The sequence below is a fragment of the Aethalodelphis obliquidens genome, unplaced genomic scaffold, assembly GCF_003676395.1.
Source record: "Aethalodelphis obliquidens isolate GAN/ISIS:26980383/991018 unplaced genomic scaffold, ASM367639v1 scaffold89, whole genome shotgun sequence".
In the NCBI taxonomy this organism is placed as follows: domain Eukaryota; kingdom Metazoa; phylum Chordata; class Mammalia; order Artiodactyla; family Delphinidae; genus Aethalodelphis; species Aethalodelphis obliquidens.
The window spans coordinates 5,541,029-5,607,387 of NW_020838033.1; the positions used below are offsets into that span (position 1 = coordinate 5,541,029).

The 66,359-nt window shown below is 51.0% G+C and overlaps 4 protein-coding genes across 8 annotated transcripts; 1 reads left to right on the forward strand and 3 right to left on the reverse strand.

Moving 5' to 3' along the window:
• Nucleotides 1-651: 651 nt before the first annotated feature.
• DNAJC7 (DnaJ heat shock protein family (Hsp40) member C7) lies at nucleotides 652-28,363 on the reverse strand. Of its 3 annotated transcripts, XM_027094426.1 has the most exons (15): nucleotides 27,832-28,363; nucleotides 19,977-20,015; nucleotides 16,855-16,943; nucleotides 15,017-15,141; nucleotides 14,525-14,638; nucleotides 13,802-13,876; nucleotides 10,030-10,148; nucleotides 9,172-9,325; nucleotides 8,475-8,639; nucleotides 7,560-7,651; nucleotides 4,467-4,540; nucleotides 3,942-4,088; nucleotides 3,557-3,709; nucleotides 1,410-1,472; nucleotides 652-1,001 (listed from the first exon to the last, which is right to left on the reverse strand). In XM_027094426.1, the coding sequence occupies exons 1-15, from the start codon at nucleotides 27,906-27,908 to the stop codon at nucleotides 964-966; spliced, it is 1,524 nt and encodes a 507-aa protein (XP_026950227.1). In that variant the 5' UTR covers nucleotides 27,909-28,363; the 3' UTR covers nucleotides 652-963. The 3 variants fall into 3 exon arrangements, with proteins under 3 accessions (XP_026950227.1, XP_026950228.1, XP_026950229.1); XM_027094427.1 differs by lacking the exon at nucleotides 19,977-20,015 and having other exon boundaries at nucleotides 27,832-28,361; XM_027094428.1 differs by lacking the exons at nucleotides 19,977-20,015; nucleotides 27,832-28,363 and adding an exon at nucleotides 19,818-19,952.
• Nucleotides 28,364-29,565: 1,202 nt separating this feature from the next.
• NKIRAS2 (NFKB inhibitor interacting Ras like 2) lies at nucleotides 29,566-34,401 on the forward strand. 3 transcript variants are annotated; one of them, XM_027094431.1, is made up of 4 exons: nucleotides 29,566-30,291; nucleotides 31,280-31,387; nucleotides 31,787-32,028; nucleotides 32,671-34,401. In XM_027094431.1, exons 2-4 carry the CDS (start codon nucleotides 31,294-31,296, stop codon nucleotides 32,908-32,910), a joined length of 576 nt encoding a protein of 191 aa, XP_026950232.1. In that variant the 5' UTR covers nucleotides 29,566-30,291; nucleotides 31,280-31,293; the 3' UTR covers nucleotides 32,911-34,401. The 3 variants fall into 3 exon arrangements, with proteins under 3 accessions (XP_026950232.1, XP_026950233.1, XP_026950234.1); XM_027094432.1 differs by lacking the exons at nucleotides 29,566-30,291; nucleotides 31,280-31,387 and adding an exon at nucleotides 31,394-31,593 and having other exon boundaries at nucleotides 31,758-32,028; XM_027094433.1 differs by lacking the exons at nucleotides 29,566-30,291; nucleotides 31,280-31,387 and adding an exon at nucleotides 31,394-31,593.
• A 1,145-nt stretch (nucleotides 34,402-35,546) lies between these two features.
• Nucleotides 35,547-45,307, reverse strand: ZNF385C (zinc finger protein 385C). Its single transcript, XM_027094449.1, has 8 exons — nucleotides 45,289-45,307; nucleotides 44,697-44,869; nucleotides 42,793-42,903; nucleotides 41,308-41,473; nucleotides 37,478-37,768; nucleotides 36,757-36,953; nucleotides 36,346-36,456; nucleotides 35,547-35,853 (listed from the first exon to the last, which is right to left on the reverse strand). Exons 1-8 carry the CDS (start codon nucleotides 45,305-45,307, stop codon nucleotides 35,617-35,619), a joined length of 1,305 nt encoding a protein of 434 aa, XP_026950250.1. The 3' UTR covers nucleotides 35,547-35,616.
• CUNH17orf113 (chromosome unknown C17orf113 homolog) lies at nucleotides 45,193-51,202 on the reverse strand. Its single transcript, XM_027094424.1, has 2 exons — nucleotides 49,139-51,202; nucleotides 45,193-47,974 (listed from the first exon to the last, which is right to left on the reverse strand). Exons 1-2 carry the CDS (start codon nucleotides 49,679-49,681, stop codon nucleotides 46,490-46,492), a joined length of 2,028 nt encoding a protein of 675 aa, XP_026950225.1. The 5' UTR covers nucleotides 49,682-51,202; the 3' UTR covers nucleotides 45,193-46,489.
• Nucleotides 51,203-66,359: the final 15,157 nt, after the last annotated feature.

Here is a 66,359-nt window from a genome sequence, read left to right on the forward strand (position 1 = left end):
CAAAAATCAGAGCTTCAGCCAAAGCTTCAAGTGTGTCTGCCTGGAACTGAAATTATTCACCACAAACACAAAAGCTTGACCTGAACAGCATGACATATACCACTGCTTCCTCCCCCTGCTTGCCTCCCATACAGGAAGGGACACCAGTGGAGAAGGCAAGGGGCGTTTGCTAAGAATGCTGTTTCCAGCTAAGTGAGCTGACGTCAGCGCCCAGATCCCTGCACCCAGGAGCTGCCTGTCCCACTTGGAAAGGGTCTGAGGGTCAAAAAGGCAGGATTTTGTCCTTGTCACCATCTCCCTCAAGCAGTGAGAACTCAGAGCCCGTGTAAACCTCTGAGTTAGCCCAGCCTGACACCTGGCACCCACTTTGGACACATGCAGCTTCTAGTGATTTCTGGTGGCCCTACCATAAAATGTGTTTTCTGAACTCGCTGCCCCATGACTGGCATCAGGCTGGGCACGGCAGCATCCCCAGGGCCTGCTCAGCACTCCCGTGCTAAACCGATTTGGGGGCAGCCAGCACCCCACCTGCCTCCAGGTGCCCCCACCCCTCGTGGGGTGGCTCACGGAGCCTAAAGTCCACGTGGGCATCAGCTCCGTGCTGGGGGCTCAGCTCTGGCCCACTGACTCTGGAGTGACACAAAGCAGTTGCCAGAGCAAAGTGCCAGAAAGGGTCAAAACATTTTATTCTCTTAATTTTTTTTTTTTAATAAAGTTAAACAGTAAAACAAAAATTCACAAGCTGCCCTGTCCACCCCCCACCTCCCTCCCCTACCCGCAGTCTTCGGCACTGGCTCCCTTTCCTTCACCCCACTCACACAGACACTGGGTATCCAACTGAGAAAACGAAACTGCTCTAAGTACGTGGATCATAATGAAGGGAGGAGGTGAGCTGTGTCCAGCCACATTCGAGGTTAAACGGAGCAAGTCTGCATTTTCTGGGTTCTGGATGGTTTCCTTTCATTAGCCAAACTGAAAAAAGAAATTCCCTGGACCAGATGCTGTAGGGAAAAGAAAAGCTTGTCAGCTGGCTCTGTGGGTTTTCTGGGGGAAGATCAGTTTGCCCTGATTATGGAGAGTCTTTAAGGGCTACTTCAAACAGAAAAACCTCTAAGGGTATCAAACAGGCTGGGCCTTGGGGTGCAGGAGGGAGCATGCAAGCAGGTTGCACGTGCGTAGTTCTAACACCTTCACTCTTGCAGAGAAGCTCCGGTACTAGGAAGCTTAGAGACGTCTCCCTGACCCTGTGCAGGTGTGCCCGCAAACCCCTCCTCCATCCTCAGCAGCACCCGAGGGTGTAGATGTCCTGCTGGACGAGAATTCTGCTGCCTCCACTGTTGGGCCCCTAGTGCTGCCTAACTGGGGAGTCCTTGTGTCGGTTTGTGGTCTGGGAACTCAGGCACACCCACCTTCAAAGCTGAAGCCCCCAGGACCGCCAAAGAATGCCTTGAAGATATTGTTTGCATCAAAATCTGCGGAGCAAAGTGAGAAGCAGAGAAGGCACAAAAAGGTGAAAAAATTAGAAGTGTCTGAAGAGGAACTTAAGAGAGACCCTTCTCTAATGGGTCTCCAAAGCTTTCCCAGATAATATCACTTCCCTCCTTTCCCCAAACTTCACCGACGAGGGGTGATCCCACTACTTGATCCCACTCCCAGGATGTGTTCCCTTCTTCCAAGCATGGTCCCAAAGGAAAGCTTTCTTTGCCTCAACCCACTTCACTGGGCCTTCTCAACAACTGGAAATGCCATTTGCGCTTTACGACGTAAGACTTTCTCCACACTGTCTCCCTATAATGCTGGGGCTGCTACTGAAAAGACTAAAACGTATCACTTAAGTGCTACTAAGACTGTATATAAGAATGAGACCTATGATTTACTGCATGTGTTTGATGCCATACTCTGTCTACACTGTATGCCAGGAAAAAAGCTATAGTTTACTAAGCACCTACCAGGTGCCAACCACGGTGCTGGGTACTTTGCATACATTATATCATTGAGTACCAATTTATACTCAACAAAACCTAAGCAGAAGCTCAAGTAACTTGCCCAAGATCACGCGGCCAGTGAAAGCAACAAAACAACACTGCCAACTCCTGCGTGCCTCTAGCACCGTGCTTTCTTCACCAGGCCACAGCAGGTCTCACACCGCCAGTCTGCCTAACTCCCTCAGCTGCACAGGATTTATCTCCACCAGCCAATCCCACCCACGGGCACATCGTGTCCAAAAGTGAATTTTTCTTCGCCTGTGTATCCGCTCATGTTCCTGGGTCCCCAGCTCAGGGAACAGCCCCATCAGGCCAGCTGTGCCAAAGCCACTCTTGACTTAGTCCTCTGCCTCGCCCAACATGTTCTGCAGCCACTCCTGTTGATTCTCACACTGTCTCCCGATTGTACCCTCCGATTCTCTCCTAGTGATTGTGTCTTCCCTCCTCCTCACCCTTTCCAAACCAGCTCGCCTCACTGCCATCACAAATACATCTCCAGAGCCTAAATGAGGTCCATGGCTCCCCGACTTGTATCCCTTCAACAGCTTTCGACTGCTTACAACTCTTCTCAACTGCTGGGCAGAGCAATGTTTATTATTTTTTTTTTGGCGGGGGGAGCTGCACCTCGCAGCATTAAAACCATGCCCCCTACAGCGGAAGTGCAGAGTCCCAAACACTGGACCGTCAGGCAAGTCCAAAGCTAGGCTTTATAACACACACACAGACACACACACACACAGACACACACACACGAACTGGCAAGGTGAGAACTATCTGTAGCGCATCAACCTTATTTTAAATTCCAGTACATTTTCTCAGCGGAAGAGAAGGGCCTGGCGTCAGAGGCAGTGGTCTGAGAACTGCATTGTTCGGGGCTTCTTTTATCTCCACCTAAGCTCACAGTCAGCAATGATGCTCATGGCTGCACTTTACTTCATTCTAGGTCTTCTGGGGAAACTGCAGTCTGTGAGGGCTTACAGGAATGTGGGAGACGCATAAGTATCAGCAAACACTTTGCAGTGGGGGAAGAAAGAACTTCCAGCCGAAAGGAAAAGCCCACATTCTTTCCTGTAGCCTCTAAGGCCTGCTGAGGTCTGACCCAGCTTCTGTGCAGTTCTCACCGCTCTGTGCCTCGAGCACCCTCTATCCTCCTAGCCGAGCCCCTGGTAGCTCCCACAAGGTGCTATGCTTTTCTGCACATCCAAGCCTTCCCTTGCTAGTGCTGACCTCCTCGGCACCCACTCTGCACCCTTGACACCTGCTATATTTTATTGCCCTCGTTGGACTCCGTGTCTATTAGACCAGGGGTCAGACTTGGCCTATGGGCCAGAGTTTGCAAACCCCTGGACTGTGAGTTCCCGGACGTCAGGGAATGTTTGATTCACCTTTGTTATTTTCCACACCCATCAGAGTACCTCACACATTACAGGTACTTATCAGAGTGCACTTTACAAACTGCAGAGCATCACTGGCTGATTACATAAGACTCTCCCTCTGGAGTGTCTTTAAAAAAATAACGTTCTGCAGCTGTCAGATTCATCCTAGGCTGCCCCAACCAACTGCCAACTCACCACCCATATTCATGCCCTCTTCATCCAGGTCTTGTCCACTGTCATATCGAGTCTTTTTCTTGGGGTCGGAGAGAATGGTAAAAGCTTCTCCGACTTCCTTGAACTTTTTCTCCTCCTCCTTCTGAACTTCAGCACTGGCTCCACTGTGCCGATCTAAAGGGAGGAGTATGGGAAGAACTCAGAGCCTGAAGAAAACAAAGTCTGACAGAAAGACCACATTATCCCTGATTTTAGAATCTGGTACTTCCCGAACTTGGAGGGTATGGAACTGAGCAACACCTTATTCCAGCTGAGCAGCCTCTCTGAGGCTTTCGTGCTGGACTGAGCTTGGCAGCGGCCGGCCTAGCCTGCTCCCCGCACCGAGCCCCCTCCCGACCCGCTCTACCTGGATGGTGCATCAAGGCCCGTTTCCGATAAGCTTTCTTGATCTCGTCCTCAGAGGCATTCTTGTCTACCCCGAGAATCTTGTAGTAATCTTTCCTCTTACTCTTCTTCAGTTCCAGCTGTGCATTTTTTAGGAGCTGTTTGTGTTCTGGAGGAAGACATCTGGCGTCAACGACGCGCCTGATTCTGGCTTCCCTTACCAGGCCCCGCCCAGATGCCCTGGAGTCAGAAGCCTCATTAACCTTACCAGGGGCTTTTACGGTGTTTTCTTCTGGAGATTAAAAAAATCTACTGCTAGGTATGTTCTTCACATTGGCCTCATCACACAGAAAAGCAAGTGAAAGTGACAGGGAGGACTGGGGACCAGAAAACAGGTGCCTTGTCCCACTCTCGGGGTCTCTGCTCACTTCTTCAAATAAGCTCCAGGTTCATTCATCCCTGAATCAAACTACTCCTATGTCCAGTTTTAGGACCTACAGGTCAGACCACACAATTCCCTGAGAAACATGCTCTCAAACTCCTTTACCTTTTGTTTTCTCCGTCTGATACACTTTTTCATAGTCCCGTACTGCTTCTTCATACTGTTCTGTGTCCATGTAACTGAGAAGGAAATACAGGGCAGTACAGCGACGTAAATAGCAGTGGCCTCAGTACCACTCCAGGGGAAGAGGCGCGGCTCAAGCGAGAGACACACGCTTTTGGTTGAGACGCTTCATGAAACAGGAGTCCTTAAGCTAGCCACGTGAAGAATGGACTACCAAGTCCTCGAGAGAGAGAGAGAGCGGTCTCATGCCACCTGCACCTAACCAGCAAAGTGATATTCTGCTCTGAGCAGACAGCAACCAAGAGGAGAAAGTTCCTTCTGATTTCACTCAGAGCCACCGAGAGGCATCTGGATCACCTCAGGAGAGACAAACGTGAAGGTACCTACTTGATTACTTGGGACTGAAACACAGGAGAAAAACTATCAAGTGAGGTCAATGGATATGGAAGAGCTTGGAAACAGAGAGTACCATAAACATGCAGGGCCAGCTCCAATCCAGAGGTGTGGGATTCGTCAGCCACTGGAAGGATCAAGTTCAAGGTGGTGGCTGCTGGCAAATGCTTCCATTAAGACTAATCAATCCGAGAGATGTAGGTTAATGAGATAGAAAAGGAGACGTAAACACAGGCTTGCTTCTACTTCAATAGCACAGAAGAATGGAGGGCCCCTGGCCCAAGATGGGAGGAGACAAGCTTGACAGGCTGATCGCCAGACCTTTTAAGTGTCTCTTCCACAGAAGTAAAGGGCATTTTCCTGATAATATCACTGGCTCCAAGACTGGCCTACCGATTAAACAGACTCTGGTAGCAGTTCCAGACAGTCACCATCAGCTGGGGAGTGGGAAGTGACCATGCAGTGCAGCTAGCCACTGCACAAAGAGGTTCAATTTATTACACTGCTGCCACACAAGCCGATCTTTGCAAACATCACAGAGCCCCACCAGGCTTAGAGGCCAGAGCAGGGGGAGCACTACTGATGTGGCTGGCAAAAGTGAAGCCCAACATCTTAGGCATCTGATTTTCTGGCCACATCTTGATTAATGACTTTTAAAAAATGGTGACAAAACCAATGCCCCACAGACGCAAGGCACAAATGCTACTAGGAGTACAGAGAACCCATCTGCAGGATGGAGTATAATAATATAAACTGAAGTAACAGAAAATTAAGAACTGACAGCTCTGGGTATAGAAATGATGTGACAAACAAGCTACCTTGATGGACTTACCAGGCCCTACATAATGTACTAAATAAGCTTATATTAGTGACTTGCATTTTTACTTCACATTTTTTTTTTAATTCAAGGACATCCTTACATTAAAATATTTTTTTTAAGTTGAAGAAAAAGTAGAAAAGTAGAGCTTTAGGGCAAATGGAAAACTCCAGCCCATCATGGGAAACGTAGCAAAGATCTGGCCTCTCCCCACCTGTAGGGGTGAGCTGAGGCAGACTGGGGCAGTAGTCAGGGCTCTCGTAAGGCTCTGGCCTGAACTAATCTCCAGTACTTCTTGTCAATCCCAGCTGCCTGAGGGGACTGCTGCCAAGCCTCCGCCGACTGTGCCGAACAGTGCACGCTGTCCTCTGCGGCAGGATCTCATGGCAGAGCCACTCAAGAGAACAGTTCTGTTTCTACCACAAAGATAAGGAGCTATCTGATCAAAGCAACTCCTGATTTTTATTTATTGCACATATGAAAAACAAAGTCCTTCATCCCATTACCCTCCTAACAAATCCAGAATTTTCTGTTCTCTTCCCAACCCTGTTCAAACACTACAGTGTTCCATTGAGTTGATACAGTATTATGTATCCAGCCACCCCCTTCCCACTAGACATCTAGGTGAGATTCTCCTCTTATGCTATTACAATAACACTGCAGTAAACATGTATATAGCATTTTGTGTCTGATAAAATAAGTCTTTAGCTGGGTCAAAGGGTATGCTTTTGTCTTCCATGTGTGTCTGCAAGTGGTTTGAAAAGATGAGATGACTGACAGTTGGTCTCACAGAATCTGTAATATAATTCCGTGTATGTTTGTTGGACAGATTTAGTCATCTACTTAGAAATTCACCTAAAAAAAAAAGCACTACACACAGGAGTTTTCCTATTTTTTAAAAACGTGGATAATTTTGAGAAAACTAAATGGGGAGTAGCCCATGCTCTGCACAACTGGTGAGACTGGAAAGCTTGAAGAACTATGGGCTCATCAGGTAGCAGTAACAGCACCTGTCTTTGGCTATGCCATTTCATGACAAGGAATGGGATGGGTTTTGGAGGACTGGTATACAACAAATAGGTCTTCCTTTAGGAACTTTAAAGACAGGACATTCTTCTCCGGCTGGGAAATTAACCTGAAAAAAGAAAAGATGGATTCTGGGGAGAGGTCTCTCCTAGCCCCTGCTCATGTTCCTGTCCGGAGAAAAGAGTCTAGTGGGGTCAAGAATAAAATGAACAAGTATGCTGGGGAGCAACCTGACTCTGAAGGCAAATCTGAGCACTAGACCTAGGCAGGAATATCCTAGTCAGACAAGGATATTTCAAAAGGGGCTTCCATATACTGCTGGGAGGCTGAGCCAGATTAAATCCCTTCCTGTCAAAAGACTGTCTTCCCTAACCCAGAACATACAGGATAGGCACAACTCTCAACTATCACAAGAGATACCTTTCCTCCTCTTCCAACCACCATACATTCATTCAACAAACATTAATTGAGTGAGCACCTACTGTGTGCCAAGCACCAAGCACTATGCCAAGTTAGAGCAAAAGTGTACAACACAAAATAAAATCTCCAAAGGAAATGGATTTAAACTTTAACAAAAGGAATTTGGGTCAGGCATCAGAGGAAACTTACTGACCGTGAGGGGCGTAAGACACTGGCATGGGAGACTGAGGGAGCTTGTGCAATCTCCTTCGCTGGAGGTCTATAAAGATAGTCTAGGGCTGGAACAATCCCACCTAGAGGCAGGGGGAAGGACCAAATGACCTCACAACATCCCTGGGTCTGCTTCATCATCCATAATGCAATTCCCCTGGCAGGCCAGCAGCAACACCCTCTTCCCCCCACCCACCAGAGGAACTTACCACTGAGCTCTTCTCAAGTAGGCTTTTATATAAGTGTCATCAAGCTTCACTGCATTTGTGCAGTCTTCTATTGCATCATCTAGTTTCCTAAGCTTCAGGAAAAAGAGGAGCAGTCATACTTCACATCTTGGGTGACTGAGGGAGCCCAGAAGCTGTGGGCATGGCTTCAAAATTCTAGGAGGATCGATCAGTCATGCTGGCCCCCTAACCGCCACACTCATTCTTGGTCACTGGAAAGCCAGTATCTCAGAGGGCTAAGGACACCAAATTCAAAATTGGTTTCTTTTCTAAAGGATGGAAGCAAAGCACACTTATCTGCAAGGATAAACCACCTCTACCATTCCAGGTTAGTGCCCAACCAAGACATGGAAAGAGTAAGGGTGGTTCTTGCCTCCTATTCTTCCAGAGGCCAACTGGAGGGATCAGAATTACTGTGATTTTTAAACCACTAGGACTCTGCGAGAGCAAGGAGCCTATTCTTTCTGACAGTTGTGTGGGACAGAACTTAGGACATTTTCAACTGAGCATGGTGACCATCAGTTATACTGGAGAAAAAAACTAAGCCTGCCTCATACTCGAATTTCCTCCAAATCACTCCTAAAAAAGAAATAATCACTTGCTTAGGCAAAAAGAAGCAATACTTGCTTTAAAAATTGTCCCAAAGCCTCTAGCCATTCTTTTACTGGAAGAAAGAAACTTGAACAACAGGTGGGAATATCCTTCCGAACTGTCCCTCAAGTGCCCCTAAATTCCACAGAAAATCTAAAAGCTTGCCTCTCAGAAGGAAGTTCCTAACAAGCTGAAATATCAACCTTTTCTCATCTGGCTTACCCTCATTGGGCAAATTTCCCAAGACTGCATTGTTGGCCCTTAAAAATATCTCCATAGGCCCCAAGCCCCAGACCAAGTGCTTACCTTGGAATTAACCGTACCCCGATTACAGTAGAGTTTAGCATTTGTTTTTATATTATTGGGGTCTATCCCCAGGGCTTCTGTGTACAGTTCATATGCTAGCTTGTAATTTCCTTCTTTAAATGCTTTATTCCCATCTTCTTTCTTTGCTTTAAGTGCTTTGGCATTCTACAGAGAAAAGCAAGGGGAGGTCAGTTCACATCCAGAAAGCCTCGTCTGAGAGGCCACTGCACAGAGAGGCCAGAGTCTATTTTCAATTGCTTAGATCCCAGCGGTTTAGCATCACATGGCCCTCCACCCTGCGCAACCCCACCATCTGGGCTATTTGTTGCTCACTGGTGCTTCCTACAGAGTGGACAGGGGAAACCAAGATTTATAAAAGAATACCAATGAGACCTGTGTTACCCAGGGTTTACCTCCACTCCCCAGGATAAGCATTACTATCTTTTCTTCACTGAAGGAAGAAAAAAAGAAAAAACACACTTAGATATTAAAAGGATCTGACCCTATAGATCACATTTACCTTTAGGCAAATAAAAGTTGCCCTGAAATAATTTCTCATGAAAAGATCAAGCATCCTGGCAAGGAGGGAAGAAGTGCTATCACATTCCCTGTGATTCTAAAACCTTCCACCTTAACTCTCTAAAAGGCTCAAAAAGAAAGCTTTCTTTCCTACCCAGATCTGGTGCCTAGAACTTACTCTGCAAGCAACGCAGGCCTTCTCATGGTCAGGAGCCATCCGGAGAGCTTGGACAAAAAACTGAACCGCCTTCTCAATACAATCTTCATAATAAAGGCAAAGACCTCGTACATATAGAGCATCGGCATTGGTGGAATCCATTCGTAAAATGTCACTGCAATAGCCAGAAAGGGGCACATTCAGCTGTGGTTAGGATCTCCCCCACCATTACTATCATTTGGCCAGTTTTTTTCTTGACCATGTGTCTAATATGGAAAGTATCCAAAAGTAGATTCCCAAGCACTCTTCCCAACCTGTCCCCAAATAAATCACCTGTATCTATCCTTATATACTTCTTGTGTCTCACAATCTTTATTAGATCAGGGGTTGGTAAATACAGCCCACAGGCCACATCCTATCTGCTGCTGGTTTTTGTAAATAAAGTTTTATTGAAACTCAGCCACACCATTTGTTTATCTATTATCTATGGCTGCTTTTACACTATAGTGACTGAGTTGAATTGTTAACAGAGACAACACGGCCTGCAAAGTCTAAAATATTTACTATCCAGCCCTTTAGAGTTCACAAACCCCTTGAGTAGAAAGAAACGGACATTTAAAAAAACAAAAACACACCAAAAAATCCACACATCTCTTCTTTCACATATAGCTCAAGTACCTACTGAACTCCTACATAAATACCTTTGGATTTTCGGTATAATACCCGGTCTAACCTTTGGCTTTAAGTCCCAGGAAGGTCTGATCACCCTGGCTGGCCTACCTACAGGACAATATGTTAACTCCTGTTGTAGGGAACTGCCAGACAGCATTCGTCCAGTGGTATCTGGCATTTTAATACAAAACTGGCCTGACTTCATACCTGGCCACAGACTGTGCTTCTGGATAACGACCCAGCATTGCTAAACATTCTGCTTTGAGGATTTTGAAGCGATGGCAGGCAGGGGCATATTCTAGGGCACGGTCCATGCAAAAAACAACCTATGGGGAAGAAGAAAGCAAATAAGGTTCTTCATCCTGGACTCCAGAAAATGTCTTGACTTTAGTTTGGTCACAGGCAACAGATTCAAAGGGAAGTAATACCAGAGTTTAAGAATATACCTGTTTAAACAAACAAACAAACAAATATACACACACACACACACACACACACACACACACACCCCTAATTTATTTGATTAAACCACTGAAATGAGGAGAGCAGCCGATCCAGATGATAATGATGACAGCAAACATTTACTAAGTACTTTATATATTAACCCATTTAATGCCCACAACAATTTTCTGAAGCAGGTAATATTAATACCCTTATTTTACTGATGAAAAAACTGAAGTAGAGATTAAGTAACTTGTTCAAGGTCACCAAAGCCTGGACCTTGGACCAAATAGGAACAGAATTTGATCTTAGACACAAAGACTCCAGAGCCTATAACCTTAATCACCATACTAAGGTGCCTCCACAGGGAATCATATCGATAGTGACTGTGATCAAAACTCACATTCTTCTAGTAGAAATACCATTATTTGCTACTTTGCATAATTCATCATGCTTAGCCTACTAAGTAAGACAAGGAATACCAAAAAGAGAACCTGATAAAGAATCATTACTCCCTATATTACTGAAATTGCTCACAGTTCCCTCCTTCCTGTGGCATAAGCCTCACATGGTGGCCACTCTTCCACTTCCACTTTAGTACAGAAATATCTAATGATTAGTTTGCTTTCAATAGTCCTAAACTATACCTAACACATTGCTATACAAACCAAAAGGTTCTCTCTCTCTCTCTCGCTCTCTCTCTCTCTCACACACACAGCTGAGATTATTTCAGTCTTTCAGCTTCATAAAGACTTCCATATATTCCTATTTTTTCTGAGTTTGTTCTCTGAGCTTTCACTTTGGTTTATCTGTTATTCCTGGGAAATCCTTCCTGAATCATATTCTCCTCCAAGAATAACTGACCCAATGGAGAAATCTGGAGTTAAGGGATACCCGTTCCCTCTAAGAATCTGGTCATAGGGATCAGGAAGAGATGAAGTCTGAAAACTGGAAGCAGAAATAACTCAAATTCCATCAACAGGAGACTGGTTAGGCAATGTAGACACTCATATACTAGCACACTAACTACTATGTGGATCTAAAATAGAATGAAGAAGTTCTGCATATACTAATATGGAAAGACTTCCAAGGTCTATTAAGTGGGGGGCAGGGGGGAAGCAAGGTACAGAACTTTGCAGAGCGTTATTACCTTTCATGCAAGAAAGAAAGAAAGAAAGAAAGAAAATTAAGAATCTATCTTTGTATTTGTTGGGAATTCCCTGGCGGTTCTATGGTTAGGACTTGGTGCTTTCACTGCTGGGGCCAGGGTTCAATCCCTGGTCGGGGAACTAAGATCCTACGAGGCACGAGGCGCGGCCAAAAAAAATGCTGTATTTGTATTTGTTTATGTAGAACAAAACTGTGGCAGTAAACAGAACAAGAACAGTGGTTATCCTAAAGGGTGAGAAATAGGCAGATGGAAGATAAGTTTGGGGGGGAGCACTTATCACTGAGTAATTGTTTATACTTTCTAACTTTTGAACCAAGAATAGCACCTACTCAAATATTTAAATTTAAAAATAAAGGGAAGTAGGTAAACACCATGAGCTGTTGCACTGGCAAGGCTTTCCGCAGGGTCAACAGAGCAGTGGTGGGGACACCTTTCCTTGAATGGCACAGCTTATGTTCTAAGAACAATATGAAAATGCAGGTACTGAGCAGGGCAGTCATGGTGCTAATTTTCCCCTCCTTAAACAGAAAAAGAATTGGGAGGAGGGCAGTCAGTCAAAATGTAAGCAGCCACAACCTGCTGCCTTTGTGACGTTCTGTACGGAGAGGGTTTAGCTCATGGTGGGGAGTGTCAGTTGGAGCCTCACTTCCCACCCCCACCTCCCCATGACTATGGACAGCTGCAGGCAAAGAAGATCTTTGTTTCTTCCAAGTTCATCTGTTTCCCCTGCCAGGATCATAATTCTTCATTTGTGACATCACCATGAACTACAGTGGGGGTGCTGGGATGTCACAAACAGAGGATTCTGTCACAGACTAGGGATTCTGGCTCCAGGGTGGGCAAGAAAGAAAAGAAACCCAAAAGACCGCCTTTTGAGACAAAGCTTTTGCCTATGCAAAGCTCTAAAAATGTGACACGAGGCAGAATTGCTTTCCAAACACACACACACACAAAACAAAGTATGAACTGCACTACAAAGACACTGTGGTTATTAAAACCAATGGACAGAAGAGGGACGCTAATAAGTTAATGCTAGGACTCTGTATAAGCTAATCAGATATTACCAAATAAAAGACTGTCACAGTTTGTGACTTAAGAATGATTCTTAACTGTACCCTTTTATCAAGCATTTGAGTACCTGCTACAGAAAGCACTGAGCAAATTCCCACATATGAAGTGACGACTCCAGTCCTTGGATGATACAATCTTAAGTGATCCTGAAAACTGATCCTGATCAGTGGTTTTTAACCCTTTTGGGGGCCACTTACCTCCCCTTTTGAAACTCTAGTGAAAGCTACTTCCAAGTTCCATCTAAAGAAGGGAATCAGGAATTACTCAGCTGAGAGATAACCACTACAAATAAGACTTAGAAAGATACCTGGAACTTTGATACCTTTCCCATACTTCACATAGGTCAATCCCTTTGGCACGTACATTTTTCATGTACTATCACACAGCTCCATAAAGGACGGTAGTGTGCTTCTGTGGAAAGGCTTAACAACAAAAAGGTATGACGACAGGTTACGTACACTATTCAAAAATGTAAAAGGGGCCTTTATCTTTTATTTATGGCTCCATCTAGATCACACAAAGCAGGTGTTAAAGCTAGCTCTCATTATTCTAATAAAAATGGGTTATCCAAACCTAATATTTAATTCCAACTGGCTTTTCCTCTACCAACCAGCATACCTTATATCAGAAACAGGAACGAACTCAAGTAACAAACTCATACCGCTTTTTATGATAAAGCGAAATATAATTAAGAAAATAAGAACCTTAACAAAAAAAAATGTTTTTAATGTTGATGATGTGGAGCGACAGAAGCGCCCGTTCATTGCTGGTGGGAATGCAGAATGATACGGTCACTTCTGAAGACAGTTTGGTAGTTTCTTGCAAAACAATCTTGCAATACTTTTACCATAGGATCCAGCAACCGTGCTTCTTGGTATTAACCCAAAAGAGTTGCAACTTATATCCATACAAAAACCTGCACAAAGATATCCAGAGCAGCTTTATTCATAATTGCCAAAAACTTGGTTGTAACAAAATGTACCTCTGGAATTCTCCTCTGGGGAACACTGATAATGGGGGAGGCTACGCATGTGCGGGGCAGGGGATATATGGGAAATCTCTGTACTTCCCTCTCAATTTGGCTGTGAACCTAAAACTCTAAAAACAATAAATAGAAGTCTTAAAAAAAAAACAGGGAAAGAAAAGGTCAATGCCAAATTAAAGTGATAATTTACTATTCTAGATCTTCTGTACCATACTACTCCTCTAATTACCTCACACACACACACACACACACACACACAGAGAACTTTGTGAGAAAAGTGTAGATGAGACTTCCTCACAGTTGTACTTTACCTTCCGAAAATCCCGCTTCTCAAAATCCGTTTCTGCTATTTTCTCATATTCTAGGACTGCATTAGCATTCTTGAACTATACCAGAAAAATCATATAAGAGAGTTTTAATGAAGTTGCAGATTCAACAACCAGAAAAACCAACAAGGACTTGATGAGTTTATTTCAAGAAAATCAGAACCACAGACTTTTCACAAATCAATTTGGTGAAGATGTAGCCGAGACTCCTTAACAGAAAGGTTAAGGCCCAACCTTTACCCTCAGTTTGAACTTAAGGTCAGAAACAAAGGAGCCATGATGCACATACATAAAATAAAAGGCACTGTCAGAGGTTCAGTGAGATTCTCACTAAATGCATCCAGGAGTAAATTAGGTACATATGAAGATGCAACTAAAACATCTTCTAGCTGCTACCAATTTAATCAGGATATGAATTCAAATTTTTTAACCTCACTCAAATCAGTTCCTTGACGCATCTGCCCATCCTCCCAGCTATCTCAGAAACCCTCCAAATTGCACAGATTTTCAAAGCTGTAAATCATATGCAAAATTCCTTTTACAGATAAGGAAGCTGAGGCTCAGAGACTATGAGACTTGCACACATTCACCCAGGTGTGGCTGATGGCAGAAGTGAGACAAGATCTCAGTTCTGATTCTCAAGTCACTATTCCTTCCAAATATACCACCCTGCTGTTTCTTCTGATACTGATGGCATCAGACCCATACCTCCTGTTGTGCCTGAGCATTTTTGTGATCCAGTTCTAGGGCTCTCTGGAAACTACGACATGCTGCCATGGCATTCCCTAGAGATAGGTGGCATTTGCCCTCTCGTAGATGTCCCTAGAAGAAACACAAAGAGGGAAGAAAAGGAGCATGATTGGCCAAGCCAAAGGAAATCAACAGCAGCAACATGCACACACAACCAACAAGGGATGGAGCTGCGCAGTTCTCGACCAGGGGTGATTCTGCCTTCCATGGGACATTCAGCGACGTTAGAGATATTTTTGGTTGTTACAACTGGGAAGGGAGGAGAGTGCTACTCACATCTAGTAGTTAAAGGCCAGGGATCTACTGAAAACATCCTATAATGCACAGGATAGCTCCCCACAATAAAGAATTATCTGGCCCCAAATGTTAACAGTGTCAAAACTGAGAAACCCTGGGCTAGAGGAATTCAACTACAGAACTCAGACCCCCCAAAACAGCCCCATTACATACCCGAACAAAACTGTCATCCAACCTCACTGACTGCTGTGCATCTCCAAGAGCTTCCCGGAACTTTCCAAGCATCATCAAGGTGGCTGCTCGATTCCCGTAATAGCTAGCATTTTTAGGACACATATCTACAGGAAAGGCAGAAGAATGTGAAACGAAGTTTAGCATGGGTCACTGCTTCAAAAACTCAGGGGCCGTCTCCCTCAGAACTATATCAAGGCAATCAAACTGTAACAGGAACGCTGACATACTCTAAAAGGCCACAGTCAAATTTTTGACTACTTGGACAAATGGACAGCAGCAATGGTGCAACCACTTTACAAAGACAAGTTATTTAAAAATATGGGGCTTCCCTGGTGGCGCAGTGGTTGAGAATCTGCCTGCCAATGCAGGGGACACGGGTTCAAGCCCTGGTCCAGGAAGATCCCACATGCCGCGGAGCAACTAGGCCTGTGAGCCACAACTACTGAGCCTGCACGTCTGGAGCCTCTGCTCCGCAACAAGAGAGGCCACGATAGTGAAAGGCCCGTGCACCGCAATGAAGAGTGGCCCCCGCTTGCCACAACTAGAAAAAGTCCTCGCACAGAAACGAAAGACGCAACACGCAACACAGCAAAAATAAATTAATTAATAAACTCCTACCCCCAACGTTAAAAAAAAAAAGCTTGGGAAAAGAATTGCTTAGGATACTTTAAAAAAATATATATATATAATAATAATAATTTATACTTAGCTTTAAAATCCACTGATTATCCTTTATGGGTTAAGGGGTTAGCATATTTGTCTTCTTAATGATTTGTGTTTTATGTAATAAGACATGAAAATGAATTTGCATTTGTTGAGTTGGGGGTGGGGAGCCTGTAAACAAGTTAGGTGAGAAAAATGCTGGCATGGGATTAAAATATACTGGCAAATTGAGCATGGAGGTAACTAAGACTTGTTAATATCTACAAAGGCCATTTTCTAAGATGGTAAATGAGTTGGCAATGTCTGAGATGCATTTAGGTGGGTATCTTATTGCCATATTATCTAGAATTTCTAGAACTGCCTTTAATTTGCCAAATGAAGAACTACCTGCTTGAGCTAGAAAAAGTTATCCCTCATAACAGGGGGCCCCAACCCCCGGGCCGCCAACCGGTACCAGTCCTCGGCCTGTTAGGAACCGGGCCGCACAGCAGGAGGTGAGCGGCGGGTGAGTGAGCGAAGCTTCATCTGCGGCTCCCCATCGCCCGCATTACCGCTTGAACCATATCATCCCCCCCACCCCGCCCCGTGGAAGAATTGTCTCCCACCAAACTGGTCCCTGGTGCCAAAAAGGTTGGGGATCACTGCCACTAAGGACATTAAACCCAAAGACTTCACACAGTAACAGTTATCAACCCACTACGCAGAAAGACTACTTCTTAGAGAGGAGCTATTTATAACAGTATTTGGCGGGGGGTTTTCCTGGTGGTGCAGTGGTTAAGGACCTGCCTGCCAATGCAAGGGACACGGGTTTGATCCCTGGTCCGGGAAGGGTCTGGGAAGATCCCACATGCCGCGGAGCAACTAAACCCGTGCACCACAACTACTGACTCTGCGCTCTAGAGCCCTCGAGCCACAATTACTGAGCCCATGTGCCGCAACTACTGAAGCCCGGGCGCCTAGAGCCCGTGCTCCGCAACAAGAGAAGCCACCGCAATGAGAAGCCGGCACACCGCAGCGAAGAGCAGCCCCCACTTGCCGCAACTGGAGAAAGCCCGTGCGCAATGAAGACACAACGCAGCCAAAAAATTAAATAAATAAAAATTTAAAACAACAACAACATTTGGCAAATTATTTTCCAGTGTATCCCTTCTCACCTATGGCTTTTGTATAATAGTTATAAGCTTCATTGTAATCTTTCTTGGCATAGTATGCATTTCCTTGTTCCTTGAAAGACTCTGCTTCCCTGAAAAGGAAAGAGAAAGAGAATCATGTTACTATACCGAGGGAATAACCCCTGTAATCTCACGGGAACAATCTTTTGGTCTAGAGCCCCCAGCACATTGAGCTGAAAGTTTATGTGATACTTGAAGGAATTTATAGATTTGTTTGATGGGCTGATGGACCAAAAGGAGGTGCTAATGAACGAATCCAAGTTCTTCAGATGCTATTTTTTGTCACTTAGATACATTCAAACTAAATCAAGAAACCTCTCTGATGTCACCTGACCTTTCCTCACTACTCCTACCTGTAATCATTCCCCTTTAGGACAGGCAAATTTAGACATTCTCTCACAGAGACGGAATTTTTATATTTATTTCCTTTCCACTGTGTCACAACTTCTGCCTCTTTAGCAAACTTACAGAAAGTCAGTTATAGGTAATGCCGTTCAGGGGCAACTGATTTCTCAATGTGAAATGGGTCATATTCTTGGAGTTTTAATGATTTATTCTCTTGAAAACTGGCTCATGCATTTGTCACTGGAAGGACAAGCAGAGCAAAAGCAGGTGGCAAAGGTGTTAAAAGCACAGCATATTGGTGTTTAAGATGGAGGACAGAGTTGAGTGACAGCAGAGACCAAGAACTTCGATGACAGGGACATACAAAATATAGACTGCCAGTGCCATGCTCTAACAAGTACCCACCTACTGATGCTCTCCGCCCATCACATCTATGTGGATACTTAACTGCCTCCTCAACCATCCCTCTAGTACTTTGTATAACCACCCAATGGCGTGGTTATGAATATCAAAAATTTTGCCCTACTCCAAGATCCATTTTTTTGAAGCTGTGCATGAGACAAACTGTACTTTCCAAAAGAAACAATGATATATAATTGCAAATTATATTCTTGACCAAAGAACTAGAATCAATTCAGACATGACCAACAATGTCTCAAAGAACAAACTTGTAACCTCTATCAGAGATACCCAAAATCACTCTAATGACCAACTTGAGTGACAAAGATAATTCCTTACCAAAATGATTACTGCAACATAGCTAAATATCTGGCATTTCTGTTATAAGGAAGAATCTTTGTTTCTTTTTCTGTCCTCCACGCATGCTAAAAGCCCAGTTCAAGGGCTGCCTGAAGTGGGGACAAAAATACAGTTCTTAACCTTGGTGATGGTATAGGAGTTTACAGCTTGATTCCATGGACATCGGCAATGGGAAGATTTGTGATTTTATTTACTCACGTATTTTAAACTACAAACTGGCAAAACCACCCTCCTTTTATTGAGGCGATCTCCCTTTCCATTCTTCTCCATCACTGTCTTGGCAAGCCCTATTAACAACAAAAGTCTGCTAGCAGAAAGGAGACGGAAAATGGGGGATTTCCCTAGTGGTCCAGTGGTTAGGACTCGGCGCTTTCACTGAGGGGGCCTGGGTTCGATCCCTGGTCGGGGAACTAAGATCCCACAAGCTGTGTGGCATGGCCAAAAAAAAGGGAGAAGGAAAGTGGAAATGACCTATAAATGATGACAGATTTGAACTGTGATGGATTTGAATAATTTTATTATACCAACTGTCACAATGATGTAAAGAGGCCATCTGCTATTAAAAGTTCTCAAGAAGGATCCCCCAACTGCAAGACTTATAAGACCAAGCACAATCTTTCCACATGCTGAACAACTCTAAATTAAGCCAGGCACTATAAGAACTATGAAGAACCTATCCTTTAAGAGCAGACATGCCAAAAGATTTGAAGAAGGGGCTTCCCCAACACAGGATGTCAGAAGTTGAATTAAAGCACTATGAAGAAATGGAGTAGTAAATTCAAAAGCAACAGGCCCAAACTGTACCTGAAAAGATCTAGCCTTCTATTCAGTCAGCTAGTGGCTAAGACCACACAAATCCTTGAGGAAAACCAAAGGCATCTGAGCACTTGGATAGACGTTGTATCAGCATATAAAGCTTGTGAGTCAAAGGGGGGACAATCTGTAGAAATAGAGAGAGATACCCTTTCTTTCCTGAAACACTCACTCCAGTGGAGGCCACAAGTTCAGCATTGGCTTTCCAGCAAAAATGTAAAGGATGACTTCTGTGGAAAATCAGTAATTATTACTGAGGCCAGGTACTTTCCATACAGTATCTTATCAGGTGAGTTTCATTATTGCCATTTTTCAACAGAGGAAATTAAGGGTTAGAGATTAAAAACTGTCCAGAGGGTCAGGGTGTCAACCCAGACCTGCAGATCCCAGAGCTGTGCCCTATCTACTATGCTAAGCTCTCTCTAATACTCACCTCTACCTATTGCCTAAGACTTTAAAAATTAATCTGTACTGCTAAGAACAATGAATATGAATTTCTTTCAACTAAAACACAAAACTGCCCAGCGTATAAAATCCAACTCCAGAACTGCAACCTGGATTTAAACAAGCCAAATGACATTCCTAACAATCAGTCACAGACAGAGTAAGGCTCCTTTCCCTTTAAGATGCAAGACCTAGTGAACTGGACTTTGCCTCCCCCAAGAAATGCATTTCATTTTAGTAAATGGTGAGTAGATTCCATTCTAGAGCAAACAAAGCGAGTAATGTAGAGTCAGCCCACAGCAGAAAAGAACAAGAAGAATTGTGTTGTGACACGTTACCATGTTTTTAACCTCACACTGCACAGCATCAGGCCAGAATTAGCTATTCCCACACAACTGCCTCATGAAAAGGACTTATTTTCATAGAAACATGGTTGATTAACAGCTGCCTAAACAATGGGCACTTAGTGCTTTTAGACTGAATGCTTATTTTTTGCCTCCAGGTCCAACGCCCAAAGTGGAGTCCCTCCGTCATCTTGAACCTCCCCACCAAATACACAACAAGCTTTAACCAATGGGCCTGACCCTGCGAGACCAGCCGAGGAAAGAGTGGATCTTTGGAATCCAGCATGGCAGCAGCAAGAACTGAACAAGGCTGCATCAGGAACAATTCCAGGGTCAAATCCATTCAAGTCCTGCCTGGGAGTCTGAGAAAGGGCTGAAGCTTGTTCAAGTTGCCCTTACAGCAAAGGGACTGAAGGATGAGATGTCAAAGGCGTAGGACTGGAAAAGAAGGAGAAGAGCTGGTTAACACTGGAATTGAGGGCAATCTGGCGGTGGCATCTGTCACTCCACTCACTGCCAGTCAATTCATTTGAGAACCAAGTGAGGTTACAACATGTACCTAACTAAAACACATCAGTACTAAGAGAGGAAGAATTAGGATTAACTGAGTTCACCTGGATTAGGTAAAAAAAAGGAACAGATTCCAAAAGGGACTACATTAAACTACAGACTATTTTCTGTGGCCACAAAATAAAATGCAGACTAAACCCTGAAATACAGCACCACATCAAAATATAGACTTGGCCATAACTGACCCGATGACACTATTAACAGAGACTGTATCTCTAGTGCATTTTCAAATTTTCAAAACATTTCCAATGAGGGTCTTCACAACGGCCTTCTGAAGTGGTGATGGTGATAATATCACGTGTCCTCCAACAGACGAAGAGCTAGTGAGGCACCCAAGGTGGCTGCACAGGTTTCCTAAATCGTAGAGTCCCATGTTTTCCCCGCTAGATCCTGTGAGTGGCAAGGTTTTTGGATTAAAACTAATTTATCCAGTTCCCCACCCAATCCTTGGATCACCTCTAAGCAGAAAAAGCTTCACTTCTCTGATTCACCAAGAGATGCCGGGAATGACTACCTCTACCAGACCAGTCCTTTCACTTGAATAGCCAGCAACAAATTCCTGTGAAAACAGCTCATGAAAGGTTTTCCAAAAACTCTGCCCTCTTTGGATGTATGATGGGAGGGTGTCCCACAACGGGATCAGTGTCAGAGGGCCAGGCCGGCCTTCTCTCTGACAGACGTAGGTAAGGAGAATACATTCTACTCTTGCTCTGCTTTGCTATTTTGAAATGTATTTATTTTTCAGAAAACTGCAGTATGAAAACCTGCAGTATGAAAACCTGCTCTTCTAACACTACATGTGCGTGAAAAATCTGTATATCCTCTGATCACACAGTTCCATTCTCTCTCCCAATTTAGCACTCATTCATCACAGATGCTAATTACTCCAACAAACACTGCCAAGGGAATCATTTGGTATCACACAGGTCTTAGCAGGGCTCAGCATCATGTGATCAAATCAGACAACTTGGGCTTATGATCACCAGCCAACTTTGCACATTTACAGATTAATTAAAAACAAATTAAAACACCACAGTTGAAATCGTAATGTGCCCCAAATTAGATGCTCTATAAAAACTTCCATTGTCTCTCTAAATACTTCCAAGTTGAACCTTAAGCAATATCTTTGCGTTAGGCCAACTAGTCTATCTTCTAGAAATTAAAGAGGTATTTAGAAACTTTACTCAACTCTCACTAATGCAGGATTCACTGGCAAGTATTTTTTTAAAAAACGTCTCAACATCTCTGGGTTCTCTCTGGAATTACTTCACATGTATATGTGTAATGTACCATTTTTAGATTTATTCTACCCCACTGCATGAAAAATAAAGACTAACATGGCTTCACTATTCTACATTTGCAACTGAGGAAATACTGATTAGATTTTTGAATGACCAAGGGCAGGGGGGGAAGCGGGGGGGTGAACCACAGTACTCTTATTTATTTCAAGTATTTGGCTAGAATAATGTATTTTTAATAAAGTTCCGCTCTTCCAACAGCCATTAATACCAGTTTAAATCAAAACAGACGTAGCAGCTTGAATGAGATCTTTTTTTTCTTTTTCTTTGCATTTTCTTGATGTAGTCTGCTACTCCAGAAGTGGAAGAGAAATCTACTAAAATTACAACTCAGGACAACGTGATTTCTTGTGAGAGCAGAGGAGCGTTTAGGGGCCTCTGACCTGCAGACTATTTTACTGGCAGGAAGAACTTTAAAGAAAGATATCTTTCCTTTTTTTACCCTCAGGTCTTTAATAATAATACTTTATACTGCCAACCAGTCAAATATCCTTTATGCATTCCTATTATATTTACTACTTCCAAAATGTCACCCTTACTCTAGATTGTTGCACCCATTTCTTTTATTCAAATTTACTAGTTGCCCGTTGATGAAGGAATGCCCTCCACCCTTCAGAATTTACAGGATCTTGGCCAGTCTCAGAGTAGAAATTCCTTGCTCCTTCCCACAGTACAAGACCTCTTGTCCCCAAAGGCATGTCACAGGGCCTGTTTCATGTTGTACTCTCTCTGACCTTCATGAGAGAGTAAAGTAAAGGAGCCCAGAAGCCTTTTACTCCATCTTACCAAATGCATATTATTCGATTTCTTTCTTTTTTATCCTCTAACAATTTAAGTTTCACATGGATAGGTGGAAGCCATATATGAGCGGGAACAATTCCACAGACAGAGTGTTTGCTAAAATGCAAGGCGCTAGATGTTGAGAGCAAATAAAGGCTTCATAAAGGTCCAGAGAAAATAGAGGGTGGACTCTATCCAACTTCTACCTGTTGGTAAGGGTGGGCTACCCAGCTTCCTTTACCCAATTTCCTATAGAATAGGCAGCTTCTGCTTTCACTTAAAAGCCCAGTTAAAACACCCACCCTCCCCCCACAAAGAGAAGGAGATGAAGATGAAAAAAATATTCCACTTCAAACTGTCCTCCGTCTGGACACTCAGGGAATCTCAACAGGGGCAGAGCCAGAAGAGACCAAAAGGCACCAAGTGCAGTCACAGATACAGACTACACAAGGCAGCAGCTCTCTCTACTGCTCAAGTAGGGAAGGACACCAGGCAATGCACTGGAGGTGGCTGTCTTATTCAGTGGGGAAAAAGAGCAAGCAAGCAAGCAAGCAATCCGGACGGAAATTCCATCATTGCAGGCAGAAGGATATTCACACAGAAATAGCAGCCTCAACTGTGTTAAAAACTTCTGCTAGTTCCTTAAATGGGAGGTGTCAAAATCTGTGGCATCTACCTAACCTTCATTTACCCCTGGGGACAGGAGACACAACCAAGAAGTTGCTTCTGAGAAATAAGCTGCTCAGAAGCTACTCTGAGGACACAAGCCACTGGCTTTTTGGCATTAGCCAGAGACTTGTTTTCATAATACCTCCCCAAACCCACCATTTTCTATCCCTTGGTTTCCCATTCTGTGACATCTCCCACTACCCTCACAGGGACACTAGCACTCATCAAAAATCTAGAACTGGGGAATTCCCTGGCGGTCAAGTCGTTAGGACTCTGTGCTTTCACACCTGAGGGCCCGGGTTTGATCCCTAGTCAGGGAACTAAGATCCCACAAGCCATGTGGTGTGGCCAAAAAAAAAAAAAAAAAATCTAGAACTGAGGAACTATAATTAGGAAAAAGGTTGCTTTCTGAGTTTTTTTGGTTGTTTTTTTTTTTGGTGGGGGTGGGGAAAGAGGGGGGGAGATGGAGATGGGAACTAGAGTCAGAAGTCTACACTGTCAACTGTTATTTTGCTTCCCAAGTTTTTGTGGTTCTTTAGCTCATCAGGTGGTTGACTGTCTCAGAGCAAACTGCCCGAGGCAGAATTCTCAGGACAGAAACTCTAATGAGAGAGAGCCCTGCTTGTCTCACACACCCTCCCGGAAAGCCTAATATTAGAATCAGAAAAGACAGTTAACACTTTGCTTATCTGACAATCTGGCCACCCCACACAAAATCATAGGCCAACAGAGTATTAGGTCTCAGAATCAGACTCTGAAAGTCAAATATTCCTGATCATATTACCATTCTCAAAAGCCTCAATCACGCATACCCCTGCCATGGTGAGATAAACATAGAAACTGCTGTTTGGATCTGCATGGGAAAGAAAAAAACTGTTAATCCAATAAAATGAATAAACTACTGGAAAAACTTGCATGCTGAATCCTGTTCTTACTGCTGAAATCCAGACAATTTAAAAGAATACCTGGAACGACCTCTAAGTAACTTCCACATCACTCAGCACTGGAGAAAGGGGACCAAACATTAGTGGAGTAAGGGAGAAATGGGCTCTCAGAGACTTTGCAGACCACAAGGCACCTAGGCAGCCACTGACCATTGTTCTCCAATCTTCTAAAGTCCTAGAGAAAGAAAGCAAAGGCAAGTGCCCAGTATGCAGCTTTTAAAAACTTAAAAAATACTACCTTCAAAAACTAAACCAATTCCTGATTGGTTGGAATGTACAATAAGGCTGATCTTTAAGCCAATCAGAGTTCTGGTTGTTGGGAATGAACTAGACACTACAGCAACTGCCACTCACTTGGCCCAACATTTTATTAAAATCGCTCAATTTACCTGGCTTCAGTTAATACATGAATCTGAATTAAACCAGCAAGGAACAGAGAGACCCTTTCTCTGTGCTCTACCTTTGCTCCAGTAAAGACTATTTAACAGTTTTGCCACTTGTTAATACCAGGGTTCAATTCAATCAATTATTTGCTGGTATTCAGGATTCTGTATTCCTAGCTTTATCCCTTCCTTAACCGTGACTTATTTGTCCCACTTCTTCATCTCTGACCCCACAATTAAAGCATACCAAAATGAAAGTGAAGGCTGAAAGCAGTGTTTCTCACTGATTTGGGCTCCAGGTCAAAGATAAATTCCCATTCAGTTTGCAGGCTTTGTCTAGCTGCCTGCCTTGGAACTTCAAGAGAAAGTTTAGGGGGACACAAACCTAAGAATTTGAAACAGAGTGGGGAAGAAGGGGGAAAAGTAACCCCACAAGCTCTGCAGTTAAGGCCACAAACTCCAAAACACCCCAAGAAGCTGCAGTTAATAGCAACTACAGCAGCCCCCGGGATATGGATTCAGGGTTCAGTGCTTCCCACCAACAATATTCATAGAAAAATAAAAGGCAAAATCCCAAAAGAGTTTACAATACCTAGGTACTAAGAAAGGGCCTACTAATAATTGTTCTTGCTCTCCTCCACCAGGAAAACAGACACTGAGAAGTTAAGATTATCAGCCCAAGGAATCAGGTAAGGATGCCCTTGGCTCCTAAGTCGATCGCTCCCATTGGTTCTTTTGGACCTCACTGCCCAGTCAGGCCAGATATATGCTGAGACACAGAAGTACTTCCTCTGTTGATTAGCAACTTGAAATCCTTCGATTTTACCATAATAAAGACCACCTACGGAGACCAAACTACTCCCCAGTCCAGGAAATACAACCAGACAGCCCTCACTCAAGACAGGCATTCATGTATTAGGTAAAACAATCAGCAACTTCCCAGGAAAATGTAAGTTTTTAAATTAGCTGAAATGTAAAACCTCTGAAATTTAGTCCTCTGGCTCCCCAAGCAGCTTTATCTATTCTGGTGGGCAAAGAGAAATAATAATCTCCATGTCCAGAACCCTGATCTATTTTGGAGTGCCAAATAACACATCTTTTATTTTAGCTTCTCAGCTGCTATAAGGGAAAAAGAACTTTGTCCAGAATGACAGGCAAAAAAACTGGAGTCCATTTCTTTTTCTGTAGAGACTCTAATGCTAAGGAAATAAAACATGTAGCCATTTAAAATGCTACAACCATGAGGTCCAACTTCTTGAAAGTTCCTCTCACTGTGCCCGCCCCCCCCCCCCCGCCGTGGGACTGTGACAATTCAGCAGCAGCAGCAGCAGGATGCCCTTGGGCCACGATGCAAAGAAGGACTCCTTGCTGGACTTTACAAAAACAACCCGAGACCCATCAACTCCTGTGTCCCCAAGTGAACTAGGAGTAGGACTGTAACAAGAGACACGAACTTGGCCTAATAACTAACCAAGTCAGATAGTAAAGGGCATTTGTAAGAGATGTGCCTATCCCTGCCCTCTGCTGTGGCTACACAGGAGGATTCCAGGATATGTGAAAAATGTAAAACAATCTTCCTCCAAAACTTCTAAGTCACCACTCCATTTTCAGCCTTGGAAAGCTACACGTAAACAAGGCTTTTTCTTACTAACAGAGCCCAGTATTTACCCTCCTAAGGATGCCTTATATGGCGGAAAGTCAAATGGTGATATTTTTATTTCACGGTATTTTCCTTTTGATTTTTTCACATAAGTGGTATACAATAAACATTTACATTTTATTATGTCTAAAAAAGATCTGTGTATGTTTTACATATAAGTCTATTTCATAAGAACGCGTTTTTCAGTTATAGTTTTTTTCTTAGTGGCAGAGAAAACAATCGTGCATTTTACAACCAATGACATCTTAAAACTCCATGAAATAAGGCAGTTAACATCAGTCAACACCCTCCCTTATTCTGTTTACTGCTACCAAATACCATACTTTTTTGTGTGTCTGATGTGGTCACATTACGGCATCACCTGTTTTATGTTTTTTTATGATAGAATATCATAAAAGGGCTGATTTTGTTTTAAGGAAAAAAATTTGCTTTACATAGGAACTTTGAAGGGAAACTCAAATTAAGGACAGTGCCTATGTCAGAGATTTATACTAAGTAGGCTGAGTTTATTTTAAATTACATATAGCCCAACTCCCTATTTACAGCACAAAGAACCACTGAACTCCTTCCAAACACAAGTAAAGTAAATCCCTACAATTAATTTAAGTTCTGCCTGTATTGGTGGGAGTTTTGTGTCCTGTTTTGCAGTTCCTTAATGATGCTTAATTCTAAACACCTGGAAAGAACTGGTTTGTGAAACCCCAAAACCAGGAACAGACAGAGACTAGGCTCTGGTTTCCTGCCTTCTCTGATATTCCAGGGACCTATTACACTTTGTCAAGGCTCTCAGCTCCTGCTCGCAACAGATCAGGAACCTGGGACACTGGCCATAGTAACTACCCTTAAGCTTGATAACTATTCATTCTGCCTCCCTGAATACCTCTGATGTTTCAAACCTAGACAGTTAAAAAAGGTAAAAATTCTCGGAATCCTGATTTCAGATCTCATGAACTAATCACCACCTCGAATCCTCCAGACTGAAACCATAATGGGCTTGGTATAAAGACATGAAATATGTGGGAAGGAGACTGAGAGAATTGTAGTCAGTTAACCTGCGGTTGACGAGGACAGGGCTCCAAACTTCCAGAAGCTTTTCGTTAATTCTGCTCCAGAATTAGGACAAGTATGACTACCCACAACTGTGTTCCAACCCCACTTCCAATAACCTGCCTTAGCTGTAGCCAAAATCCAGAGCGTTCTCGAAAACCACTCACTCTGCAGCTCCCTTGCCGAGTCCGGACTGGCAATCTCGAGCCACTGCGGCTGCCCAGCAGAGCCAACAGCGCCCAAGCAGCTGCCCTCCTCCTTGCTGCTTAATTTAAGAAACAGCCCTGAAAGAATGACCTTAGAAAGGGTGGAAGGAGAGGGTTTGACGTGTGGAGCACGAGACAAAACCCCTCACCCTTCTTTCTCTATCACCTTAGACTTCTGGGGTAACCGAGGGACCACCAGGTCAATAACGGAGACACACAATACCTCGGGCCCAGACTAGCGCTCGCTGGGGTATAATTACTGAGGAAAGGAAGTGAGGACAGCAAGAGTTTCGGAGATGCAAAGGGCTGAGACACAAAATACAGAAGTTAACAAGAGAAGGAAGGGGTCGGGGGCGATGTAAGAAGGCGTCATCACAGCCGCGCCGCCACCCCCCCCCCCCGCAACAGACCTCCGAGACCCCCTTAGAGACCCGGCCTCTACAATGAGGACAACCTTCCTCTCTGCTGGGCAACAACGCCATGCCTCAGCTCCTCAGCCAGGCGGAAGCAGGAGAGGAGGGCAAACCTCCGAGAGCGCCCCTTCAGGGGGTCCATCCGGACTCGATCTCAGATGGGGGAGGGGGGCTTCTCGGAGGGCGGGGCATTGCCTCTGTAGGGCCTGCACCACGGCAAAGACGGGGTTACCGGAGCCATGGAGCTGAAGATCGCCCCTTCCCCTACCCTGCCACCCGCTTACCTCTTCGCTTCCTCGTCGTCTAGCAGCTCTGGCTCGGTCGCCGCCATTACCACATCGCACTCCGCGGCAGCCGCCATCTTACCGCCGGGACCAGAGAGCCGGGTGGGAGGTCGGCGGTGAAGAGCACTTCCGGTCGGAGCATCGAGCAGCTCGGCGGCGCTGCGCCCAGAGGGGCTACCTCGGGCCCGTCTACCAGCGAGAGGCCCTGATTGGGGCCAGAGCGGCCTCCCGCCCCCGGAGGTCCAGGGTGGTCTCCTCGCCGGAGCGGGGGCCCAAGGACGGTTTCTGTGCGTAGGAGGCGCCACTTTACCCGTGGGTCGGAAGGGGGAATACAGGAGGGTGTCGGCTCTCTAGGCTTTGGCTTTCCTCAGTATTCTGAGAGCCTCGTTGCCATAACAACTTCCAATCCTAGAGAGTCTCCTGTGAGGCTCAGGGAGTCTGAGTTGGGTAGAGACGCGGTGACCCTGTACCCTGGAGAGAAAGTGCCCCCCACTACCACCTTCCCGACCTTGGAGTTTGTCCACAGCTTCCTCCCGCGAAAGGCAAGAAGAGACACTCTGAATCCAGTTTCCTCAGCGTTCATCGGCCCCTGGAAGCCCTGACCAACCAAGCCAGGGGAACGCAGGGCGTCTTCACACCACGCCTTTCATCCCCTCCGGATCTCCAAGCACCAACTCGTTCATCACCCTAATGACGCTGACTTTTTTATGAGGCTGCTTTCATGTCAGCCGCCTGGGAATGCCACCTCAGCATTAAGCCTAGGGAGGGTGGCACAGGGCCCCAGACCCTGCCCTGGAGTTTATAAGGTAGCTCGCGGGGTGAGGTCCCTGCTGTACAGGGTCCTCAGTGCTCCCAACCCTCATATAAACTCTGTGCTCAGCACGCTTGTCTTGCCGATTGCAGTCTGGATTGGGAACTCAGAGAGGGCAAGGACACAGCCCTTCGTAGTATTTCCTTTCACCCAAACCAGTAATTTTTGTGGACTTGAGTTAAATAGGGGTTTCCTGAGGTTAAACTGGGGGAGTTTGAGGTTAAATTTTTAAAGTTAAAGGGTACTAAAATAAGAATGGGTCAAGAGAATTTTAAAAGGATTTACCCCGCCCCCCAGACCCCTGACGCCCTTGCTTGCTTCTGCAGTAAAACAGTCTGTGCCATTGTCCATAGGACGCTTGCATGGTTCTTCCTATCACAGTGCTGAGGGAGCTGAGATCACACCTAACACTGGGGAGTGGAAGATGGGAGAGGCTCAGGGGTTTGGAAGAGAGAAGTCATTCAGCCAGCCAGTCATTCAACAGCCCTCTCCAAAGTACCTACTTTGTGCTGGGTTGGGAAAGCGCAGACTCAGACCATCTAACCTGCTTGCCAATGGCTCACGGTCTACAGTCTAATACAGGAGGCCCATCTGTCTTTAACCATCTTCCTCCTTTGTGTTCTCGGCATCTAAAACTCCCAAGTTATCACCAAGTGTTGTTGATTCTCTTACCAAATGTCTCCCAAATCTATCTCCTTTCCATCCCAATTCAGATTCTCATCATTTTTTGGAAAACTTGGAATACTACCATAGTCTAACTAACCCCAAGTCTCACCTCTCTCCAACCTTCACTCTTCTACCAGAGTGATCCACTTAAAAGCAAAAACTGATCATGTCACTTCGCTGGCATAAGTCGTATCAATGGCTTTCCACTGCTGTTAGGATACAGTTTGAACTCTTTGGCCAGCACACAGGCCTTTGATTATTTGGCTCCTTTCTACCATCAGTAATGAACCCAAATACTTGTAGTTCCAGTAAATGCCATGACTCTTGCCGTATTTCCTCCACCCTTTCCTCCCACACCCTTCAAACTTCAACACAGACCTGACCTCCTCTAGGAAGGTTCCTCGGAGAATGTGATGCCCACTGCCCCCAAGTTAAATGCCCTTAGTTGTGCTCCCATAGCACCTCTGTAATAGTTCTTACCATGCTGTACTGTAATTATTGGTTTAGATGTCTAGCTCCTCTAGATGGTGACGTTCTAATGGGCGGCAACGGTGTCTAATTCCTCCGCTTTTTCTCAGCACGTGGTCCTGTACCTGGCACAGAGTAGGAGCTCAGAAGACATTGGATGAATAAATGACTGAGTAAACAAAGTGTTACTGTAGTAGCCTTTAGAGAAAGAACATATGGGCATCTGAGGCACCAAAACAGCCGGCCGGTCTAGGGAGCCTAGAACCCTGTGCTCTGGAGACCATTCAGCCCAGGTCCCGGCCGTCATTTCCCCGCCGGCCTCTGGAGGCGCTGTTCGGCTGGCGCCGGCTCTCCTCCGCCAAAATAGGTCTTGCAGGATGGAAGCTACGGGGCGGGGCCAGACGGAGCCCGGAAGGACCCGGAGGAAGATCCGAGTGTTTGCGGCCGTGCTGCCCCACCCCTGGTCCCGGCGCGCGTAGAGGGGCCCGGCCGGGCTGCTGCTAGGGCCCCAGGAGGTACGGAGCTGGGAGGCCGGGATCGACCACTGCTTCTGGACCCTTTAGGTGGCAGGATTCCGATTCCCTCTGGGAGCCCTCTCGTGGGGAATTCTGTTCCGGAGGCCCGCCTAGCAGTCGGGGTATCCCTTAATTTCGGGGCTCACTATATGAGGCCCCTCGCGGGGAGGGGGATCTGTACTAAGAGTTTACTTTGGAGAGGTTTCTGTTTAAGATCCCTTTGGGGAGTGATCTCTGTATCTCTCCTCTGGCGGGGGCGGAATCCTCGTCTGGGGCTCCTTCTGGGAAGCCTGTGTTTGGGATGCCTTCGAGGAGATATCTGTTTGGGACCTCCAAACAGAGAAGGGATTTCTGTGTCTAGGCCTTATCTGGGTTTGTCAGTTCAAGAGAAACAAAATTATTCTTTTTTCTGAAGCGTTTTTTTCCTTAGATTCCTTCACTCTTTTGTTTCTGTCTTTTTCATCTGAGCCATGGCCTTGACTGGGAATTCGAGGGAACTAATTGTCTGGATAAGCCATACGGGAAAGCAAAATGTTCTTCCTAATTGTCCATTCTCCCCAGGAAGAGTGGTATAAGACAGATGCACACAAAATAATAGTCCTGCCTATTTCTCCATGGGGTCATGGTTAAAGAGAGGGAGCTGAGCCAGAGCTCCCTTCAGCAACTGGTCCTCCACATCCTGTGCACAGAAAGGAACCTGGCTAGTGGTTCCTTTAAACCAGCGACTCTTTTCCCCCTTTATGGCAATGCTTACCGAGCACCTGCTCTGCGCCAGTTACTGGCCTCGTACTGGGAATAAGATGAATAATATACAGCTAACTGTCCAGTAGTGGATATAGACACATCACTTTAGTACACCCTGCCTAGGGTAGCAGACAGGGCCGAACCCCTGAGGCCATGCATCCACTTCAGAACTTGCGTCCTCAGTCAAGGGAAGTTTGCCCTTGGTTTTGATCCTGCCTCACCCAGTGTGCTTCCGTTCTTCAAGGTTGAAAGCTAAGCATGGGGAAGAGCTGCAAGGTGGTCGTGTGTGGCCAGGCTTCTGTGGGCAAAACTTCAATTCTGGAGCAGCTTCTGTACGGAAACCACGTAGTGGGTGAGTGTTGCTGGGCGTGAGGCATGGTGGAGGAAGTGGAAGAATGAGGAGAGGATTTGATCACAACACGAAAAGGCTAAAGGTCGCTGCTGCTGGTCATTACACCGAAAGATCCCAACTCTACAACACTGAGGACATCTGGAAAGAGAAAACCCAATGTCCGAGATAGGAAGGAAAAACTTCCGCGTCACACTGTGTTTAGCAAGGTATCACCGTGAGATTAGAGCTGTCCCCCCAAGTTATTCCAGTCTGGCCAGACTCGCAGTCTTTGGCCCTCTCTCCTCAGCCCCCATGTACCTTTCTCTCCCTGTCTGGTTGGCCTGTTAGGATATATTCAGTCACTCATGTTCCCAATCTCTTTTCTCCCTAGAAACAAGTTTTCTCCTCATTTTGTCCCAGGTTCTGAGATGATTGAGACGCAGGAGGACATCTACGTGGGCTCCATTGAGACTGACCGGGGGGTGCGGGAGCAGGTGCGTTTCTACGACACCCGGGGGCTCCGAGATGGGGCTGAGTTGCCCCGGCACTGCTTCTCCTGCACTGACGGCTACGTCCTAGTCTACAGCACGGACAGCCGAGAGTCCTTTCAGCGCGTGGAGCTGCTCAAGAAGGAGATTGACAAATCCAAAGACAAGAAGGAGGTGTGTGTGGGAACCCTGGTGATGAGAGAGAGTGGGCCCTGGGCTGGCTTTGGGAGGCCTGGAAAGGCTCTGTTTTTCACTGATTTGCCAGGACGTGGGTTTAGAGCTGGAGGGCGGAGATGGAGGCCACTGGAGGGTGTCTTCACTCCTAGAGGTGGCCGTATGTTGAGGCAGCTCTACCAAAGAGGCTTCTCCAGTTTAAGACGTCCCCACTAGTCTTTCTTTATAATGGTTCTGTGGTCTCCCCTGTGAAGGCCCTTTTGTTCTCAGATCCCGCTTTAAGCTGCAGGCATTCTGGGAGCGCTTCCTCACCGGTTACTTTGCCAACAACTAACTGACTGCCAGTAATGATCAGGCATTGGTGACACAGGGCTTGTAATGGAACTCCTCCAGATGGAGGCCCCCGTCCACAGTTTCTAATACAGGAAGAGATGAGACATCAGCCGTTGAGACTTTCCCTCTCCTAGGACTCCGAGGTGGAAATGGTTGCTTTTTCCTCTCCTCCCTCTGTTCAAATTCTGGCCTCCATCTGGCACCCCCTCCAGGCGTTCCATTACAAGCCCAAGGTGGTCACTGGCCCTCACGACCATTCCTGAGGTCCATGCTACAGCCACAGGCCTCTACTCTGTCCCTCTTCCCCAGGTCACCATCGTGGTCCTCGGCAACAAGTGTGACCTGCAGGAGCAGCGGCGTGTAGACCCGGATGTGGCTCAGCACTGGGCCAAGTCAGAGAAGGTGAAGCTTTGGGAGGTGTCGGTGGCTGACCGCCGTTCACTGCTGGAGCCCTTCGTCTACCTGGCCAGCAGGATGACCCAGCCCCAGAGCAAGTCTGCCTTCCCCCTCAGCCGCAAGAACAAGGGCAGCGGCTCCTTGGATGGCTGAAGAGCTGCCTTGCCAGCTCTGGAAGATGGGTTGAGGGGAAAGGGAGGGGGGGTTTTAGGCAAGCTGTCCTTCCCAGTCAAGGGGGGAGCTCCCCACTAGGCCAGGCAGCTGGGCTGTCCCAGGCTCAGGTCACTTTTGCTCCCTCCCAACTCTGGGAAATGCAAATAGTCTAGGTTAGCGGTCCCCAAGCCCCCCAGCCCCCATCCTGCTGTATCCTAACAGCAATGGAAAGCCATTGATAGGATTTATGCCAGTGAAGTGACATGATCAGTTTTTGCTTTTAAGCAGGTCTAGAGTGGTTTTGGATCACTGTCCCTTCTGCCGGCCCTGGACAGGAAGCAGAGCTGTGTGTGGAAGTGCCCAGTCTAGGGTCTGATTCCTATCGCAGGGGTCTTACACCTCTGGGTTTCCTGCCAATCTCACACACACACACTCACACGCTTACGGCACCAGCCTGGATTCTAGAGAAAGGGCATCCAGGTGTCTTGTTTGTGTGTGTGTGTGTGTAGATGTGCACACGTGTGTGTGCTGGTGTTCGGGGCGCCTCCTCATCCAACACCCTGACCTCTCTCCTGTCTTCTCCTGGGCTGAGAGAAGCTAGCCTGCTGGGAGCATAATCTTCTGTTTCAACTCTTCCCCCAGCTGCCTGCTTCCCCTTCCTGCTCAGGGAGCATTTTCTTGGTTGAGGTGGAATGGAATGCCGACTGGGCTGGGAGTCACCAGCTGGCTTTGTGGCCCTGCGAGGCCTTTCGCCTCTAGGGGCTTCAGTTTTCTCAGCTGTAAGGTGACGGCAGTTGCTTAGATGATCTAGATCCTCTCCAGCCCTGTGGGTATACTGCCCATGGTTGGGCTGGCTGCACTGTTCCCTTAGCTTCTCCCGTTTCAAGGTGCTATGCCTGTGGCCCTGGAGGCTGGGACACTGCTCCCCACCCCCCAACCACCAGGGGGCAGGAGTGCACTACCCACTCTAGTTGCCAGAGTGGCTGCCCAGTGCCCGATCCGCGGACCTCACAGCCCTGGGGACTGGTCGTCACCCTTTCCTGTGGTTGTTTTCAGCTGATAGCTGGACTTCTATTTATAGATTACCTGTGTTTATATGCCTGCCGCCATGGTGGAGGCTGGGCAAGGTGCTCGTCTAGCCCTCCCCTCTTACCTCAGATGCCTGAACAGAGTAAAGCCGGCCAACAGCAGCTTCTCAGGAGCTGCCAGATCTCTGGGGGCTCAGAAGGGTGGTTACGCTTCCAACACGCTGTAAAGTGAGCTGGTGACCCACAACTTCCCGTGCCCACTTCGTGCTTCTGATGTACACACCTAGCATAGGTGAAGACACTACAGCCAGGTGACCTTCAGTACACGCCCCTTCTCCCCAAGATGGGAGAGGTGAGCAGGGTCAGGTGGCCCAGGCTGGGCGAGTTAGGGCGTGTACAGGCTTGGGCTTAAATTGATTTATTGATGCGTTGGACACAATAAAACCACAACTGTTATCAAAAAGTTTCCCACCCTCCCCCCTTTTTCTTGTTCTCCCATTGGAAACAGCTTTAAAAAAGATACAGGTGGATACTGGCAAAGTCCCATATTGTGGGGTGAGGGTGGCAGTGCTGCTCGGGTGGGATGGAGGTTATGACATTAATTTTGACAGCATGAAAACGGGTCTTGAGAGTGGCTCCAAGCGGATCCCAATACTCAGGTGAGTCACAGTGAGGGGGCCTTGGGGTGCTCGTGGGGGAAGGGAAAGCTGAATTGAGCGCTAGGGGCCAGTTTGGGGTGAGAGCTGGAAGGGAAAGCTCTTTGGGAGCCCTGGGGGTATTCGGTGTTAGCTGGACCCATAGTCTGAGGGAGACCCAGTGTCACCCCCCCTTCCCCCCACCCCGCCCCGAGAGCTGGGATTCAGGAGGAATCAATGAAAGGCTAAGAGAGTAGAACGTGTGTGGGACTGAGCACTTCCTCTGTTAAAAACTGGGCCCGGCCAGCACATTACCCTGGCCTCCCCGTCGTAGCCCATTCCTGTCAGAGCGGATGGAAAGCCCCGGAGGCTTGCAGTTCCAGCCACCCCTTGGCTTTGCCCCACTTAGCACTGCTCCCTTCCTCCACAGTCTTCCACCACATCCCCAATGGTCAGCTCGTCCAGGTAACCTTGAACCCACTCCATCTTGAGACCCTGTGGTTGGGGTGGCTGTGACTGTCCCCTTAGCTTCTCCCTTGAGACGGCCCCCTCAACACCAGTGATTCTCTAGAGAATCCAGTGAATGGGGAGGGCCTCCCCTCCCTGCCCCTAGGGCATGGGAATAGAGGTCGGGCTAGGAAAAGGTAAGATTCCTCGGACCTCGGCCACATGGGTATAGGTCTTGAGTGGGAGAATGAGAGCACCACAGGGCTGGGGCTAGGATTCTGCATAGATCTTTGGATTTTCCAGTTTGTTCCCCATAAATCAGGATGGGAAATGGAGGGGAGCCCAGGGCTAGCCCTAGAGGCCTGGGGAAGGGAGGGTGCAGAGGGATGGTTCTCGGGCTGGGGGGCATTAGTTGAATCCCCAGTGCAGATTCAGTGAAGGGCTCTTAGCATTAGCCCAGCTCTTCCTAGATTGGGCAGGAACCCCTAGGCTGTAAAAGGCAGTCTCCTGTGGGATGCAGGGAACCGAGGCATCTTGGGGAGAGGAGGAGGGGGAGGGCAACTGCTGGGAAATCAGCCCCGGGCTCCCCAGGAGGGCTAATAGGGGGCAAAGACGATGGGTCCCGTGGCAGGGCGAACGGCTCCTGCTGGGGTGCGAAACAGAGCTGGGCCCAGGATCGGAGGCGGGAAGAGGGTGGTGGCTGCCGTAGGCGCAGGCCGGAGGGCCAGGGGCCCTGGGAGGGCACAGATGGTTGCCGCCGCGGTGGGGATCGGGCTGGGCAGGAAGCGGGCTGCCAGCGTCTTGGTGAGTTGCTTCTGCAAGGCCAGTTTAGACTGCAGAGAAGAGAGGAAAGGACTCAAGTCTCTGACCCCAGGAAAATCCCGTCCCCTCCCTGGGCCCCCTCCTTGGGCTTTTTGCTGTGGAGTGGGGGGGAAACGTGACTGTCAGGATTCCAAACCCAAATCCTCCTCCCTTCCCACCCCCAAACATTCATTCCAAAGGGCTTTCTCCACCACCTGCCTTCCTGCCTGGAGGGAGGAGAATCTTAGGATGGGCCGAGGGAGGAGGCTATGGGGAGCGGGGGTGGAGATGGTCTCCGGGAGATGCACGCCCACGCCTCGCTGTTGCCCCTGAGGTTACTACCTGGGCCCACCTTCCCCCCGGAAATGTTTCTGAGCAGATCCCCAGGCAGCCTCCAACGGGGGTGGCTTCCTTCCTGCCCCTCCTCCCAGCCGCCCAGCTGGCCCTCCCTTCCGGCCTACCCTCTCCCCTTACCCTCTCCCCTCTGGACCCGGGTCCCAGCTCTGTCGCCCGGAGACAGATACCTTGAGGATACTCACAGCCAGCGCTGCGTGCTTCTGCAGCCTGCTGTGCTGGCTGGAGGGCTTGGGGGGCTTCCCGGCCAGGCGGTCTTTGTGCCTCCTGCTGCTCAGGTGCTAATGGACAGACAGACAGACTGGGAACAAGATGAGGAACCCAAGGACCCCCAAACTACGGCTAGCTCACCCTTCCTCTACCCACAATTCACACACCTAATGCACATGGCCCTGGAGTGGCCCTGGGAAGGGGAGGTTAAGAATTGGCCTTCGCCTTCCAGGAGCCTCGCACCTCTTCCTCCACTGCTCCCTGCTCTGCTCTACCCACCTCCTCCCCGCAGGCTCCCTCCTCCTGGCCTGGCACTGGGCCCACCCCCCTCACCCCTGCTCCACCCCCAATCCCAGCCGCACTTGCCCCACCTGCTTGAGTTGGGTCTCCGAATTGACCTGGAGCTGACAGAGAGCACAGTGGAAAGGGGGCCTGGGCCCCTGCCGGCCCCCGCGGACCCCCGTCACTCTCTTGGCCTTGTGTCCAGCTCCTCCCCGGGGCACTGCGTGGCCCCTGCCCCTGCGGGGAGCGCCCCGCTGACCTTCCACCATCCACCGGTGCTTGGCTCCTGGAGGAAGGAAAGAAGACAGCTTGCTAGCACCAAAGAGGGGCTTCAGGGGCCACGGAGACCCCCTCCAAACCAGGTCAGTTTGGCTGCCCCTGAAGCCTCCAGGCTGCTCAGCACCGCCAGCCCCTCCAGCCATGTGAGATTTCTCTTTCCCTCCCAAAGGTCCTCCCGGCTGTTCTCATTTCATGCCAGCATCCCCCAAGGAAGGCCTTGTTGCTGAGTAACAGGTCGGCTTCCCTTTGGCTCTCATTCCAACCCAATTCCCTCGGGTCTGATGCAAGGAGAGATGGGGGGGTGTCTCCTGTCTTCAGTGATGACCCTCCAGTTCTTGCTGCCTGACTTCTCTCCCCGACTCTCCCTCCTCAGGCACTACCGGGAGGACCTGAAATGCCCACCCAGCCACAGCTGAGCACAGCGCCTCTGTCACCTAGCCCTGCAGCAAAGTGCCCAGAAGCTCTAGCCTGCCCACACCTGCTGAGGGCCATCTCCTCCCCGGGACTCGAGCTGGTGAGGGGCGCACTGACCTGTGTTGTGAGCCTGAAGCTGGGAGGCGGAGTTCACGGTCACCTTACACGTGGGGCAGTAGAGGCGCCCCTTCTCGCTCCTGCCTTCCCCACTCACACCACTTTCCACAGCAGCCGCCACCGGTTCAGGCCCTGGAGCCTCTCTCCCAGGCTCTGGGGAGCAGGGTGGGCAAGAGGAAGAGGAGGAAGAGGAGGCAGCATCCAAGACGTCTGAGTGGGCCGGCTCCCTGGCCGTGGGTTCCGGACTCAGGGGTGGCTGGACTTTGGGACCAGGAGGAGGGGCTGCAGGAACTGCTGGGGAGATGGAAGGCGTGGGGTAAGAGTGTGAGGCCCAAGATGATTCTCGAGACCACGATTTTAAGCACAGATATTCTGGGGGTGGCATGGCAGATTGGAAGGGTCCCTGGTGTAGATATGACCAGCACTGAATTCCAGACTCCCCACCAAATCACTGGGCAGACTTGGGCCTCCTTGGGCCTCAGCTTTCCCACCTGATATGATAAAGTTGGATCCAGTGGTCTCAGAGGGCCCACCCAGCCCTGATGATCTACAGTCATTAGGGAGCTGTTAACTATGTGGAAGTCACCCAAAAGATGTGCCAGAATATTCATGGAGCACTATTCATAGCAGCAGAGAACTGGAAACTATCCAAATATTTGTCAGCAGGAGAATAGCGAAAAGAGTTGATGGGTCACGCAATGGAATATTACATGGCAATGAAAAAGGACAAAATACAGCTACACGCAGCAACTTCTGATGGGGTTATATCCTGATAAACCCATCGTAAGTTGAAAATACCGTAAGTTGAAAATGTCATAAGTTGAAAATGCAGGTACTTCCCTGGTGGTCCAGTGGTTAAGAATCTGCCTTCCAATGCAGGGGACATGGGTTTGATCCCTGGTCAGTAAACTAAGATCCCACATGCTGCAGGGCAACTGAGCCCACGTGCCACAGCTAGAGAGAAGCCTGCGCCTTGCAACAAAGAGCCCTCCCACCGCAACGAAAGATCCCGTGTGCCGCAACTAAGACACAACACAGCCAAAATCAATCAATCAATAAAAAGGAAGGAAATTTTTTTAAAAAAATGCATTTAATACACCTAACCTACGGAACATCATAGCTTGACCCAGCCTACCTTAAATGTGCTCAGAACACCTACATTAGCCTACAGTTGAGCAATGTCATCTAACACAAAGCCTGTTTTATAATAAAGTGTTCAATATCTCATGTCATTTATTGAATACTGTGCTGGAAGTGAAAAACAGATTGCTTGCATGGGCACAGAATGGGTTGTGTGTCAGTTGTTTACCCTCCTGGGCACGCGGCTGTTGCTGACCAGCATCACAAAGGAGTATGCACCTACCGTATATCGGGGTCCCCAGCCCCCAGGCCACGGATCGGATCGGTACCAGTCTGTGGCCTGTTAGGAACCGGGCTGCACAGCAGGAGGTGAAAGGTGGGTGAGCGAGTGACGTTTCATCTGTATTTACAGCCACTCCCCATCGCTCGCATTACCACCTGAGCTCCGCCTCCTGTCAGATCAGCGGCAGCGCATTAGATTCTCATAGGAGCACGAAGCCTACTGTGAAGTGCGCGCGAGGGATCTAGGCTGTGGGCTCCTTATGAGAATCTAATGCCTGATGATCTGGGGGGGGAGCTGAGGCGGTGATGCTAGCGCTGGGGAGCGGCTGCAAATACAGATCATCATTAGCAGAGAGGTCTGACTGCACAGAGACCACAATAAATCAACTGCCTGCAGACTCATATCAAAACCCTATCCGTGGGCTTCCCTGGTGGCGCAGCGGTTGAGAATCTGCCTGCCAATGCAGCGGACACAGGTTCGATCCCTGGCCCAGCAAGATCCCACATGCCACAGAGCAACTAAGCCCATGCGCCACAACTACTGAAGCCCAAGTGCCCTAGAACCCATACTCTGCAACAAGAGAAGCCACTGCGATGAGAAGCCAGCGCACCGTAACGAAGAGTAGCCCCTGCTCGCCGCAACTAGAGAAAGCCCATGCACAGCAACGAAGACCCAACACAGCCAAAAATAAAAACAAATTAATTAATTAATTAAAAGAAAAAACCTATCAGTGGGCTTCCCTGGTGGCGCAGTGGTTGAGAATCCACCTGCCAATGCAGGAGACACGGGTTCAAGCCCTGGTCCAGGAAGATCCCACATGCCACGGAGCAACTAAGCCCATGCGCCACAACTACTGAAGCCCAAGTGCCCTAGAGCCCATGCTCTGCAACAAGAGAAGCCACCGCAATGAGAAGCCTGTGCACCACAACAAAGAGTAGCCCCCACTAGCCGCAACTAGAGAAAGCCCATGCGTAGCAACGAAGATCCAATGCAGCCAAAAATAAATAAATATATAAATTTCTTTAAAAAAAAAAAGTCCTATCAGTGAGTGGCAAGTGACAATTAAGCTGCATCTTATGGAGTAGACTGGACATAAGCAACACACTTCGGGTGTCACTGTCTCCCATCATCCCCAGATGGGACCAACTAGTTGCAGGAAAACAAGCTCAGGGCTCTCACTGATTCTGCATTATGGTGAGCTGTATAATTATTTAATTATATATTACAATGTAATAATAATGGAAATAAAGTGCACAATAAATGTAATGTGCTTGAATCATCCTGAAACCAACCCTCCCTCCCCGGTCCATGGGAAAATTGTCTTCCGTGAAACTGGTCCCTGGTGCCAAAAAGGTTGGGGACCACTGCCGTATGTTGCTAGCCCAGAAAAGATCAAAATTCAAAATTGGAAGTCCAGTGTCTACCGAATGCATATGGCTTTCACACTGTTGTGAAGTCAAAAAATCATAATCCAGGGCTTCCCTGGTGGCGCAGTGGTTGGGAGTCCGCCTGCCGATGCAGGGGACGCGGGTTTGTGCCCCGGTCCAGGAGGATCCCACATGCCACGGAGTGGCTGGGCCGTGGGCCATGGCCGCTGAGCCTGCGCGTCCGGGGCCTGTGCTCCACGGCGGGGGAGGCCACAGCTGTCAGAGGCCCGTGTACCGAAAAAAAAAAAAATCATAATCCAAACCACCATGAAGTCAGGGACCATCTGTATATCATTAACCAAAACCAGGTGAAACTGATCTCTGGTGAGAAAGGTCAGGCTCACAGTTACTCTGGGGGAGGGGTGTAGGTGGTTGGATAGCATCACCTCCAAACTCATGTCCATCTGGAACCTCAGAATGTGATCTTATTTGGAAATAGGGTCTTTGCTGATGTAATTAGTTAAGACGAGATCATACTGGACTAGGGTGGGCCCTAATCCAATGACTGGTGTCCTTATAAGAAGACCATGTGAAAGCACAGAGACACTGGGGAAAATGTGATGTGAAGTCGGAGGCAGAGACCGGAATGAGGCATCCACAAGCCAAGGATTGCCGGCAACGACCAGAAGCTAGAAGAGCGGAATGAAACAGATTCCCCCCACCCAACCGTGCCCCCAGAAGGAACCAACCCTGCTGACACCTTGCTTCAAACTGCTGACCTCCAGAACTGTGAGAAAACACATCTCTGTTATTTTCAGCCACCCAGTTTGTGGTCATTTGTTATCACAGCCCTAGGAAGCTAACAACAAGGTAGTGACCGGGAGGGGACCCAAGGAGGGGCTTCTGGGGTGCTTGTGACACATTTCTTCATCTCAGCAGATCCAGACTGGAAAATCCGTGGCGCTCTACACATGTGATGTGTGCCTTTCCCTGTATGTATGGAATACACACGAGCAGGAATAATAATAGGCAGAAATCGCTCAACCCCTTGTCAGAGCCAGATTTGGAGTGGGATAGGGGGAGAAAAGTTCAGGACTGACCTTTGCTCTGTGGCTCTTCAGGGGCTCCACTGGCTGGAGTCGGGGATGGGGACACCAGCATCCCATCCTGGGCCAGGGTTTGCGGCCTCTGCTTGCTCTTGGTGGCCTCGACAGCCTTGAGTTTTCTGGCGTGTTTGTGGCCTTTGTAGTGTGCTTCGGCCTGGTTCTGGGGAGGGGAGGGCGTGGGGTCACCATTCACTGGCTGAGTCCACCTGCCCCATCCCTGAGCTGGCACTGGGCAGGGGGCAGGTCAGAGGGAGGCACGGCTCCGGCCACACAGGGGGTGCACGCTTGTCATCATCACAGCATGTGTGTGGCCCTGAGGTTTACAGAATGCATTCTCATACACGAGCTCGCAGGCAAGCAGCCCCTGGCTTCAAATTCTGCCTCAGCAGCTTATTAACTGTGCATCTTTGGGCAGGTCCCATCACCTCTCTGAGCCTCAGTTTCCTCGCTCGTGAGCTCTGTGATGATAATACTGATTTCACAGAGTTGTGAGAATTAAAATGAGAACATGAATGATAAGGGCCTAGTACAAACAGTAGGTGCTCAGTGAATGTTAGTTACCAACAGGTTTATAAATGCACAAGTGGAAAAACAGAGCAGTCCCCACACTTTCGGGAATGTGCACCTCAGATCATTCAACCCTTTGTACATTTTCCCAACAAATAGTTATTGAACATTTGCTATGTGCCAGGCACTGTGCTGGGCCTGGTATGAAGAAGATAACGGTTCCTCCCTCAGAGTGAAGTCTCTCTGTTCATCACTTGCATGACTTACATAACCTGAAGGCCTGGAGGGACCCTCCAGATCTGGCCTGTCCACTAGGGGTCCCTTTTTGTTGCTCCCAAAAGTAGGAAAGACAGGCCCCCGTGACCCCTCCCTGGGCACTTTCACCAGAGCAGGGAAGGTCCGCTCTCTAGGGGCGGGCCATGGTAGAAAACATGCGGACTATGGGGTCAGCCAGGCCTGGGTTCAAATCCCAGCTCTACTTACCAGCTGTGTGGCCCCATGCAAGTCACTTAACCTCTCTGAGGCTGAGTTTCCTCATCTGAAAAGTGGGGCTGATGATAGCACCTCTATCCATCTCACAGATGTATCAAGAGAACTCATTAAGAGGATAGGCATGAACACATTCTGGAAACTCTCAGGTGCATTAAGAACTCAGCTCTGGACCGAGAGCCGATGGTGACCCCTGGGACCCGGAGTAGGGAAGGGCAGCCTTCTCTCTGGCAGAAGGGTCCAGGACACAGGAGAGAGGCACAGGGGAGGGAAATGAAATCCCAGGGGGATGGGATGGGATGGGGCAGAGGAATCTGGAGAGAGGAGAGGATGGGATGGATAAAGGACCAGGAGGGGCTCTTCTGCAACGAAGGACAGAAAATACGGAGCCCAGTCCCTTTGCCACCCCTATTCCTCCAGGAAAGACCCCAGAAGCCCAGTCTCCAGCCCCCTCCCCAGCCTGTTTCCACTACTCCTTCTCACCGCTGAGTTGAACCTCAGGTGACAGATGTTACAGGAAATGAAGAGCTTCTTCTTCAGAGGGGAGGGAACCCCAAATGTGTGACTGATGACGGCCTTCTGGACCGGGTCCATCTGTGAAGGGGGTGGGAGTGCACAGTAACTTTGGGGTCAGCTCAGTAAGGGCGGGGGGCGGGCACTGCAAAATGCCAAAAACTAAGACTACGGAGGAGGGCAGTGACCAGCCCAGAGGAAGAAATTTCCCATGTCTGTGGATATTAGAGAAAAAGAAACAGCCTCTTCCCTGGCTGACCTTCTCTGTAGGCCTACGCTTCTGCTTAGAGGCAGGGGGATGGCCAGGATGACCTCCATGACCTTGCGGAACAGAACCATGCGCTGGCGATCACACTGGCATCTCTTGCCGCCCCTCTGGTCTCTTTTTTTTCTCATTCGCAAGAGTCACAACTATCGGGACAGAGAGTTGGGGGCAGGCAGAAGCAGAGAAAGGAATTTGGAATTTCCTCTCCCATAACCCAGACTTGCGCTGGACCTGCGGGCTGGGGGACATAAGGCTTATCTTATCAGCTCTGCCATTGTCACCGGGTCTGAGAGGGAGAGGGACAGCCACGGCCCAGGGGCGGTGGGGGGCTGGGCGGGCGCAGCAGGGGCAGCAAGTGGAAGCCAGAGGGGGGTTCCCCGAGTAGTAGGGTCGTTTCTCTGGCATATTAATTTGCGTGTTTTTTTCTTTTCCTTATTTTAAATAAATTTTTTTTCTTCTATCAAACCAAGCTTTTATGTTCCCTTTTCTCAGGGGCTAGGTTGTTGGGCCCAAAGCAGAAGCTGTCTGGAAGAGGAACTTTCCAAACCTTCCTGAGAGAGGAGAACAGAAACTTTGAGAGAAACTTCCCTGACAAGAGAAAGAGGCTCTAACTCCCACAGCACCCAGGGCGGGGGCGTGCAGAGGACAGGACTTCAGAGGAGAGTGGCCTGCAGGGCCCCCAGTAGGAGGACGACAGCGGGTTGACCCCCTCTTAGGGATTATGTGCCTGAACAGTGAGCATGTCAGCAAGTGACAGTGGGGACCGAAGACCAGAGGACCCTCCCCAAATGTCTCAGGCTCCATAGGACGTTTGCACAACCCCGGAGGGTGGGAAGGAAGGAGCTCCCAAGGGTGACTGAGACGGAATTTCCTACCATCTTGTCAGGATGGGGTGGGGCTCATCAATGATTATATTTGATTTTCCAAATTTTTTAAAAAAGGGGACGTACCTTATAGGTCATGTAGTGAAGTAAATTTCATATTTACACACATACACACATGGAAATACATGTTTCCGTGTATACAGACTAGTAGACAGACACACAGCGCATAAGCTTACAGGCAGTTACAAATTACAGAGACAAGTAGGAAGATACACACTGGCATACACACCAACATCCACACACTTACGGTCACCCAAACCACGAAAAACACTCACTCAGAGGCCAGACACACACCAAACAAATACACAGTCGACACCAAGACACAAAAAAACTCTCAGATACACAAGCACATACACTAATTACAGACAACTACCCAGGCACAGAGTTTATAAACACACATGCACAAGCTCACACCCACGAACAACAAAGTCCTATAGAGACAAACTAAAACAGAAAGGCACACCCCGAGTGCACACAGACATCCCCATAGAGAAACTCAAGTGAAACCTGCAGTTCACAGGCCCCCCCCCAGGGCCCAGCAGTAGTTGCTGGGGGGAGGGGGTGATACCATCCTGGATCCCTGGCCTAAGTGGGAGCTGGGCCCCATTTCAGGAGCACTTGGTCACTCTGGTGACCAGCTTCTGAGAGCTGGGCCCTTGCAGCCCCCCTTCCCCTCCACCCCCACACTTGGCTGCATGCCCCCCACCCGCCAGCCCAGCCCGTACCGTGCTGAAGTTGGGGAAGAGACTGAGCGGGGTGGCACCATTGAAGTGGAAGGCGAGCAAGTGCTTGAAGTCCAGCGGGGGCTGCAGAGGCCTGGCGGGCAGGGGCAGGGAGGCCAGCAGGGGGCTGGGGGTGCTGGAGGCCGGGCCTGCTGCAGGAGGAAGAAGGGCAGGGTCTGAAACGGGGAGCCACGGGGCTCACTCCTCCCTCCGCAGCCAGAACACGAGGCTGATGGGCTTCTTGGGTGTAGAGAGAGAGCAGAAGCCCGTCTCCCTGTCCACAAAGTAGCACTGGCCGAGTCCAGGGCGATGACAGCACGTTTCTGTGCCTCTCCTCTCCACAACTGGGGAAGCAGAAGCAGGGAGTCCACAGTTCCAGGCTGCCAGCCCAGAAGGATGACCACCACCCCACCCACAGGGGCAGCGTAACAACCTAAATGAAGCCCAGAGGGGAGTCAGGCCAAGGGAGTCAGGCCCCTGACACACACACCACCACGGAGACTGCACGATGCACTGGGTTTCCACTTTATTGCAAATTAAACCCAAACCCAGGAGGCCTGGGGAGAGGCCAGCCCCCTCCCCTCTCACTACCTACCCTGTCCAGATCCCCACATGGTTCACAGCAAGGGCTGACAGAGGGGATGGGAAACCCACTGGAATCTGAAAGGATGTGTTCCCCAGCTCTGGTGAGGCCCCAGCTGCTTCCTTCAGGAGGCAAAAAGCCCTCCGACATCCCTGTGCTGGGCCTGAGGCTGCATCTCGGAGTCAGCCAGTCCAGCACTGTGGCTTTACAGTCTTTGGTCTTAAAGGTCTGAGGCAGGGGCCCAGGTTCGATCCCTGGTCGGGCAACTGAGATCCCACAAGCCAAGCAGTGGGCGAGAAAAAAAAAATCTGCTGGGAATTCCCTGGCAGTCCGGTGGTTAGGACTCTGCGCCGAGGGCCCAGGTTCAATCTTTGGTCGAGGAACTAAAATCTAAAATCCTGGCGTGGCAAAAAAAAAAAAAAAAAGTCTGAGGCAAGGGCAGGGGAAGGCTAGGAACTTAGAGAGCAACCAGATTTTGAGGAGGAAAAAAATTAGAAATAAATTTAGTCCACCTGGGACTTTTTTGGACCCTGTCATTGCAAAACCAAAGTAAGTCCTTTTAGATTTTGTGTATTAACACTGTGAAAGATAGGATAGATTTATTTTACATTTATAGATGTGTATGTCGATATACACAGCCATAGAGAGAAAAGCCTCAGGCAGCCTACTGGTGAGGAGGGCACCACCACTTCCTTTGAACTGTTAGCTTGTGAACAGAGAGGGTGCTGTGCTGTGTGTCAAAAACAAGGGCGGTCATCTGCTCTCCAGTCACAGCTGAAGAGATGTCGCTAGAAGTGGGGGCCAACAGTCAAGGACCCAGTCTCCTCTCCTTCAACCCCTGAATTGCGCAGACCCTGTCTTCCTCCCTCCAACCAATAGCCCCTCAACTTTTCTAGGACCAAAACTTGGGCTGAGTTCAGAGGGAAAGGGGTGAGCTACTCTCACCAAACTCTGGAAAGGTCAGGAGTGATATTTAGGGTGCCCCAGACCCCAGCACCTCTGCCCACTGGCCCGAGCCCCGCCCCCGATCCAGCCCCTCCTCCACAGCCCACGGGGCTGGGTTAGTACTCAGCGTGGAGCAGAGGAAGCACGGGGAAGTTGGGTGGGAGGCCGCAGCTAGGAGGTCAGGCTGGGTGCAGCACAGTCAAGTCCGGCTTGGCCCTTAGAGAGCCTAGGGCCCCGGGTTGGCTGGACAGAGGAGAGGAGGCCGCCCTCACGTGAGCTGCGAGCCCAGGAGCCCCTCGCCCCACCCACTCTCTAGGAACTCCACCGCCAGCGCAAAGTCAAACTCGTGCAGCGGCGGCCCATCCACCGCGATCTTCACCGCGGGGCCGCCCCGGCCTTCCCCCGCCCCGCCCGGCCCCCACCACCGCAGCTCCCGGCTGCGGCCGACCTTGTCCAGGAGGCCGGCGCCCGCGGGCAGCGCCAAGGCCAGGGAGGCGAGGGCGGCGAAGTCAGGGAAGAGCTCGTGCAGTTCAGAGCGCGCGCACGCCAGCTTGGCGCACAGGGCCCGCGGGCCCAGCCGCCCCAGGCTGCACACCACGCGCTTGAAGAGCGCGAAGTCGCCCAGCGCCCGCTGGCACACCACGGCGGGGGCGAAGGCGCGCAACAGGACGCGCAGCGCCCCCTCGCCGTGCGCGCCCAGCTCCTCGGGTGCCTGCGGGTAGCGGCGGGGGTCGAAGATCGCCGCCAAGGCGGCCACGGCGTCCAGCGAGGGCCCGGGGTAGGAGTCCCGCAGCCCCCTCCGCATGGAGTCCAGGAAAGCCCCCCGCAGCCGCTCCAAGCCCTGGACCGCAGCCTCGGAGTAGCCCACCAGCTCCACACCGCGGTAGGTGCAGCGGCCGCGGCCCAAGTCGGGGCTGGAGGTTGCCAGTTCCTGCAGGAAGCCCTGGAGACGCGCCCCACCAGAGCTGCGCTGCGCTTGGAGGGAGGCTGCAGCTGCCGTCACCAGCGGTTGCAGCAAGGCCAAGTCCGGCTCTTCTGGCTGCAGGACAAGGGCGAGCTTCTGCACGGACGGCAGAGCATCCAGCAGGAGGTGGGTGAAGGCCACAAAGGTGAACTGGCGCAAGGCGAGGGCCAGTGCCCTGGTTGTAGGTGAGGCTGGGGCAGAGGCCTCCAGCGTGGGCACCAGGCAAGGCCAAGCCTCAGCCACTGCTTCCACCACAGGCAGCAGGGAGGCCCAGGGCACTGGCCGTGGTCCTGCCAAGTCAATAGCTGCAAGGTCCAGTGCTGCCCGGAGCTCAGGGACCACGTGGGAACTGGGGCCACCATGGAGGCGGAATAGGGCATCCAGCACACTTTCATATTCACCTAGGTAGGCAGGGGGCTTGGGATCTGTCCGGCCGGGGAGGCAGTGCAGCTCCATGAGCAGTGGGCAGGCAGCCTGGAGCTGCGGGCCCACGCTCCCCAGGCGGTCACTGGGGAGGCTTGAGCTGAGCCAGGCCAGCTTGGATGCAGACACGCCGAAAGCCTGCAGAATGTCCAGGAGTTGGCCAGCAGTGGCCTCGCCTTCCTGTAGCTCCACACTGCCCAGGAAGGTGGTGGCAGGCTGGCCATCGCAGGGGGACACCGAAGTGGCAAACAAGGCCAGATTGTGGGACTCAGGCCAGTCCCTGGTCTCGTCCAACACCAGGCCCACATACGGGGATGCCTTCAGGCGTTGGCAGGCCTCTGTGTGCAAGACACTGGCAATGGCCACCTGGGACAGCCAGGGAAAGAAAGGGAGGGAGGACAGAGTTAGGCTTGTCCTGGGAAGGGGAGGCAGGCAGGGTGGGGTGATAGAAAGAGCACAGGCCTGGGGTCAGACTAACCCTAGCTTTGCCACTTACTGACTGTGTGACCTTGGGCAAATCATTTCACCTCGCTGTTCATCTCTGTTTCCTCAGCTTTAAAACCAGGCTGATACCTGCCCCCAAGCTCCTCAAAAGGTTGTTGTGACTCATATCTTAGTGCCCTGACCAGGGACTGAACCTGGGCCCTCATCAGTGAAAGCATGGAGTCCTAACCACTGGACCGCCAGGGAATTCCCATCAATGTAATTTTGTGTTGTACGTGTAAAAATGCTTTAGGAACCATAAAGATTCTACAGCGTTTTGTATGTGTGTGTTTTTCTACAGCATTGCCCCTGTCAGCCTTATTCCTGGGGTCTCCCTCTGCTCTGCTGCTCAGGGATTAACTGATAGACACGTTGACTCCCTACTAGTTACAAAGGGCCCCAACTGTGTGCTGTTTGTCATCTCTCTGGGCGATGAGATCCAACTCCCCCACCCCCTTACCAGCCCCCAGGACTCATACAGCCAGTGCCTAGGTCAGAGCTGCAATATGCATGCCCCCAGGGGCCACATGGGTGATACTGACCTTGAAGTGGGCCAGGGATAAACCAAAGGGAATGGGGAAGCCCATGCCCTGCTCTCCAACTCCAGAACTTCATGCCCTGACTGCACAGGACCTAGCTTTTTAGTAGAAGTCACAAATCCACATTTTTATATGTAATCTCTTGGTTTTTTTTGTTGTTGTTTTTTGTTTATCTTGGAGACTAATTTAAGTTTTCTTAAAAACTGTGAAAACCACCAAAACACATCTGTGGGCCAATCGAGCTCCCAGGCCACCAGTTTGCAACCTCTGACCTAGGTAGTGAGGGGAGCGGACCTGAGCCCTTGAGGACAGGGCCTGGTCCGGCCTCTTCACTGTTGGGCACCCAGGAGCTGGCACCTGGTACGCCCTCAGTGAAGGCTCTGATGGGCGAAGGTGTGAATGAAGTGCTTTGGCTGCTGCCCGGGGGCCTGGCGTGCCGGTACCATGCCCAGATGGCTCGATGTTCTCCCTCCTCAGTCCCTCCCCCACAGCCCTGGCTGCCACCCACCTGCATGTCCCTCACCCTCCTAGGACTGTAGTAATCGCCGTGCTCCATGCCCAGCAGCGCCTGGCACAGGTTGAACCTCTGTAGCTCGAGCAGGGCAGAGCAGCGGTCGTCAGGCACGTCCTCCTTGGCCATGCAGTACACCGTGGTCAGCACGGCCACCTTGGCCGGGTTCGCTTCCACCTTGACACTCCTGAAGCTGGGGGTGGTCGCCAGGCCCGGACAGGTCCCTCCACCCTCAGCCTGGCCCTCAAAAGTGGGCCGGCCCCGGTTGACGGCCAGAGCCTGGCGGTGGGCCCCCGAGGTCACGTGGCGCAGCAGGGCATGGCGCTGGAAGTTGTCGGTGCCCACAGTGAAGGCGTTCTCCGCTTTGCCGTGCTTGTTCCGCACCAGGGCCTGGCGGCACTCTAGGCAAAACATCAACTTCCGCTCGTAGTCGAAGTCCAGCCAGGTGAACTCCTCTTTCCAGTGCTCGTTGAAGTAACGCTTGCACTTCTTATTGGAGTTGGAAGCCTCTCCGGCTGGTTTCTTCCCCGGGGGCACCATTCCTGCTCGAGGGGCAGGGCGCCTCCAACCCCCACCCAGATGCTCTTGTCCCCCCAGCCTGCCCCGCACACCGAAGCACCTCCTTTGACAAGGGGAGTCGGTGGGGAGGCAGGAGGGGGGCAGCCCGCCAGGCTAATGGGGACCATCCATCTAACTTAGCCCGGAAAGTTTATTTCCACTCCGCTGGTGGGAGACTGGAGGTGAAAGAGACAAGGGAGAGGTGTTAGGCGTCCACTGGGGGTTCACACTGCCCACAGAGGACTCCCCGGGCGAGGGGTGGACTGGACCCAATGGGGAAGGGCTACTGGGAGTGGGCCATAAAGCGTTATCCAAAGTGGGTAGAGGTACGGGGTCTGCAGCCCCCTCTAAGGGTCTCCCTGTATCCAGGACAAGGCATCGATTGCTTTGACTGCCGAAGCATGTCAGAACTCAGAGCTGGAAAGACCAGCACCATCAATGCAAACACACTGTATAATCCCGAGACAGCGCTGGTTCTCAGGGCTCACGAATAACTCGGGGCTGAATCCTGGCTCCTCGCCCAAAGGATAACTGGTACCATCAGGCCACAGTCATTTGTGTCAACAGAAGGAAGTTAGCACGAAGCTGAGCTCCCAGAGCCACAGGACTGAGGAATGGGATTTGTTTCCTCTGGAGCTCCCTTCCCTAAACACGCGCGTGGGCACGCTCACACACACACCAGCTGTGTGGTTCTGGGAAGGGTAGCCCAGAAGCGGGGGCTGGGTTCCTGACTAAAGGCAGCCAGCTGGTTGCCTCTACCTCCCTCCCTCCACCACCACGCCAGGCGCGAGCCGAGGATGAGGAGTCCAGTTGATGGCCAAGACCTGCCACCTCTGCTTCCTCATTATCTCTCACACCTGCCCCTCCCCTCCATGGTTACTGATAACAACAGCGGTAACTACCATTTACCGAGCACGAACTGACTCAGGCCCTGTGCTAAGGACTGGGGTGACCCCATCAGGAGACCAAGATTACTCTTGCAAGTACTCTCTGAGGATGCTATCATCCTCACTTTGGACAGGAGGAAACTGAAGCTCGGGAGCTTTAAGTGACTTGCCCGAGGTTTGCCAAGCAGTAAGTGGCTGAGGTGGAATTAGAACCCAAGTCCCCCTGACTCCACAGGCCATGCTGAGACCCTGGCCTGCACCGTCTCACCTGGATTACGCAGCGGCTTCCGCCTCTGCCTTTGTTCCACCACATTCATACCTCACGTACCGGCCAGAGAGCAAGGCCACACACAGATCCCACTGTGTCACTGCCCTGCTTCCGCCTCTCTGGTGGTGTCCATTGCCTAAGTCTACATACCTCACCATGAGCCAGCGAGACCCCCCCCCCCCAGCCTCTGGACACCTCCAGAGCCTTCCCACTCCTGTCTGCTCAGCCAGCTCCAAAGGCTTCCCATGTCCCACACACATTACTGTTATTTCTGCTCCTGCCTCCATCCCCTGTGCCTGGAACTCCCTATCCCTCCTCTTTCCCTGGCTATTTCCCATTCATAACTGGAGAGCAGCTCAGGCATCCCCTCTGCCACCCTAATCCCCCCCCCCCCCCGAACCTGGGCTGGTACCTGTCCTCTATTCTCCCATAATTCCCTGTGTATGAGTCTTTGTAACACAATATGGTGAATGCAGGGATGCTCGACGTATCTCTGTACTTGGTTCCTGGAAGGTCAAGATCACATTTGTTCATTTTTGTACCTCTACGTCCCTGTACAGGACTGGGCACGCAGATGGCTCTCAGCAAAAACTGGTTGTTTAAAAGAACGAAAGGATTATTTTGGCTATATGAAACAACTTCTTGTTTTTTTTTTTTTTAAGATTTTTTTTGATGTGGACTATTTTCAAAGTCTTCACTGAACTTGTTACAATATTGCTTCTGTTTTGGTTTTTCGGCCGGGAGGCATGCGGGATCCCAGCTCCCCTGACCAGGGATCGAACCTGCACCCCCGGAACTGGAAGGCAAAGTCCCAACCACTGGACCGCCAGGGAAGTCCCAACAACTTCTGTTTCTGAGGCTGTTGGTTTAGCTGATTCTAAACTCTGAGAAAGCAGTGACTGTCTTGCCCACCTGATATTACACCCAGCGCCCTGTGTGGAACCTGGCGCTTAGTAGGTAGGTAGAGTAAGGGCAGATGAGTAGAATTCCACGGGCAGCCCATTCAGTGTAAGGAGAAGCACTCCATGTTGCCAGAAGTGGGTGAACCTTGCTGGTCCTCTTCCCCTGGACTCTGAGTGGCAGTTGGTATTGCTCATCACACCCCCCTGAAACACACTTTTCTCTTGCCTTCCAGGACACCACAGCCCCTGGTTTTCCTTGCTCCCATCAGCCACTCCTCTGATGTCATCTCATCCTCTTCTTCCCTATCTCAAACTGTCCCAAGAGCTCAGAACCATCTCTACAGGACCCTCCTCTGGGCACCACACCTTTCCATCCAACTGCCTTCCTGGCTTTTCTAAACAGATCTCTCCTGTATCTGTCCCTACAAAATATGCTCCTCTCCCAGGCTGCCCCGCTCAGGAAAACGGCCCTTTCTCCCACCCAGCTGCTCCGGCTGGAAAAACTGCCCATCCAACCCCCACTCTCTTCCGCATCAGGACCTGGTCTGTCCACAGGTCCTGTTGATTCCACCTCTACGATCTACCTCTAAGTCATCCCTTCTCTCCATGCCACTGCCACCTTCCCTGTCCAGGCCACCATCATCTCTTGCTTGGACTACGGCAGTTGCTTCCCGATGGCACTCTGGGTCTCCACTCTTACCCCTGTCTGGGGTCAGAGACTCTCAGTAGCCAGAGGGGGCTTTTTAAAACATACAGCTTAAAATCCCTCCATGACTGCCCATTGCTCTGAGGCCAGCACCAGAATCCCTTTCAAGATCTATCAAATGCCCAGGCACTGCTGACCTCTCTGGGAGCCACCTGTGCCTCCCTCCCCTTCCAGCTACACTGGCCTTCTCTCAGTTCCTCCAGAGTGCCAGAGTCCCATCCCCAGAACCTTTGCACATGCTGCGACTTCTTCCAGAATGTTCCCACCTTCCCTCCCAACACTTTGCCTAATCCACTTTCCCTCTGGTCTTAGCATAATGACCTCTTCAGGGGAGGCTTCTCTAATTATCCTTCCCCAGCAAGTCCCCTTATTTTCTGTCACTGCCCCGTTTGTTCCCTCCAGCGCACTCCCCAAAGTTTACAGATATGCTTATTTCTGTGTATTGCTTGTGCTCTTGCTGTCCGCCCCCCTCCCCTGGAAAATTCCCTGAGGGCAGGTAAGGTAATTTACTTGTTCCTCTCTGGACTCCAGAGAAGGGAACCACCGGCTGGCCCCCAGCAGGTGCTCCACAAAATTTGAGCAGTGAATGAGTCAGGAAGCACAAGCTCTCAGGCAGAGAGAGCAATGGAGAGGACACCTGGGCACCTTTTGGGTGGCTATAACAGCTGCCTTTGACGTCCTTTCCTCCTAAGGTCCCGTGATTCTGTGACTTTGTCTAGCCCACCACCCAAAGAGTCTTAGAATAGAGAGGAGGTGCAAAGTCAAGGTGACACCCTTCTGGGTTTTTGAGAAAAGAACAAGAGAGTAGGGAGGGAGGAGGCCTGGGAAGATGGAGATTCTGAAACTGTACTGTCCAATAGGGTAGCCACCAGCCACATGTGACTGTTTAAAATTAATCAGAATTTTAATTTTTTTTTTATATGGTCACACCACGTGGCTTGCAGGGATCTTAGTTCCCCAACCAGGGATCGAACCCACGCCCTCGGCAGTGGAAGCGCAGAGTCCTAACCACTGGACCGCCTTGGAATTCCCCAGAATTTTAAATTTTTAAAAATTCAGTTCCTCAGCCACACGAGCCACACTTCAAGTTCTCAATAACCATGTGTGGCTAGTGGCTATTGTACTAGATGGCCCAGATAGAGAACATATACAGCATCCCAGAAAGTTCTACTGAACAGCGCGGCTCTAAAAGACGCAGGCAAAAGCCACTGAGATTCTCCTACCTCAACCTGAGGGAACCGGGCTGGGTGGGGCGGGATGTAAGACGTGACTCTTGAGGGGCCCCTGGGGCGATGTGTGTTGGCCGGTGGTCCCCACTCCACCCCAGCACTTAAGCCTCAAACAGTGTCTATATGGCCCCAGGATGGGGGTCCCCAGTCCCCTCCCCAGGCTTCTTTGGGTCTCCTACTTTCGGGACCCCACCAAGAGGAGTCCACGCTCCCGGCAGAGTAGGGGCAGGAGCCCCGTCCCCTGGCAGCCCATCCTCCCGGGGCCTGGATGCGGAGGGCTGGGGAACTTCCTCTGGGGGGCGCGTGGTGCAGGAGCTCTTCGATGGGCGCCGCCCGCGCCGTGCCGCCTCTGCCGCAGGACCCCCAGCCCCCGTGGCCGCCCCCTGCCTGGAGGTTCCTGGAGGGGGCGCCCCGCCCGGCCCCCTCCCCTCCCCGGCCCCCGCACGCACGCACTCACTGAGTCTCGGGAGCCACCATCTTGCGCGGTGGACGCTCTGGCCGCGGTCTCCTTGGGCTCCGCTGAGCGACAGCAGCCACTAGCGGTTACCGGGGCGAAGAGGCGCCAGCGGCGGCGCGGGCCGGGGTCGCGGGCAGGGCGGCGGCGCCCCCGGGGGTCGGCCGGCCGCGCCCACCTGCCGCCGCTCTGGCCCGGCGCACCCTTAGCCCGGCGTCGCTCTCACCCTCCCCACCGCGTGCGCTGCAGCAGGAGCAGCTCAGGTTAGACCGCAGGAAGGATGCTCCCCGCCAGCGGGAGGGACAGTGGTCATTCATTCACCACAGGTATCCGTGGGTTCCTAGAGGAGCTCACAGGTGAGACCTGACTGGTGAGAGCCAAACAGGCGGAGCGCTAGGGAGGCTACACTCTGGCAAGTGCCCCGAGCGAGAGTGATGAACAAAATGCTTTGGGATCACAGAGGAGCAGGCGGGCAGCTGAAGGTCATCAGCCTGGAGAGCCAATTAGGTTTCACAAAAGGGTCAGTGAGAGTTTACCAGGCAAAGGGCATTTCAGCAGTGGGAATGGCAGAGCCATTGGGAACCATCGTGAAGTTCAAAGTCGAGTGCAGGTTCTCAAAGCTCAAGGTAGAACAGAGGTATGGAAGCTCTGCAGTGAATGCTGGGGATTTTGACCTTACGGCCTTGCGGGGAACCTCAGGAGGCGGGAGAGCTAGAAAATCATGTGGATTGAACCTGGGCCCTCAGCAATGAGAGCGCAGAGTCTTAACTGCTGGACCACCAGGGAATTCCCAGGAAATCAGTGTTTTAATCTAATGAGTTATTTGTAACAGGGATGACAAATGGGGTGGGTGGGAGGAGTGACCTCTTCCTAGAACTTTCAGATGCCCAGGAGACCCTCACCCCTGTGTGGGTTTCCCTGCAGGAGGAATGTGGGTGGTACCCCACCCTCCTAGACCTAGAAGCCTGCAGTGGAGCTCCAGTAATGACATCAAACTCTGAGGCCTTGGCAGCCCAGGACTTAGCCTCAGTTTCCTCACCTGTGAAGTGGAAATTACAGCTGGGTAAGGAGGAAGGGGCAGGACAGGAATGGGTCTGAGGACCAAATAAGATGCTGGGTGTGGAGGCTGTTTGCACAGGGGGTGCAGGGCACTTGGTGACCCAGTCTCCCCTTCTGGTCAGCACAAAGTCACCCGGAAATGCCTTCCAGCCCCTGCACAACTGGGTACACTCTTCTCCCACTCAAGGCCTAAGGCACACGTTGAGATAGGGCCTCTCCAGTGGTTGCTGGGAGCTCCCCGCAGCCCGCTTCACGCAGCGCTGCTCTGAGCCGCCCACCACCTGCCTCTGACATTCCCTGTGAGCCCTGGCCCCCAGGGCCGCTGGGATGACGCATGAGTCATGACACATGCACACACGCGTGTGGCCACTTGGTTTGTGGGTGCGCTCAGATGAAGGGAGACATGGCAGCCCCCACCCCTGACCCAAGATGGTACCACACAGCCTGACGGGTCTAGAATTCTGCACCCCAAAAACGGTCAGGTGTGTGTTGGGGGGTGTTCTCGGGTAGCATCTTGCAACAGAACAGCCACCCTGGCTAAGTGTCTCAGAGCAGTCCCTCCCCACCCCTGGCCAGGGGTCCACAGCCGGGACCCGGGGCTCATTGGATGGCTGCCTCAAGAGGGTGGGTTGCTACTCTGATCAAACAGGAATAAACCAGACGAAGTGACGGAGAAAAGGCCACCCCCAGGGGTCCAACAGAGCCTAGGGCAGGGGCGCAGAGCAGGTGTCTCATGAAATAACATCACCCTGCCTGCCATCCAAGGGAGAGAATCCGGGGAAACTACGTCCTGCTGTTTTGCCATCACTGGGAAAGATACACACGAAAGAGCACAGGGACACACACCCTGAGGTCCACAGGCATCCACACAGATAGTGACAGGGACAGACACCAAGGCACACACTCACACACATCTCCCTATGGTGAGACCGTCTATGCACACTGATGTGTGTACATACGGAGGTGGTACCCACGCAGAGACAGACAGATACCCCTGCTGGCCAAGGGGCGGGCACAGAGGCCACGCATGAGCATGCGTGAACACACAGGCAAGAGCAACAAAGACACACTCGGATCATATATACCCAGAGGGACAGACACACGAGGACACGCAGACCCTTACAGACGCACATACGGACAATACAGAACAACAGGCATGCAGTGGCACACAACATCACAAAGAGGTGCACGTGCACAAAGGTCCATATACAGAAACACACACCCCCCCCTTACAAAATTAAAAGCATCTGACACACACACAAGCTCATGTAGCCAAACCAGAGTCCCCCTCCCACCCCCGCCTCGAGCCATAGGGGCAGATGGTAGGGTCCTCCCCAAGGCAGGCGTGCACACGCACACGCGCGCTCACACACACACACACACACACACACCCCTCAAATAGTAAAGTTGCCGTTTCTATCACAGATAAAACCAAAACTCTGAAGAAAGGGAGTCCAGGAGGGAGAGAGCGCCAAAGGCAGGGAATGAGAGGTTGAACCAAGACCCCAGCTTGCTCACTCCCCGCTAGGATTAGGATTCCTCCCCACATTCCCCAGCGCCCCCAACCCACCCTGGGCTGGCCAGCACTGTGGAGGCGTTGATGTTCCAGACTCCCGCCCTCCCTGCACCTGAAGAAGACCCCCGAGCCCAGTCACAAGAGGAACTCTGCTCCCAGCCCCACGGCCTCCAGCCCTTGCCCTTGTGGAAGGAGATCCCCCAAATCCTTAAAGGGTAACGGCTGTTTCCCTCAGAAAGGACCAGACAAGCCCTGTGTGGGGAGGTGAGCCCGGAGACCACAAGCGAAGCGCGGGGGGCATTGACGTGGACCCCAGCGCGGTGGCTGGACCTCAGCGGGCGCCTGGCTCTCTCCTCCGCTGCATTAACAACCGCCTCTAACCCCCGACCCCCGCTCCTCCAGGCAGCCCCTTAGAGGCAGCTGAAGGTGCGATCTGATACAAGGAACCTTTGTAGCGGCTCCTCGGATGACGTACACCTGCCCCAGAGCGCAGCAGCCTCATTCCTGCAGTCCGGACCTCCAGATTCCCGACCATTCCTGCCACCCCCGCCCCACCTTTGCTCCCGGCCAGAGCGGGGGCTCCCCCTGCCCATCCTTGAACTTGGGAAAAGGTACCAAGAGTCAGCTGGCTACTGGAGCCTCTAAACAGACGACTCTGGGGGGGCCGACAACAGGAGGAAAAGAATAGGGCAGGGGAGAGGGGAGAGGCCTACTCTCGGCTGGGAGCCCCCGCCCCAGCCCCCCAGCTCAGGCGTCCTCAGCACTCACCCAAGAGCATTCTCTGCCTTTGGAGGAACCGCTGAGCGCAGAGTGAGAAGCGAATGAAACCCAGCCAGAGAGCGACAGAGGGAAGGGGTGGGGGAGTGGAGGGACAGGAGGGGAGGGTGCGAGGGAGGGGCTCCTGCTTCTGCTGGGAAGCCACGGTTACCGGGCCCTGTCTCCCCTCTCCAGGAAGGCGCTGCCTGTTCCCTGGTTTCCCAATCCCAAACACCGGTGGAAAGAACAGGGCGCTTCTTCCCCGAAGGTATGGGGACAGGGGGAGGGTGTCCGGGGGACCTAGTGCCTCTTATACTGAAGCGAAGAGTTGACCCTGCCCACAGAGGCCTCCAGGACAGGAGGTGCTTCCAGCCCCTTCTCTGCCTGCCAGAAAATTCTTCTTCTGAACTTTGAAGCCCTGCCTCAGGGCTTGCTGCCGCAGGGGCCCCGTTCTCCTATCTAGCCTTACTTATCCTCTGCCCCCATCCCCTTTTTTTTGTTTTTGTTTTTTTTTTTATGGTACGCGGGCCTCTCACTGTTGTGGCCTCTCCCGTTGCGGAGCACAGGCTCCGGACGCGCAGGCTCAGCGGCCATGGCTCACAGGCCTAGCCGCTCTGCGGCATGTGGGATCTTCCCAGACCGGGGCACGAACCCGCGTCCCCTGCATCGGCAGGCGGACTCTCAACCACTGTGCCACAAGGGAAGCCCGCCCATCCCCTTTTATTTACCTCCTTTTGCTGCAGGGGAAACCGAGGCTCAGAGAGGGGGAAGCGAGCGCACGTGGCTTGCAGTTCAGTACCTGGACTGCCGGACCTGCTACCTGGGCAATGCCAGGAAGCGGGGAAGGGGTGTTCATCTGATCACCGAGAACTTCTGACGCGCCTCATCTGCCCGCACCCTTCCCTCCCACCCATCTTTTCTCTTCTGATTTGGCTTCTTCCTCCCCCTCCTCTTCCTGAAACCTGCGGGCTCCTAACTCACCTGAGCACCTGGTGCCGGGAGGGGGGTGGAATGCGGGAGAGGAGCCAGCCAGGCCACAGCTGGATCCAGTCTCGCATTCCAAGCCCGGGTCCCAGCGCTAGCCCCCCACCCCCTCAGCATCCTGTCTCCACCAGACAATAACCCGTAATCTCTGGAGTTCTCAAGCTGCAAAGAAGGTCTGGGGAGGGGGTGGCGGCAGCAGCCCCTGAAAACAGGTTTGTTAGGAAGAGGCTCTGTGGGGGGAAGGACTTGCTGGTGTGGGGAGAGGAAGGAAACTCAAGCCCAGAGCTAATTAACCCACCCAGAGACACAGACGGAACCTTTGTCTTCTGCGGGGGCAGGGATCTGAGCTAAGCCCCCTAATTTCCACCCAGACAGCCTTGCCTTTCCTGGTGGCCCCTGGGGGGAGGTGCTGATGGTCAGGTTCACATCTGTGAGCGGGTGCTGTCCAGGGAGAGCGAGGGCACCGCCATCACCGGCCGCTTAAGGAGAACCGCAGGAGGCACTGGTTAGACCCCAAGAACTTCTTAGTGGCCTTGCGGGAGCCAAGGTGAAACAGGCATGCAGAGGCCTCGGGATGGGTTGGGAGGGGTGCTAAGGAGGAACTGGAAACCCAGGGAGATACTGAAGCCACGGGGGGACAGGCTGGAGGGCTTCCGGGGCCTCCTGATGGGACTGAAATTAATCCATCTGCGGGGAGTGGAGGGAGAGGAGCTCATCAAGCCAGTGACTCAGGGGTGACCCAAGCTCAAGGCCTTTGATCTCTGGGGCTCAGAATGCAGCCGGAGGCTTCTGCAGTCAAAGACTAGGAGAGGAGGTGGAGGGGCTGCTTAGAACGGGATCTAGGAGAGGTCTGAGGGCGCAGGGCCGGGGACAGCCTCCATCTGCCACTCTGATGCCTTCCCGTCCCCAAAGGCACAGGGGTGTCTGGTACAGCTGCAGCCAACTTTGCCCTGAAATCCAATATAGTCTGACTCCGTCTCCGCTCTCTTGTCCCCGTTAGTGTCTACCCTGTGCTCCCCATCCGAGTCCCGTCTGGCCATTTCGGTAAGCCAGAGCTTAAGTCATTTTTGAAATCTCCTTCTCTCCCCGCTGGTGTCATGTTGCAATGGTGGGGAACAGGGGATGCGCCCTAAATTGGGCAGCTGGGTCAGTCCTGCCAAGAGACAGGGGGAGGAACCAGTTGGAGTTAGAAGGCTCCCCTCCCTGTCCCGAGCCAGCCCTAAGCAGAGCGGGAGATGGCTGGCATCTCCCCATTGTTCAGTTGAGGACACCAAGGCATGGGTTCTGAGCACTTGAACTGCCTGTCACGGGAGCTGGTCTGCCTGCGCTGGGCCATCCCTCCTCCCCATTCCTGAAACATTAAGGCTCTATCTCTCTTAAGGTATGCTGCTCTCCTCAGCAGCAAGGTGGGGAAGGCACGTGAGAGACAGGATTTAGAGTCAGAGATGCTGGGATCTGAACCTCGCTGTGGCCTCAGGCCTGTTGCTTACACTCTCTGAGTTCTAGTATCTTAGTTTCTAAAGTGAGGGCTGAATGCCAGTCAGCTACGCCCGGGGATGGCTGGGTGAGGAGGGAATGCTGTGCTGCTTGTGGAAGTGCTTTGCAAACAGTTCATCTCCTAAGTACATGCTCATTGGCCCTGGGGGGAGGTCACAGCTCTTTCCCCAAGGTCTAGGTCCAGGTGTCCGTCCCCCAAGCCCGGTGCTGGCCCAACATCTACACGAGAGGTTGGAGGTAGGAGGGTTGAGGCAGCAAACCTTTCTCTCTACAGATGTTCAAGAACTACCTAAAATTGTTTAGGGGTACGCGCATGCACGCGCGCGCGTGTGTGTGTGTGTGATGGTGCCCACACCTCCCATGGGGGGCAGGTAGGGTGAAAGATGGCTCATTCCTGAAGGATGAAAGGGTCTGCTGTGTGGAAGACAGATCGGGAGGAGGGCAGGTGGGGGAATGACCTGGAGGAGGGGCTGGGGAAGGGTGCGGTTCCTGCTGTTTCCCCATCCTGTGCCGTTTCCCCTTCCTAGGTGTCCCAGGCTGACTCATGGTGGGCAGCTGGGTGAGGCTGAGTAAGGAGGCCTCTGACACAGGCATTGGTGAGGAAGCTGAGAGAGGGGACAGCTGCCCCCCATATCTCCCTCCCACAGATGGCCTCAGGGACAGGATCCTCCAGACAGGATCCCGCCTCACTGCCCGTGATGGCCTGTCACTGTGCAAGGCGCCAGCCCCCCCAGACCCCTAATCAGAGTGACAGCTCCAGGAGGCCTCGCAGAAAGGGAGCCTCGAAGGGGCATGACTGGGCCGTCACCCCCACCACTTCAGCACCCTCCCAGGGAAGGGGCGGCCCTCCTGGCTGCCACAGGACTGAGATCTCAGGTGTCCAGGAACAAAGCCCTGCGTTCAGGGCTCCTCACACTTTGCCTCAAGCTGCCTGAAAGTAGACGTGACTCTCTCCATTTCCGGAGGGTGCCCCAGTCAGCCGTGCCCTCAGGGCTCTCTGCTCTGGTCCAGCCTCCTTGAGAGGACTTCCGCATGACTGAGGTCCCCACTCCCTCACCCCTGGGGAAAGTTGCTAGCATTGGGCTGCCTCTCCCACCCCCAACTCCCAGAGGGCCAAGGAGACAGGAGAGTCCTTGGAGGGGGGTGGTTTGCTGGGGGGTCATGACCTGAAGTAGTGTCAAAGATAAGCAGGCCAAGGGACTTCCCTGGCAGTCCAGTGGTTAAGACTCCGTGGTTCCAATGCAGGGGGCACGGGTTTGATCCCTGGTCAGGGAACTATGATCCCACGTGCCTCTTGGTGTGGCCAAAAAAAAGATAACCAGGCCAATGGAACACAGGTTCTCCACTGGAGCCCCGGGATTCCAGGGCTCCCAGAAGTCTGAGGATGCAACCTCCTCGCTCTAGTCACAGCCATCGCCCCCCGGCCCACATGCGCCCACAGTGCCGCTCACTCCTCTTAGCATGGTGGTGGGGGATGGTCTGGCCCCGTGGCTGTCTTTCCCTCCAGACCGTGAATGCCCAGCACTGCTCAGTACAGAATCCCGGCATCCTGCACGGGGCCAGCGCAGGGCTGGAAGGCTGGTGATGCAGGACAGGTGACTGGAGGGCCAATGACTTACGAGGTGTTGTTTAACAATCTCGGGGGGGAGTACCAGGCATCGTGTCTCCTGGTGACCCCCCAAACCTACCCTGTACTCGGGGGATAAGGACTGTGAGAAAAGGGAAGCCAAGTGAAGGGGGACCCCATCCCTCTGGGCAGCCTGTCTGTGGCCACCAGTGTCAGGTGCTGCGGTCCTTTTCCTCACACCCCACCTGCTCTCTCCACACTGGGATGGTGGGTGGGGGAGAGAAGGAAGGACCACTGCCCGGAAGGAAGGCCTGAAAAGCCAGAGTGAGAGGGAAGCAGGGGTGGGACCAAGTCCTCTGGTCACAGGAATGGCCTTCCCCACCCACCCTTGCCTCCCTCTCAGCGCCCCCTTTCCGGTAACGGAACTGTCCATCACAGCATCCCCTAAGCCAGAGTCATCCTGGGCACCTCCCTTCCCCTTGGCCCCACATCCTGTCAGTCACCAAGTCCTGCAGAAAAGACCCCGGAATCTGGTTCCACCATCCTACCCCCTTCCTTCTCATGTACCCGCGAGACTCACCCTTCCCCTCACCAGAGACGTCTAAAAACACTAACTAATCCGCTCAAAACACTTCAGTGATGCCTGTCACCTTCAGGACAAAGGCCAGATGCCCAGCCTGGCTTTGAGGACTTTACAGGCAGCCCCTGCTCACCTCCTGCCACGCCAGCCACTTGCCCAGCCCAGCACCACCTGCTGTTCCTGCCAAGCCATGGCCTCAGGCCTGGGTGCATTTGCTCTAGCTCAGGGGTCCCCAACCCCCGGGCCGCAGACTGGTATTGGTCCGTGGCCTGTTAGCAGCCAGGCCGCACAGCAGGAGGTGAGCGGTGGGCTAGTGAATGAAGCTTCCTGTATATTTACAGCCACTCCCCATCGCTCGCATTACCGCCTGAGCTCCGCCTCCTGTCAGATCAGCGGCAGCGCATTAGATTCTCATAGGAGCGCGAAGCCTACTGTGAAGTGCGCGCGAGGGATCTAGGCTGTGGGCTCCTTATGAGAATCTAATGCCTGATGATCTGGGGGGGGAGCTGAGGCGGTGATGCTAGCGCTGGGGAGCGGCTGCAAATACAGATCATCATTAGCAGAGAGGTCTGACTGCACAGAGACCACAATAAATCAACTGCCTGCAGACTCATATCAAAACCCTATCCGTGGGGGGCTTCCCTGGTGGCGCAGTGGTTGAGAATCTGCCTGCCAATGCAAGGGACACAGGTTCGAGCCCTGGCCTGGGAAGATCCCACATGCCACGGAGCAACTAAGCCCGTGTGCCACAACTACTGAGCCTGAGCTCTGGAGCCCACAAGCCACAGCTACTTAGCCCGTGTGCCACAACTACTGAAGCCTGCGCGCCTAGAGCCTGTGCTCCACAACAAGAGAAGCCACGACAATGAGAAGCCCACGCGCTGCAACGAAGAGTAGCCCCTGCTCACCGCAACTAGAGAAAGCCCACACACAGCAACGAAGACCCAACACAGCCAAAATAAATATATTTTTTTTAAAAAAACAAAACCCTAGCAGTGAGTGGCAAGTGAAAACAAGCTCAGGGATCCCACTAATTCTGCATTATGGTGAGTTGTGTAATTATTTCATTATATATCGCAATGTAATAATAATAGAAATAAAGTGCACAATAAATGTAATGCACTTGAATCATTCCAAAACCATTCCCCCACCCCCCCAGTCCGTGGAAAAATTGTCTTCCACGAAACCGATCCCTGGTGCCAAAAAGGTTGGGGACCACTGCTCTAGCTGCTGTAGCTGTCTCCCTGCCTGGGCGACAAGATCCAACAAGATCCACCTTCAGTGTCACTTCTCTGAAGCGTTCCCTGACTTATGTCAATTCACCTCTCCCTCCCACTTCTCAAAGGAGCCCATCCCCACATCTATGACGCCTGCTGTTATCTTGGACAAACTTGTCTGCATGTAGTTATCTAGACAGTTCTTTCCTAACAGGCAGCTCTGTTGCCTTTTAAAAAGACAAATTCCCAGACAAATGCTGTATGTTCTCACTTACATGCAGATTCTAAAAAAGCGGAACTCATAGACATAGAAGAGAGTAGAGTGGTGGTTGCCAGGGGCTGGTGGTGGGGGAAATGGGGACATGTGGGTCAAAGGGTACAAAGTCCCAGCTGTAAGATAACTACGATCCAGGGATCTAATGCACAGCATGGTGGCTGTAATTAGCAGAACTGCCTTATACGCTTGAAAGTTGTTAAGGAAGTAAATCTTAACTGTTATCTGTACACATACACTCAGAATTATGTGAGGGGATGGAGGTGTTAACTAACCTTACTGTGGTAATCATTTCGCAATATATACATGTATCAAATCATCACACTGTACCCCTTAAATTTACATTTGTTATATGTCAGTAATATCTCAATAAAGAAAAATACAAAAAAATAAAAAATACTACAAGGTCCTACTGTATAGCACAGGGAAATATACTCAATATTTAATATTTTCTAACAACCTAAAAGGGAAAAGAATCTGAAAAAGAACATATATATATATGTATATATATATATATGAATCACTGTGCTGTACCCCTGAAACTAACACAACATTGTAAATCAACTCTACTTCGATAGAAAAACAATAAAAATAAAAATATGAATACCCCCAATCAGCAGCTTGCACATAGTAAGCTGTCTGTAAGTATTTGCTGAATTAATGAATGAATTTTGAACACACACGCACACTCCAGAAACATCCATACAGTTGAATATGCCCTTATTCAGAGTCACATCCTGGGGTCCAGCCCCAAGTGCTCAGGTGGGGAAGATGGTACCAGCCATTAGAGCATTCCCTGCTTTGCTTATTCAGTGACCTCTGCGAGGTCCCTTCTCCTCTGACCCCTGTTCCGAAGCTCACTGCAGCCCCCCTCCTTCGGGAGGCCCCAGGTAGAATCGCCCTTTCTCCTTTGTACCCCTGGGGTCATGTCCCATGTAGCACCCACAACACTCATCTGCTCATTTCGTATCTGTCTCAGCCTAAAAGACAGTTTCAGTCTTGGGGGCCGTGGCGGGAGGAGCAAGACTGGAACGTCTCCAGGCCCCAGCACAGTGTGGGGAGCACAGAGGGCATCCCATAAACACTCACCCAAACAACAGGCAGCCCTCAAGAGGTCAGAGTGCAGCCCTCTGGCAAAGCTACCAACCTGGGCTGCAGCGTGTGTGTGCAGGACATGCTTCTGGTGGCCGCCCCCAGGAACCAGGCAGAAGTTCCGGCCCTTCCTGCCTCTCACGCTAGGCCTGGTTCATAACCTGTTTCCCCTGCCGGCCAGCAGCCTGCTGCCCCTGGTTTCTCCCATGACTCCCATGTGCCTGTCAGCTGGAATCATACTCACGAATCCATTCACCCACTTCGCCCAGAAATCTGCCTTGCAGCCAGCGGCCCTCTTGCAGCCCAACCTCTGCAGAGTCATGCCAGCCAGGGAGAGGCCGAAATCCTGGCCAGGAGTCCAGTGGCCAAAGGGAGAGGGGCTTCTCCCCCCTCTTCCCCTGACCACCTCTCAGCCCTTAGCCGGAGTGTCGTGCACTTCGCTGACCCTGGCCTTCAGAGACCAGAGCAGGAGCCCGGGATGCCCCGTAGGTGAGGCCCTTATCTGGAAAACTATCTGCCAGGGGGCTCCTGGCTGGAGAAATGCTGCTTAGGGGGCCTGGTCCTAAAAGACCCCACAGGGAGAGCCCCAGATCCAGAGAAGGCCTCAGACCTCAGGCCCTGAGAGACCCCATAGAGGGCTGTCCGGATGCAAAAAAACTTGATGGCATCTGGGGAACTTCAGACTCTAAGACCCCATGGAGGGTACCCCAGACCAAAAGACCCCACAGAGAGAGGCCACAGACCCAGAGCCCCTCACAGGGGCCCAGAACCAAATCTGTGGGAGCAGCGCCCCTCCACACTGACCTGGCCCCAGGGGCGTCTTTCCCAAGCTGAGCTGCCGCAGGCGCCTCTGGTGGGCCCGCCCCCCGCAGTGCACCTGGGCCTGGGCTGCCGAGTTCAGCTGGATGTTGCAGACGTCGCAGAGGGTGTACGACGGCCGTTTTCTTTCCCGCTTGGGTTTAGGTGGTTCTGGAGGCCGAGGGGGGCACTCAGCAGCTGCAGATCCTCCGGGGGGCTCCTTCTCACCCGGGGGAGATGGGCTCAGTGGCCGCTTCATACCTGGGCAGATCGGGAGACAAGTAAACAAAGGCGAGTGCAATGAATACACAGAAGGAGCAAGAGGGCTTCGGGACCCAGAGATGCCTGTGCCCCATATCCCAGCTGAAACTCCCTGGCCTTCTGAAAGCCGCAACCCAAGGATGGCAAAAGGGAGCAGAAGGGGGGCTGTTTTAAACAAAGCAGCAGTAAAATGCAGGGGTATCAGCAGGAGTGTCAGAAATGGCCACACACTGGGGGGCCGACACCTGAGGGCTCAGAGCAAAGCGCTCAGAGGGAGAGCGGGGCTCTCAGAAAGCAGGCGACGTGGAGGGAGAGCCAGCAGAGAGGCTACTGGAGACACTAGCCTGGCCCAAGGCAGGCCAGGCACTGACGGTGCTGGGACAGGCAGGCCTGTGGTGCCTGCTGGAGATGCAGGAGCTGCCCGCCAGAGGATGACTGCAGAAACCCAACCACCTCGTGCCCAGTGCCGGTGACATTCACAAACGGTGACAGTGTGTGAAGCCATCCCCACCCCTGCCCCGCGTGGCTCCCGATGCCCCCTGCTGTTAGGGCAACAGTTGGTGTTTACACACACACACACACACACACACACACACACACACACACACACACA

Coding starts and splice junctions, on each gene's coding strand:
- CUNH17orf113 (XM_027094424.1), bottom strand. CDS start 49,681: ATGGTGCCCCCGGGGAAGAAACCAGCCGGAGAGGCTTCCAACTCCAAT. Junction 47,975..49,138: donor GGAGGGTGAGGGACATGCAG/GTGGGTGGCAGC, acceptor TGGCTGTCCCAG/GTGGCCATTGCCAGTGTCTT.
- DNAJC7 (XM_027094426.1), bottom strand. CDS start 27,908: ATGGCGGCTGCCGCGGAGTGCGATGTGGTAATGGCGGCGACCGAGCCA. Junction 8,640..9,171: donor AGGCCTGCGTTGCTTGCAGA/GTAAGTTCTAGG, acceptor TTTTCTCTGTAG/AATGCCAAAGCACTTAAAGC. Junction 1,002..1,409: donor TGGGGGCTTCAGCTTTGAAG/GTGGGTGTGCCT, acceptor TTTTCCCTACAG/CATCTGGTCCAGGGAATTTC.
- ZNF385C (XM_027094449.1), bottom strand. Junction 36,954..37,477: donor GCTTCAGGCTCACAACACAG/GTCAGTGCGCCC, acceptor TCCTTCCTCCAG/GAGCCAAGCACCGGTGGATG. Junction 35,854..36,345: donor TGGCTGTGAGTATCCTCAAG/GTATCTGTCTCC, acceptor TCTTCTCTGCAG/TCTAAACTGGCCTTGCAGAA.
- NKIRAS2 (XM_027094431.1), top strand. CDS start 31,294: ATGGGGAAGAGCTGCAAGGTGGTCGTGTGTGGCCAGGCTTCTGTGGGC. Junction 31,388..31,786: donor GTACGGAAACCACGTAGTGG/GTGAGTGTTGCT, acceptor ATTTTGTCCCAG/GTTCTGAGATGATTGAGACG. Junction 32,029..32,670: donor AATCCAAAGACAAGAAGGAG/GTGTGTGTGGGA, acceptor CCTCTTCCCCAG/GTCACCATCGTGGTCCTCGG.